The 72,089-nt window shown below is 35.4% G+C and overlaps 1 protein-coding gene across 3 annotated transcripts; it reads right to left on the reverse strand.

Annotated features, from left to right (window-relative positions):
• Positions 1-5,762: 5,762 nt before the first annotated feature.
• On the reverse strand, positions 5,763-55,418 carry LOC149577941 (putative pentatricopeptide repeat-containing protein At5g52630). Of its 3 annotated transcripts, XR_016364070.1 has the most exons (4): positions 54,473-55,323; positions 52,966-54,200; positions 6,861-7,061; positions 5,873-6,698 (listed from the first exon to the last, which is right to left on the reverse strand). XR_016364070.1 is itself a non-coding variant. In XM_089826718.1 (3 exons), the coding sequence occupies exons 1-2, from the start codon at positions 55,179-55,181 to the stop codon at positions 53,002-53,004; spliced, it is 1,908 nt and encodes a 635-aa protein (XP_089682844.1). In that variant the 5' UTR covers positions 55,182-55,418; the 3' UTR covers positions 5,763-6,698; positions 52,966-53,001. The 3 variants fall into 3 exon arrangements, 2 of the variants coding, with proteins under 2 accessions (XP_089682844.1, XP_089682838.1); XM_089826718.1 differs by lacking the exon at positions 6,861-7,061 and having other exon boundaries at positions 5,763-6,698; positions 54,473-55,418; XM_089826712.1 differs by having other exon boundaries at positions 5,763-7,061; positions 54,473-55,409.
• Positions 55,419-72,089: the final 16,671 nt, after the last annotated feature.

Consider the following 72,089-nt stretch of genomic DNA (forward strand, 5'->3'; position numbering starts at 1 on the left):
GTTGAAGTAGAGGAATTTGTGAATTTCATGAAGACTCTACATAAGGAAGTGAAGAACAATGTGGAGACTAGTAATCAAGAGTATAAATAGAGGGTAAATAAAAAAAGTAGACATAAATCTTTTGAGGTTGGTGATGAGGTTATGGTTCACTCAAAGAAAAAAAAACTTCTTGTTGGTACCTATAGTAAGTTGAAAATGAAGATGTTTGGTCCTTGTAAGATTTTGAGAAAGTTTGATAGTGGAAATGTTTTTGAAGTTGAACTACTAGAAGGTATGGATATTTCACCAATATTCACTATTGCAAACATCTTTCAGTATTTTGAATCAGATGAGGAATTAAAAGATAACCTAGATTATCCCAGGAGAAAGACAGAGAACATTGAAAAGGTTTTGGATAGCAGAGTAAGTAAGAGCACTAGGGGAAAAGACTACATGTAGTACCTTGTTCAATGGAAACATAAACTAGTTGAAGACTATTCATGGATAACACAAGTTGAGTTGGGTCTTAATGAGTCAAGTCAGAGCATCAAGATCTCTTGATGTGGACATCAATTCTTTACTTACCCTAGATGTCAAATGTAAGAGCACCTTAGGTCAATGAGCAATCTTGCATCAACTAGAAATATTGCTTGTTTTATGTACCAATTTTTTGTTCAAGAAGTAGTTGTTGTTGTTCCTGGTTTCAAGTTTTGTGCAGTTGGAATCTTATTTTGGACCCATTGGTGATCCTTACCCTAAGTGCACAAAATCCAATGTTCATTATGTTGGAAGTTATGTGCCTCTTTCTCCACTTGTTTTTTATTGTGTGTTTCATGTAGCGCATTGTGAAAATTCTTTCAGTGTTGTTTCCTATGATGACATGGTGTCTTGCGCAATTAAGGGACATCACTTGGATCACGTGTGGACCTATCCCTAAGAGCACACATTCTATTTTGATCATTTGATAGTTATTTTGTTTTCTCCTCCAAGGTAAGACCTATTTGTAATTAAATGCCTAATAGGCTGACTTGTGGTCTTGCTAGTTATATAAGAACTTGGATTATCTTTAGAGAGACATCATCATAATCATCACCATTAGAAAGGTAAGTAGGAGAATAGTAGAGAGTAGATGGAAGATGAAGAAGGTGATCTTTTAGCTCTGTGATTGTAAATCTCTATTGTACTGGCCACAATCTGAAAGGCCTCACAGTTGCACATGTTGGATGTTGATAGTGCATTTTATCATGTGAATTGTCTAATCAATCGGTAAATCTCTTAGTTCTTGCTGGTAAATGTCTTTGCTTCTATGTATACTCTTGGCAACATGTTAGGAGACTAGACTTGGCTCATTTCCCCTTCCATCCTTGCATCATAGTTTCATGCATTTTAGTTTGCATATTTGACTATTTTTCAAGGGATTGTCAAAGGACTGAAAATGCATTGATTGTAGAGGAGTTTTAAATTTGTGTTTCTTATATAGCCTAGATTTGTTGATTTTCCACTCGATTTGAATTAGCAAGGATTTTGGAATTTTTGTTCAAGATCAAAGATATCTTCTGTTAACTTTTTTAATTCTTAAAAGAGGTATAGTTTTCTCGATCAAAGACATTTTTCTTAATGATTTTTATTCTCAAAAGAGGTATATTTCATTTGTTCTTCATTTTTTAAGATTATTGTGTTTAGTTTTTCTTCCTCTCTACTCAAAAACATATAAGGTTTTATGTGCAAATTTTGTTTTGTTTTCTACATATGCTTATTTCTTTATTTTTACAAATCATTTCCAAATTTGTGGAAGTTTATTGTTTGGCATTAATGTTAGAAACAATACAAGATCTTCCCAAAATGATGCAAGTTTTTCCCAAAAAGCAAGAGCTTCAATTACATGCTCTTTCCTACATGCAATTACATGCTCTTTCCCACATGCAATTGGATTATTTATCTTTAAAATTGTGAGTACATTGTGCCAAGAGAAAGTTAAGTTCTTCCCCTACTTGCAGACGGACTTAAAAAACCCAATTCAAGTGTTTTCCAAGCATAAAAAAGATTCAATCCTACTTGTAATTGGACTTTAAACATCCTAATGTAAGCAAAATACCTTGCCAAATGCACTTGTAATCTGACTTCAAAAACTCGACTACAAGTGAAAAAATACCTCCATTGTATATATATGCATTTGCATATAAAGGCTTCCTATTTTAACACCCAACTACCTATGCTTTATATGTTTGCAATGCCCACCAGAAAACCTGAAATTCCTCATTGGTCTTATTTTTGCTCAAGTATATGAAGCAAGAACAACCACATGATGGAGTCTTCAAAGAGGTGAAAAAGTGTTAACATGATTAGGAGCATAGAAGACTGGTCCCAAGCATGTGGTAGAAAACTAATAAGATAGATCGAGAACATTTTTTAGTCACTAGTGAGAAGGAAAATAAGTGATTGGTTAAACCACCAAATGCAAAGGTTGAAATGTTATTTTCTGCAAATGTTCCCACCCATGCATAGTTTGAAGGTTTTCGACGTCTAACAGTCTAGTGATAGAAAGACCTCTTTGATAGAGGATGATATAATAGGAGTTGCCTTGTCAGACAGTTAGCTCATTTTCAACATGCATTTAATAATTTTGTTAGGCCATTGCATGTAATCAAATTGCAGGTCAAGTATATTAGGACTTGTTTTGTAATAAGTCAAAGTTAGTTGGGGAATAGATCAAAATTTGTTAACTTTCTCCCATCTTTTTCTTTTAGCTCTTCGCTAATAAATAAATAAGAGGCTTCATTGTAAATTTTCAACTTTTGTTTATGGAAGTAAACTGTGCAGAAATTGCTTGTGAATTGAAAACGGTATTTCACTACACAAAATTTTCAAGTGAACAATTAAGAGCAAGTTTTCCCAAACTTTGTGATGTGAGGCATGAGAGTAATTTGTGTATCCTTATGTAGCATTAGTTATTCAATCTTTGACACACCAAGTGGTTTTCTTTCATAATATTTGAGTGTTTAATTTGAGTTTTTGCAGACCTTATGCTACAAAGAAACAAGTTGATATAGTTGATAGTGACTTTAACTACTTAAGGCTGAAAGACTTCATGCTTCAATTTTGTGCACATTCATAGAGTTTAGTGAATATTTGGTAAGAGACTTTGTACGTTACCATTTATTCAAATTGTTGAAATACCATTTGGGAATTGTTAAAGACTTTGAATTTCTACAACTCTTCCACCCAAATAAAAGTAGATGGGTGTCTTTTGTGTTGTTCTTATGTCAACTTACAAGTCATTGATTTTATTGTATCAATGGGTACTATTTTAAAAAGTTTTAATGTTATTTGGAAGTTGTTTGTACAATCATTCCTTAAAAAAGAGGAATAGATTAAGCGAACCAACCTATTTTATAATTTCCAGAGTCCTTGGTCACCTTACAGTAAGAAGGGGTCTCTCCTATTGTTGAAATGAGAAAGTAATCTCACTTGACATTCCCTAAAGTTATAGCTTCGTATGTTGTGGTCCTAATGACTTATAAAACTTTTAGTCAACACTCTCAACCCTACTCTCATTTACTTCATGCATATATCACAAAACCCCCCAAAAAAAATTAATTTCATTGCTATATCATCTAAAAGGAATCATCTTGAGAAAGAGTACATAAGCCCCATCATGTTACTAGCATATCACATCAACCATTGAGCTTATCTACAATCAAGAACTAACGTAAAAGAAAATTGGAGTCTTGTATAATCTTTCATAATCTTAGCAAACACATGATTTTGCTCAAAAGAGAATTAGTTAGTTTTATATTTTATTATGTTATTGGTATCGTAACAAAACACATGTCAACAAGGCCCTAGATGGATTGTCCATGTTGCCTACAACTAGGGGCAAGAGGGCCAAAATTCTGGTGTTGGGATTAGTGTGGGATGCCTATGAACAAACCTGTTGTATTGCTTCTCTGATGTGTTGAAATGATGCCATAGATTGTATATGAATATCATGTGTTATTGGCTAAGACTAATAATAGATGTATGCATGCACGCGCACATTTCTTATGTTATGATAATCACAATATTCAAATCTAGGATCGCCATTGAAGATATATTTTACTTGATAAGATGTAACCCTAATCCTAATTTGTTGCCGTTCTGATTTCTAGGGCAAATTTGAGGACAAACTAGGAAGGGAGCATCTCAGAAAACATAAAATACATAAATAATAAATGTTCCCAAAGTGAATGTTGTTGATAATCCTCATTCTGTATTGTTGTTGATAATCCTCGTTCTGTATTGTTGTTGATAATCCTCATTCTGTATACAGCTTTAGCTACTGTAACTGCACTACACAATGCCCCAGCCATAAGAATTAAGAGACTGAGATAATGAGATTTGGTATATTTGTCTGAAATAGGAAAAGTTTCAAGGGGGGTGCGTTAAAGGGAACTCCTTGTTAAGTAGAAACCCCATTCCCCATTGGTGATGTTTTTATAAATGTAAACTGTGGACGAATAATGCAAGCACAACTTAACATTTCAACTGTAAATTAACTAATGGGATTGATTTCCTTGAAGTCTTGAATGAATATATAATCCAGAGCACCAGCCTTTGATAGAGATATTTCCTCATGAAAAGCAATTTGCGAAAGAATTGATTGAAATTCACTAACAATGATTTTGGATAGAATCTTGTAAACAGTTACATAATGTCATTGTCAGATGGCTTCCACTTTATTTAACCCTTTACTCCACAAAACAAGCCACCATGTAACTCTCACAAAACTAAAGACGCTGTTAGAGAGCACAGCTTCATTCGGCAACAGACGTGACCAAAAGGAGAATTTTCCTAGCTAAGCTTGAGGTTACCGAAATGTCAATTTTGAGAACTACAGAACTTCTAAAAATTTATTATTAGTTAAGAGATGAATTTTATGTTTCGTAAGGATGCAAATAATATAAATTAAGTGAATCGAGAGTGAGGATTTGAAAGGAGTGGCATTCCTTGAAGAAAAGAAATTCACATCCACAACTAAATGCAGGCGAAATTCTTTGGACAAAAACATCTGGCCATTATAATTCAAAATAATTGTTCATTTGTCCACAAAATACCATGCAGGTCTAGGTTCCATCCCAAAGGGAAAAGCGGAAAGAAAGTGTTCGGGTATAAAAAGCCCAAAGGTTAGATGACTCTTCATTTCCTCTAGTCTCTTCATATTCGAAGAGCTTTCTATAAATGACTTGTGCAAACTATGTAATGTGTATCGGATATTTCAATAATACATCAATTAAGTGTTCGGGTATAAAAAGCCCAAAGGTTAGATGACGGTTCATTTCCTCTAGTCTCTTCATATTCGAAGAGCTTTCTATAAATGACTTGTGCAGACTATGTAATGTGTATCGGATATTTCAATAATACATCGATTCAGTGTTCGGGTATAAAAGGCCCAAAGGTTAGATGACGGTTCATTTCCTCTAGTCTCTTCATATTCGAAGAGCTTTCTATAAATGACTTGTGCAGACTATGTAATGTGTATCGTATATTTCAATAATACATTGATTCCCTGCTTGACTGTGGACATGAGCAAGTTTGCCCAACCACGATAAATACTTGTGTTCTTGTATTTCTTCTTCTTCGTTTATGTTTTATTCTATTTCTTTGATCTCATTTTGTATTTACAGAATGTACAGAACACCCAAAAGTTGCTGGAAAATGCACAAAGATTTGTTTTGGAATAGTAGTTCAGATTCTGAGAATATATTTATGGTCATTAAGCAATGTTGTTCCTGGGAAACAAGAGAAGCAGATAAAGAGTGAGTGATTACATTACCAGAAAAAATTCATCGTCTCTTAATGTTAGAATTCTCAAGAAAAATATATATAACTACAAAGTTATCCATACTTCGCTATCTGAGAAAGTTGACCATAATAAGTGGCTCTGAATTGTTTCAAAGTAGAATATCTCTCAAAGAAATTGTCTTCTTAAACAAAAAATCTGAGAATGGTACAATTATCTTGTCACAGTTGGGGAATCGATAAAGTCAGCCTTCCAAAAGCAATCAGGCGGTGCAGAGCATTTTCTCCATGAAATAACCTTCTAGGCTCTCTCCTTCAAGAACCTGAGTAAAGTTTTGCATGAACTCTCTTGTTGAGAAAAACTGTTTTGAGCTGATAATCTTCTCATAACTCACATTGAACCTAACATATTGTGGATGCACCAAAAACGCATACTAACATCAAGCTCATTGTTCATGCACTCATGTTAGTTGACTGAGGTCATGCTTTTGCCACATTGGCATCATCGTTAATTTTCTCAAAAGAGAAAGTCCAGTGTACTGGCCATTCTTTCTACATAGAAGTAAAAATCTTCCCTTCCAATATGCCAGCACTAGCACATGCAGCCAACTAAACAATCTTGCAAGGATTCCAGGATCCTGCATAAAAAAGGCAGTCTCTTTTGGTTGGTACACTTTCCTCTCTTCATGCTACTCTAGCATTCCCAAAGAAGCGTATCCTACCATTTATAGCTAAGTAGAGAGAACCTGAAGTGCGCCAGGGCCCAGGCAAGGCCACGGAACTCACATCTACTATGAGTTATCATTTCAGGATTGATCTCATATGCAGAACAGAGGATTGAGGAATCTTCCTTAGAAGATGGACTCGATTATGCTGAAGCTTCTTAACAAGAGTGATCTGAAGCATGCATGACAAGAAGCTGCTATGGCTTGAAAGGATATCTGTAAATTGTTCATCAAGTCAGTCAGTAATTCATATTTAATAATCAATAAATAAAACAACTTTACTAGTAAAGCTAACAAATTTATAACTGGTGGGTCTGTAATCTAAGAAAATGACCATTCCATGTAAAGAAGATAATAGAAATTTCTAAGTGAAAGTACTGCAAAAATTATTAATCGATTTCTGCTGATAGTAGCTTCTCTTCCAGTATTACAAATGATAGACTAGAAAGAACAAAACTCGACTTCCGTTATCTACAGATTGAGCTCAACACTGAAAGCACAATACTCGGAAACTCCTTTAAGGGTATAAATCAAATGGTATGGAAGATATCTCAGTTCTGGCATCACAAAGTCTCACACCTGATACATACAAAACATACCATATTCAGAGGAAATTTTAAGCTCGAACAACTAAATCAGATTATTCAGATTATCAGGCTTGTTAACAACTTCAAAAAATTGAAAGGTTCAAAGGTCTTAACTGGTATGTGCAAAAATAAAGCAATGTTATGTGATTGACATATTTTATTAACAGAATAATAGCAACAAACAGCTATACCTTACACACTCTACTTCTTGTTCCCAACCAGATCCACTTGACCCTCAACAACAGACCCCAACCATTACAAAATGAAATTGCATAACCCAACAAAATTTAAATCTACTATTGCATATACTAGAACACGACAACACTTATGATTTGTTTCATGCAACTCCTTCCAGAATCAAAAATGGAGATTGCCAAAATCTTTATCTCCCCAGAAGCATTTTCGACAGAGAGATGCGCCTTGTTCATTTTACTGGATTTTCCTGTATGAACCACATTCTATAATTTCTTTCTTAAATTGACTGCCGTTTTTTCCCAGGCAAAACTAAACCAGTTAAACACCAAAATGCACATACCAAGTTCTGTCCACGCCCTGTCTTTCATGGGATGGGGAAAATGCTATGTCACCTGATGATTATGCATTATTCCATCAAATGAAACCAAGAACGGAAAATGTGATGAGCAGATCCCTAGCCTGAAGTTAAAAACTTCAGTGTGCCATGATTTGACAAGACTCACAGGGGCTCAGATCCAAATTCGAATTGGGTTCAGCAAGTCTGCAGCCTTGACTCACAGACTTGGCAAGTCTGACAGCTGAGGCTTGCAAGTCTCGACTGTAAGACTTGGTTCTGTCCGAAAACTAAAAAAACCAACTTGAAATTATCAAAACAAAGTTAAATCATTGAAAAGAAAAACATATTCAATATAGTTATTTTAATAAATTAATTGCCAAGTTTTGGCTGAGTTTCACCAAGTCTAGAGTCTGAATCTGAGATTGCAAGGTTTCACCAAACTCTCATACTGTGATCTGAATAATTACCTAGGTTGTATGAACAATATTTCTCTTGAAACCATAGTCAACAATATTTCTCTTGAAACCATAGTCACACCACCCTGGGGGATGGGAAGATGGGAGGACAAGTTTCCAGGAGGGGGGCACAAAGGGGCCTCAATTTGGGGGGGGGTGGTTTGTATATACTATATACTATACATCTGGTACTTAAAAATGCTAGTAGTGAAAATATGTAGAACAATACAAGACATAAAGATGTAAAATACTAATTTACTAAAATTTAAATACTTGAGTCTTGAACATTGCATTGAGCATTGAACATGAACATGGAACACTGAGCATTGAACATGAAAGTGGAACATTCAACAATAAATATTAAAATTTTAGTTTTTTTAATGAGAGAATGAAAGAGTTCTAACTTCTATTGATATCTATGACTCGTACCTTTCTTATAAATTTTTAATACAAAAGTATGAGTATCTCATCATAGAGATGATTACACTGATAAACATGATATGATATTCAATAGGCCCAATAGAATATTAAAACATGTTTAATTTTTTTAACAAACTTTGTTTTTGTTTTGGTTGGATAGGGCACACCCAGCCGTCCCCTGGAAGGGTCAAGGGACTTGTTCCCGTCCCCCCATCCCCGGCGAGACAACAGCCTGATGGTGGCGCCGCTGGGGATGTGGGAACACCATCCCCTATTCCAGGTGTGTCCCCGTCTCGGGTGCACTGGGGAAAAATGGAGAGGACACGCCCCCATGTTACTATGCTTGAAACACAATATTTTCTCAAAATAAGTATTTTCATCTAAATAAGGATTCTTAATCTCTTTTCTCATCTTTCTAATCTAGTATAATAGAAATCTTTTCCAAAATAGCTTTTTCCTATCCTTAACTTTGTTACAACTGTTCTATCATTCACCCCTAATTTGAGAACATAGACAAAATTTAACATACTAGTATGAAGGATTTTGGGATATTTTTGACAAACCAGTGCTGCAAGTAGTCAGGGACTCTGCTTAGTCAAGCACAACAATCATACTTCCCTTGGAGATTTCAGCCTTGGCAACCATACCTTCCTATTTTAATTTAATTTAAGGTTTGAAACTACGTAAGGGAAGGCACAAAATTTATGTTTAGCTTCTTTTCAAAACTCTAGAGAATTTCCTTTGCTGTTCAACTTCTGTTTTTCAGAAATTTCAGAAATTCCGTTTTTGTCTTCAGATATAAAGCAAGTTTTAATGATGATTAATGTCAAGCTTCAAATTTCAGTTAGGAATATAACAGATCTATCCGCATAAATTTTAGTTTATAAGTGAAGTTCGGGCATTTTCATAATGTCATTTTCCTCGATTGCCTCAGAATCTGCTCTAAATTCACAAAATCCAAATGAAACGCGGAACACAATATAGCTAGACACATAACCCTAACCTAGGAATAAGATGAGATAAGCCTCTCTTGGAACCTGCAACCAAATTAGATAATAGGGTTAAGAAAGAAACACTTATAGCACGTAATTCTGACAAGCTCAATTACTAATGAGGGTTGAGAGAGGAAAGACATGATAAGGTGCCCAAACTATCCATGGCCGTAGGTCCACAAGCAGAAACTCTGTTCCCCTTGGTCTCATCTAGTTGTAACCATGCTCATGAGTTGGTATACTTAGCAGAGCCTCCACATTGTTCCCCTCTATTACACTATCCTTTTCTCCTCTTACGATTGAGAAGTCCTTTCTACTTCAATAAATAACCATATAGGCTCGCAGGGAAGATTGCAAAAGGGTGTCATTAACTCAACCCTAGGCCAAAGAGCAGAATCTGTCCCCCTTGGCCTCATGGAGTCCTTAACCGATCTCATGAGGTGGTGTAACTTTTAAGGCCACACCGTTTCCCTCTCCTTGCCCTTACTTTCCTAATCCTTCAATAATATGGTTGATTATTGTAGGTGTATGATATTGCCAAAAAATATACATTTATATTGCAGATCTCATATATATATATGTGTGTGTGTGTGTGTGTGTGTGTGTGTGTGTGTGTGTGTGTGTGTGTGTGCGTGTGTGTGTGTGTGTGTGTGTGTGGGTGTGGGTGTGGGTGTGGGAGATTTTGCAATACATATTGATATTTACATCTAAACAAGTATGCACAATTATTCCTTCATGCCACAGTGTCTGAAGGTATTACGACAACCCAATCTTCTGTACGTACGACAACCCAATATTCTGTATGCAATATTGCTGTTCAATGATGATATCTGCTGCTAATATTATATACTTCTGCTGCCTCCACTATATAATAAGTCTTCTGTTTCTTGTGTTCTGTTCTCTTGGGTGATGTCCTCCTACATTATGGCCCTTCCCCTCATATATCTTATTTCTCTCTTGGAAGAGTGACATCCCTTCACAGACATAACCCTTGTAAATTAATTATTTCTTTCTTAACTACACCTCTTCAATTTTGCTAAATTAATGCTTTCTTAATCAACACTTAATTAGTCAATCTTCTGATTAGTTGCTGTTTTCTTGATTGCTGTTTATGTCTCTTGATTGCTGCCTTCTCAAGCATCGTTTTATTCACTGCTCTTCTCTAGTTTTCCCATTTCTGATCAGTGCATGACACATATAATCACTGCTTAGTTGATTTCTTCAGTAATTTGTTACTTCTGCATCTCTGCATGTTGCCGATTTATTGCTTTGATATAGCAATTTATGGATCAGCTCGTTTTAGGCAATTGTGCCATCATATGGATGAGACAAATTTCTGATATTTATGTGCTGGGGATATTGTTAAATATTAACATTGATAATTATACTGGTCTGAGAAAGTGCAGACCGCACCTTTATCTTCCCCTATTAGATCATAGATGGCATATATATACATCAGTTTTGACTCTAGAATGGGTGGCGATCTTTGGGCAGAGATTACATTGTACACTAATCATAACTAATAGTTAGTTAACTTTGTGTTTCTTCCTTCTAGGCACCGATTTTCTGGAGAGGTGTATAAACCGACCTAGGTAGGGTCATGCCCTTTGGTCTTGATATATAGGGTAGGAATTATTGCAGTTTGAGGACACACAATAATTACAAGTCTGCTCCCTCAAGCAATAATACCAGTTCATATTTATTGCAAAGATATATAACATTCAGATTAGTATTAAAGTTGACAACTCCTCCATACTTCAGATTATTAAAAGTTCATTTTCAGCAACCAAGGACAGAATTCAAGTCTAATTTAAAAGGTACCGAATTTGCAGAAACTTTCTAATTTAAGGTTGAGGTGTTCTGAGTATTTTTGCTCCTTCACAAGTAGTGTCTTCCAAGGGTAGACCCTTCCATTTGACTAGGTACTACTCAATGGTTTTGATCCTTAATCTCTTTTCTCTCACATTAAGAATAATATCCGGCTCTAAACTTAACTTGAACTCACCATCTAATGGTGGCAACTCTAGACATGAGGTGACGTGCTGCCCTAAGACTATCTTGAGGCAAGAACCATTGAATAAATTGTGAATTTCGCTATTTGGGGGTAGCTCCAATCTGTAGTCAACTTCTCCTACCCTCCTCAAGATTTTGTATGGTCCAGAGAATCTAGGCTTAAGTTTCTCAGCCCAGTTACCTTTATGAATGATTGTTTATACAGTTGCAGCCTTAGAGAGACGAAATCCCTGACCTCGAATGTATCTTCCCTTCTTTTCCTATCCACGTACACTTTCTACCAATTTTGTGCTTGGTGTAAGTTATCTATGAGTGAATTAATGATTTCCATATTTTGCTGTATGAAGTATTTAGCTCACAGCACACAACTTTCTCAATGGATCAAGTCTCCAAAGCGTGTGACCTTGTACCCATACAATGCTTGAAAGAGACTCGTCCTACAGATATAGTGAGTGGTATTGTACCACTATTTTCCAAGTGCAGCCATTTGATCCAACCATTTTGCTTCCCGGTGACATATTCCCTCAAACATCCTTCTAGCATTTTTTGACAGTCTCAATTTGGCCATCTATTTGAGGGTGATAGGAGTCATTAGGTGTGGGCTTTGTCCCTATCAATCTGAACAGTTCTTGCCAAAATAGGCTAAGGAAGAAGTTATCTATATTGCTCACAGTGTCCCGATGTAAACTGTGAAGTTTGAAGATTTCTTTGAAGAAAACATTGGCCACTTGAGAAGCTCAAAGATCCATTCATATAGCCACAAAGTGGGCATATGTGGTAAATCAGCCGGCCACCACACAAATGCAATCTTTGCCTTGTAACTTCGGTAACCTTAGTTTAAAGTCAATAGATATGTTTTCCCACTTTTGGTTGGGTATGGGTGGGGGCTATAATGGCTATTTATATTCCTCCTTGTTCCTTTGACATGCCATGCACTCCATAGTGTGCTTGAGTGCATCTCATTTTAGGCCCTTCCATGAAATCTTTTCCCTCATTTGTTTATAAGTCTTGAAGTATCCTTAGTGTCCATTTAGACGGTTGTCATGAGAGATTCTCTTTCTTCATCTACAATCTTGGGGTGATGTATACCTTAGTAAAGAATGAGGTCATCCACAACTTGGTACATATCATCCTATGTCTTCACTTCTATGAAGTTTTTTGCAAACGCGTCCTTAGCATATTCTATTAGTAAAAATGTCTTCCATTCTACGGATGTTGCTATCATGTAGTCTATGTAAGGTCTTCGTGATAGGGTGTTTGCTAAAACATTGTTCTTCTCCTTCATGTATTCAATGTCAAAGTCGTATGCTTGTAGTTTGTTTGCCCATTTTTATTGTTTGTCATTAAAGTCCTTTAGATTTGGGAAGAATCTCAAACTACTATGGTCAATCACAAATTTTCCACATATTAGGTATTGTCTAAACTTTGCTAGGGCATGCGTGATTGCTAACATTTCTTTATCATAGACAAAGTATCTTTTCTCAATGAGTTTTCTTCTTTCATAGGGTATTGGATGCTTGTTTTGTATCAACATTGCCCCGGTGCTCTCTCCTAGGGCATAACAATTAAGTTCAAATGATGAGAAAAAGTCTAGTATTACCAAAATAGACAAGAACTCATTAAATGTTAGTCCTAAAGGATCAGATTACCAGGAGGGGTGGTCAATCAGTAATCTACCAATTATACAACTTTTCAACCTTAAAACCCTTATCACAAGATTAACTTAATAGCGGCAAACGAAAACTTCAAACACATAACCACATCCAGAAAATAGACAAAGATTTGGTATCGTGGAAACCCAATCTAGGTGAAAACCATAATGGGGAATAGTACCCACAAAGTGTGGAATCTTCTGAAGCATGCCCTAAGAGAAGCTACCCTATTAGGAGTTTGCAAAGGCACTGTTAGATGTCACCCGGATAAGGCCTTGTTAGAGCTTTACCTTGTTAAGAGTAGCCTTGTTAAAGGACTTAAAACACTAATTAAAGTGTCACCTTGTTAAAGGATTTACAATACATATGACCTATTAGGATCCACCCGGTTAAGGGATTTTACTACTACAACTGTTAGGGAACAACAAAAAGAATGATTTGTATGGTAAGACTATGTCTGTTTGATTAAATCCAATGAAGCTCAAACACTCTTCACAACATACTCAACTCTACCCTTCCTTGATCACAACTTGCACTCTTCAACCACACTTGTCCAACCAAGATCAACAACAGAATTTGTTCAGCTTCAATCAGTATATATTTGGATTTTCAAGTCCACCGCCTTAATCAAGCCCTAAATTTGAAATAGATGTGAATTTTAAATATCTCATTCAGATCCAACATGCCAAAAGACAAAATTCAAAATACAAACACATTTCCAAGACTGTGCCAACCAATACACTGATTTATATAGAATTATAATTCAAGAGGTCAAACACATTTTGACTAGATACACACTTCCTCTAGAATCTTCTCCATGCACTATCATCAAACGATGTGATATCGGATCATCACCTCCAATCATGAAGACATGTCACCAGATCGTGACTGACTCAACTGAACTCATTGCAACCTCACCACTAATCATTGATCTGCAATTTATTAACTGTCACTCAAGAACACAAACACTCTATCATTGCTCACCAATCACCTACCATTCATACCGGTCAAACTGATGAATTGCGGTTGCAACTATATCATCTGAATAGTGTTGATTACTATCTCCTGTGATCACTTCACTTAAACTCATTGTAGATTTGACAAATCAAACAAATCACCTATCGCTTGTCACTAACTATTCTAGCAGTTGCACTATCAACATTCATATGACTCACTTTTTCAAAGAGTAACTTTAACAATAGCGGTCATACCATGGACCTTCAGAGACATTGCCAATTCTCTCATATGGATTGCCACCACTTAAACTCAATGCAACACCTTGTTCATCATGTTTATGCTTGGCAACTTACAAGGAACACCAAGTCAATAATTGACATCAATGACAACACAATAATTGATGATCATGCAATTAAATTTGTATCATGACAACACTAAACATCACCTGTCATCACAACATTAGTTATGCTAACAATCTCCCCCTATGGCATTGATGGCAACACTCTCTACACTCTTTTCCTTTATGCCAAGTGGTACTTTGTGTACAAATCCTTCTCATCATCAATCAGCACTAGGAACCACAAAATGTTTCCACTCATGTCTTCCACCACTTCTGCAATTACCCCCCCTTCGACAACAATGCCAAAGGCTCCAAACATACCTAATATCTGCTCTATTGAACCTGACTAACAAGAACATATTACTACACCTACCCCTAAGGAGTAGCCCCATAACATCAATTCAAACACAAAGATACTTCAATGAATACATTTGAATTGATGCAACTGCATTTTCTAATTTAATTCAAGTAGGGGAATGACCCCTACTCTTAGATACTCAAATGTATCCTTGAGGAATGGCTCTGTGAATATATTTGTTGCTTGTTCCTTGCCATATACTCTAACCTCACTTCCTTTTCTTGAACTTGCTCTCAAAGAAAATGACATTTGATGGCTATATGCTTGGTCTTAGAGTGCATCACTGGGTTCTTTGAAATGTTAATGGCACTTGTATCATCACAATAGATAACCACCGGTTCAATTACCTTTCCTGAATTCCTTCCAAAATGTAATGTCCCCTCTTGAGGCAATAAAGTATTCTAGGCAATTATCTCCACCTCACTTTCTATGATGCCAATCAAATGTAATAAAAGCAATTATTAGAAGTTGATTTCTCGATATTATAGAATATAATGTCGGGCATTATCTGGTGCATGAGTATTACATGCTTATGAATAGGTTGATAAGAATGTGAAGTTATATTAGTTATAGTTGACAATATTATGTAAAAATTATATTTCTTTGAACTATGGCTATAAATATATGTTTTAGATAAAAATGTTTCCAGGAAGGGCTGAGACTATTAATATAACAAGTTGTGTATGTAACTTGGATAGTATTGTTTAGAAACAATATCTACTATTTTAAATGTTTGCTCTCGACAGTGAACATTGCATCAAACTTATATTCCTTTGCCTATGTTACACATAGGCGTCTCTTATTTGCACTATACACAAGTACTAATAACGTCAATGGTTATTTACTCGGTCAGAGGAAAGCCTGATATAGGTATATATGAAAGCTGGAAAAAGTCCCCTCATCTGAATCTTGAATTGAATGTTGAAACCTTAGTCTCTAATGGATCTATAACTATCTTTATGTGCCACTCCAATCGATAGTCTTCTGTTATTTCATGTGATGACTGTGGCTTCTTCTTGCACGTGCCTATGTATTTGCAAAGGCTCTTGCTATAAGTTTTTCTTTGATTAAAGTATTGACGAGTGTCTCCTCACTCAAATTTGTATGTTCCTATTTTACGAACGTTTGAATACTGCATATGATGGCTTGAACCTAATATCACAAGTGTTACTACGTCAAGGATTTTTCCGCTATGATGTTTGTCTTGGTGTGATGTGGAACTGGATTGTCCGTCGTCTGTTGGAGTTCTTACAGTCTTGGTTGAATGAGTGCAATGTGCCAACATTATGTGTTTCTTCCAATCTACAACTGTCTTATTCAATGCCTTCTATTGATAAGTCTTCATCCCTATTTTTCCTTTGATATCTTTCTCTCAATTCTGTCTAATATGAATATATATCTTTTTTTCTATATCCCCTTGTCCTCCATCGTCCTTCAATCAATATATACCATGGAGGGATAAGTCGTGTCTGTTGGTTGCAACATTTCATTAACCATTTTCTTATATTAATATAAACTTATATATTTATTATTATCAATTAGGATATTATTAAGGTATAGATCATAACTATATATATATATACATATATAGAAAAGAGATTCTAGATCTTCTACATGATATATATTATATAATATTTTTTTAATCAATGCCGATAGGCATTCTACAATGGCAGAATGGGTGGAGTGGATGTTGTGAGCGTTTTAATGTTAACTTTTATTCTTCTAGATTAAATTTGACAACCATGTACATGTCAAAAGTTTAAATCTTATTATAAATAGAATATACTTTTAAAAATAATTTAATAAATACCACATAAAATACTTGTTCAAATTATAATTTTTGGAGACATAAATCATCCATTTTTTAAGAAATTAAAATAAAAAGCTTAAGTTAGTAAAAATCTAAATAAATAGAGATAAAGGAAATATAAATAATTTTAGATGTAGTAAATTAAATTATAATTATTTTGTAGTGGATATCTATCGGCATTTCTTTAGATAGATTTATTTAAGATATCTATACTAGTAATTATAGTCAGAATTATATCAAACTCTTATTATTACTATGTCAAACTCTTCTTATTTCTAAACTAGTCTATGACAAGAGATTCCATGTCACTTAATATATATTATAGTTAATCATTTATATCTATTTAACGTTATTACGATATTGTAATTTCATTATTCTTATTTTATCATAATGTAATAATTATAATAAAATATTATTATTTTTTTGTTATTTATGGTGATACAAAATTCATCTATATTGTATAATCAATACAGTCAATTATATTATATTATATTCACACTATGACTATATCAATTATATAGTATTATATTGTATTAACTGATCTCTTAAAATATTTAATAATGATTTTTGCTATAATATTTATTTATTTATTATTTTATTTTAATAGTATTTATTAAATTCAACTTAAATAGGGGATGTCAGAGTCCGCCCTTCCCCAAATTGCTTGTCCTCAAGCAATTCAATATTCTCTTCTTAAAATTTGATTAATAGTCCTGCACAACAATTCCAGTAAGAAATTAGAACTATAATATGTTTACAAAAATAAGTTTATTAAAACTAAGGATCATAATGTTTAAATACTAAAAAAAAATTCAAAATATGTAACTTATCTTGATGTAACATAGTATTTGCTTATGGCTATGCATTTCCTTTGCCCATGATGAGTCTTGATGAGAATTCTTATAATCCCTAGGGACTTTATCTCTTCCCAGATCTTATTAGTACTCTTTTAGTGTGCATTTGTAATCCTTAAGGGAGAATTTTTCCCGCCCTTAGGCCTCTATGGATATCCCTTTAGGATTATCCCTCTTTTTTAAAATCCTTAGGAGAGACTTTATCTCATCCTAAGGCCTCTATGGATATCCCTTTAGGATTATCCATCTCTGTAATTCTCAAAAGAGACTTTATCTCTTCCTAGGCCTCTATGAGTATCCCTTTAGGATGTACTCATCTCTAGAATCCTTCGGAGAGACTTTATCTCGTCCTAGGTCATTAGGTATATATATATCCCTCTCTATTTAATCCATAGGAGAGACTTTATCTCATCCTAAGGCCTCTAGAAGTGCATGATCTTTCTATAGTTTCATTCAAGGAGTTTGAAGAAATTTTGAGTATAAATACAATTGAATTTGTATTTATTACAAATTCTCATAACCAATTACTTGTTTTTACTCGTCAATCTAAAAGAGATAGGTACGAATACTAACTAAAAGTGAATAATTTCTTATCCCATTTTATTTTCCCTTCTTCTCTAATATTGATTCCTAATTCAAATTTATACATCAAATGGAATTTCTTCAAAATACCATCACTTCTCTCCTTCATTTTGTGCTTCGACACTATTCAGATCTCCTGGATCATGTCTTGCTTTCTTATGCGACTCTTCTATTTTTCTCTCAGATATTGCTTCTATTATATGAATGTGATTCCTTTTGCTACACTTGTGTGACTTGATGCCCATGGTTCTCTACACCTAAAGCATAAGCCTTTCTTCATTACGTCCTCATTTTACTTGAGAGCATCCTTTTCTTGGCATTGATGCCCAACACTCCACTGTCCTTTTGCAAAAATAGCATTCTTTTTCTTTATGATCTTTTCTCGAGTCATCATTTCCATGTTTTGTCTTTGCTGAAAAATTATTAGATCTTTCCTTTGAAGGATTTGATTCTACCATTTTTGCTTTTCTAATGGCTTTTTCCAAGTTTTGTAGTTCATGCAATTTAACAAAGTGCTTGGTGGAGTCTTTTAATCCTTCTATAAATATATGAGTGAGTCTCTTTTGGGAAAGGTTTGGAACCATAACTAATAACTCTTGAAATTTGCGAGCATACTCTTCCATCGTTCCAATTGTCTAAGTTGAGTTAGTTCTTGAAAATACCATTCGATGTCCTTATCATCAAATTAGTTCATGAGCTTTTGGGAGAATTCTTCATAAGATTTTACATCTTTATGTCCCAATGAGATACGCCCATGGGTCTACTAATAATGTGCTGCTCCCTCTAGATGTACTATAGCAAATTGCAAGGCATCTTCTTCCGTCATGGGATTTAGAATAAAAAAATGTGTTCAACTTTTCTAACCATTGGCGCACTGTAATCTTTCTGAACCATCAAAATGTGGAAGCTTTATTTTGTTTATTTTATGTTTAAGTTCTTCATTTACAATCCTTCTAGACGTCACCATTCGTTTATCATTACAAAATTCTCTAAAAGATACCAATTCTCTAATGTTAGATTCTAGAGCTATGTATGCCCCGTCAATCCTAGTAATTGATCGTTCTATTCCATCTTCTTCTCTTGGTAGCTCTGCTCTGCGTAAGAATGATGGTTGTGGTATTCCGGTTGCAAAAAACACGTTATTATTTTCTAAGTGAGTGGTACTAGTCTCTCTTGCCTAGTTGGGTTGACCTCTCAAATTGTTGATAGAATTTCCCATATCTTGCAATGCTTGGAGAAGTGCTTGATTTGATTTTTCCATTTGATTCAATATAGTTTGGTTGGTTCGATTGGTTCGCTCCATACAGGATCTCACCTCATTTGCTAGGTCGTTCATTGTAGTTTTATTTGTCCTCCTCTCGTAAGTTTCCATAAACCTTCACTCATAGGATGGCAAAATTATGCTCTGATACCACTGTAATGTCCCCTCTTGACGCAGTAAAGTATTCTAGGCAGTTATCTCCACTTCACTTTCTATGATGCCAATCAATTGTAATAAAAGCAATTATTAGAAGTTAATTTCTCGATATTACAGAATATGATGTTGGGCATTCTCTAGTGTATGAGTATTACATGCTTATTGTAATAACCCTCAACAAGTGATAGCTTAATTAAACATCAATTTTCCTTCACAAGATCAATGGTTTGACATTTCGTCAAACACTTTGCATGAAATCTCTATCTCGCTGTCTTTTATCTTTAGATTACTTCCGCTTGCTTGTAATAGTTCAAATTTAGTTTAGACACATGCAAATGGTTATTAGATATCCAAACAAAGAAGTTGAAGTACAAATGCAAACTTTTTTGACCGTTCATATACATACATATGAATTCAGCCTCTAAAATGTGCATCTACAGCCAATAGACATTTATACAAACACTTGGCATGCAATCTAATGATTCAAACACATAACTACAACTCCCATGAAATTTGCAATTAAATGAAGAACCTGTAGGTGACCGATGTAGATATCAAATTGTAGCAAATTTGTATGAGGAACAACGTACAACAGTATGCTCCCTCCAACTTAAGGCAGATCATAGTTAGCATGTAATAGATGTTGACCCAATCAAGAAAACATCAAACTCCAAAGGAAAATGCAAGTTTGCAACTTGTAATTTCTATCTCCAAACCCTTTCGAATTAGACCAACTCACTGAAAAATATCAGCTTCTCTAGCACAGTTAATACAATTGAAAAGACAAATCAAATTGTTATACTTCAGCAGCAATTTGCACTACGAATTTCAAACAATCTTCCACTATACTTCAACAGTTGACAACAAATCCTCATAACAGACCCTTATACTTCAGCAAGGGCACAAACTTCAGAACCTCAAAAAGCCACAAAGGCAACAAAAGCAAATAAATATTCAAGCATGTTTTTCCCGATGAAATTTCAGCTCATATCTATAACGTCTTTGTTGACAAAAGTTTCCAAAAGAACTCAACTTCTGAAATTGTGAAAGTTTCCCAAAAGAACTCAACTCTTAAAACTTTCCAACTTAACTCTTTTGGCAACATTTAATACTTGGCTTGGCCTAATATTATAAAATAAATGGCTCCTTCCAATGAGTACTCAAACCTCAAGTGATATTATAAAGTTAAATTATAACTTTATAATAAGTCATTTAATGGTTTAATAATAACGTGGCCACTAAAAATATTGTAACTCCCAAAATACTCATCATTTAAATATGTCGTCTGAATAGGAGTCACGCCTATTAATTCTCCATGTGACCAAATGCACTTTCCAAAAATAGAAAGGGCCCATCTCAATCAACACCCAACTTACCACAAATAGTAAGTACACAAAACTAAGCCCAAATGAAGTCCGATCTGAGCCAAACGAAGACCAACTTGTAACTTATTGAATTGTGGAGAAGATAAGACCCTTCCAAGCTGAGCCACTACCTCAGAAGACCCTCTATCCACAATAATTAGCCTATGAGGATCACAATAATAGGCTTATCTCTCAAGCTCTGATACTGGCAAAAATGGGGAGATTCCACTTATGAATTGGTGATAAGAATGTGAAGTTGTATTAGTTATAGTTGACAATATTATGTAAAATTATATTTCTTTGAACTATGGCTGTAAATATATGTTTTAGATAAAAATATTTCCAACAAGGGCTGAGACAATTAATATAACAAGTTGTGTATGTAACTTGGATAGTATTGTTTAGAAACAATATATACTATTTTAAATGTTTGCCCTCAAGAGTGAACGTTGTATCTAACTTATATTCCTTTGTCTATGTTACACATAGACGTCTCTTATTTGCACTATACACAGGTATTGATAATGTCAATGGTTATTTGCTCAGGTCAGAGGGAAGTCTGATATAGGTATATATGAAAGCTGGAAAAAGTCCCCTTATCTAGATCCTGAATTGAATGTTGAAACCTTAGTCTCTAATGGATCTATAAGTATCTTTCTATGCCACTCCAAACGATCATCTTCTATTATTTCACATGATGACTATGGCTTCTCCTTGATCGTGCCTGTGTTTCTGCAAAGGCTCCGGCTATGAGTTTTTCTTTGATTAAAGTATTGATGAATGTCTCCTCATTCGAATTTGTATGTTCCTGTTATACAAATGTTTGAATACTGCATATGATGGCTTGAACCTGATATCACGAGTGTTACCACGTCAAGGATGTTTCCACTATGATGTTTGTCTTGGTGTGATGTGGAACTGGACTATCCGTCATCTGTTGGAGTTCTTACAGTCTTGGTCAAATGAGTGCAACGTGCCAACATTATGCATTTCTTCCAATCTGCAAATGTCTTATTCAATGCCTTCTATTGATAAGTCTTCATCCCTATTTTTCCTTTAATATCTTTCTCGCAATTCTATCTACTATGAATATATATCTTTTTTTTATATCCCCTTGTCCTCCATCGTCCTGCAAACTATATATGCCACGGAGGGATAAGTCGTGTCTATTGGTTGCAACTTTTCATTAACCATTTTCTTATATTAATATAAACATATACTTTTATTATTATCAATTAGGATATTATTAAGGTATAGATCATAACTATATATATATAGAAAAGAGATTATAGATCTTCTATATGATATATATTATAAAATATTTTTATAATAATTATAGTCACAATTATATTAAACCCTTCTTATTACTCTATCAAACTACTCTTATTTCTAAACTAGTCTATGACAAGAGATTCCATGTCACTTAATATATATTATAGTTAATCATTTATATCTATTTAATGTTATTATGATATTGTAATTTCATTATTATTATTATTTTACCATAATGTAATAACTATGTAAAATTTCTTACCAGATTTTAATTTATTTGCAGACTAATGCAAAGTTGTGTTGCAAGTATGATCACTAATGCCAATGGATTGATTCGCTTCCAGAATCTGAAAAAGTTGGTGCAATAATAACACAGATAAAACAATATTATTGAACTCAGAATTTCCTCCAATCCTTTGAGGTGCTTGCATTAATAGATTTTGATGCCTTGTTTACTTCGAGCAAATTGGATATATATCAAGTGGAAGGGTGTGGGATGAATGGCCGTGTCTTCAAATGGAGACATGGACATTCATTCTCACACCCATTCGAAGGTAACTAATCCTCACGATTTGTTCCTGACTTAAACCAAAGTAATTAAGTGTATTACCAATCATTAAATCTGCGGCCCAATATAACGGATAGAGTGATCATGATCTAAATATCGAAGGAATCAAAAGTAGTTTCGATCATGCCTTAATGATCTCTAAAAATATATATGTCGTTGGTTCCAAATTGTGAATGAATACATATAGCACATACGTATGCATATATGTATAACAGTGTATGCATCATAGTATTGTACATATATACATACATATATGTTAATCACAATAATGTTAAACCGAAGCTACATGCATCAACAATCGCTCTTAGCTAGGGAAGACAAAGTGCATATATATAAGTTCTCCTTATTTGAAAAGAAATATCCTCAAGATATATTTAAGAAAATCAAGTCTCATGATTTTCTTTCCAATTATGGTGTGTACATAGGTATCAAGTCACATGATATTCACCATAAAGGATCATGGTCTATCCATAGATATTAAGTCACATAATATCCACCATGAGTTTGAACATATTGATCTTCAACAAATATAAGTCACATGATATCCATCAACATGCTCTTTTAACTATCATGATTTTTCCATGAATATCAAGTCACATGATATTCATCATGATAGTAATCTAATAATTATAAAGTCGTCACCTTATATTATTAGAATCAACATTTCATTATAAAAGATTATCACCTTTTATATAATGAACAAGGGTAGGCCCATGAGTCATAGAGTCACACATATGACAAAAGATTTTACACTTTTAACATCTTTATTAAAATAATACAAATTTACAAATTTAAGACTCAATCTCATAAACTTACATTTCAAACAAGCCAAGATTCTTTCTGAAATGATCAACCTTCATGTTAGGAAAAGCCTTGGGGAGAATGTCAATTGTTTGATCGTCTGTATTAATATATTCTAACTGAATAGCTCTTCTTTCCACCATGTCTCTTACGTAGTGGTAAGGAATTTCTATATGCTTGGATCTATCATGAAATACCGGATTCACAAATAACTTGATACAACTTTGGTTATCACAGTGAATAATGGTAGCTTTCATAGGCTCACCAAACAAGTTAGAAAGCAACTTGCAAAGCCACACTGCTTCTCTAGCTCCCGTTGCTGCTACAATATACTCTGCCTCAGTAGAACTCTAAGAAACTGAAGCTTGCTTTCTGTAGATCCAAGAAATCATTGCTAATCCTAAGCCAAAGCAACATCCTGATGTGCTTTTCTGGTCTTTTACACGTCTAGCCCAATCAAAATCAGTATATCTATGTAACTCGAAGCTGGTATTCTAATATTTAAGTTCATAAACAACAATACCTTGGAGATACCTTAATATATGCTTCAAAGCAACAAGATTAACCTCACGAAGTTCGCACATGAACTGACTTAATGGATTCACAACATAGCAAATATCAAGTCCAGTATTTACAAGATACATTAGGGACCCAATTATCTGTCTGTATAAAGTGGGATCAACTAGTCTAGATTTATTACTTGCTTCCTTTAGCTTGTGTTAGTTGGTTTCCATAGGTGTAGACATAGGTCGACAGTCCCACATTCCAAAAATTTTCAAAATATCAATAGTATACTTCTTTTGATGTAGAAAGATATTCCCAAACTTTTGACGTACTTCCAAACCAAGAAAGTGATGAAGAATTCCTAAGTTCATTTCGAATTCAAAAGCCAAATCTTTCTTACACTGATTAATGAGATGGTCTTCCCCTGTAATCAGAAGGTCATGAACATAAAGAATTAGAATTAGCATATCACCTTTAGTTACCTTAAAGTAGAGATTTGGATCAGCCACATTCTTGGTGAATCCAAGACTTGAAAGGTATTTGTCAATTCTTTCATACCAAGCTCAAAGAGTCTGCTTGAGTCCATATAGGCCCCTCTTCAATTTACATACATAGCAAGCAGCTTCATGAGTCACAAATCCTTCAGGTTGTTCTAAGTATACTTCTTCCTCAATTTTTCCATTAAGAAAGGCAGTTTTTACATCCATTTGATGGATTTTCCAACCTTTGACTACTGCAATGGCTATTACAACTCTAACTGAGGTATACCTGGCAGCTCGTGCAAAAGTTTCTTCAAAGTCGATTCCTTCCTTTAGAGAAAACCCTCTAGCCACAAAATGAGCTTTATGTTTTTCAATGCTACCATTTGCAGCATACTTAACTTTGAAGAGCCATTTTGAAGACACAATAGATTGTCCCTTAGTTCTAGGAAATATATCCCAAACATCATCTTTTAGTCTCGACTGATACTCTTTCACCATTGCACCTTTCCAAGCTTAATGTTTAAGTGCTTTTGAAGTACTTGAAGGTTCAGGGTTTGGACTCTCACACATGAAAGCATTGTATGGTAATTTTCTAGGTCTCTTGCTTTTTCTGAAAGTCCCTAAAGGTATTGCAAATCCATCTCCTTCCTGTGTAATTTCCCTTGCCCAAAGTGGCCTTTTAAAATGATCAAGACTCTCTTCTTGAGTCTTAGGAAGGATCTTAGTTTCATTTGAAGTCTTTTCAAGGTGCTCCCTCTGAATCTAAGAAGCAAGAGCCTCTTCTTGGGATACATCAATTGTATCTAGTTCATCAGAAGTTTTGGCTCTTCTAAAGGCAATGTCTTCTTCAAAAATAGCATCTTTGATAGTTCTATTTGTTTCTGTCCTGGTATGTAAACTCTTTTCCACTAAAACCAATAAGAATTCATTTTCTTCCAAAAGGTTCTAACTTTGTCCTTTTCTCCTTAGGTACATGAACATACACAGGACACCCATATATTCTTAAGTGATTGATGTCAGGTTTCTTTCCTAAAAATGCTTCTTCAAGGGTCTTATTGTCCAAATATGAGTGAGGACATCTATTCTGAATATAGATTGTTGTATTAGATGCTTCAACCCAGAATGACATACTCAAGTTTTGATGAAAAATCATAGCCCTAGCAGCTTCTACAATAGTTTTGTTTTTCCTTTCAGCAACTCTATTTTGTTGAGGATTGTAGGGGACTATGAACTCCCTCTTAATCCTAGCAAGTTTACAAAGCTTTTTAAATATTTCAGAAGTGTACTCTTTCCCATTATCTGTCCTCAGAACTTTAATTTTCTTTCTTGAGGAGTTTTCAGTGATTGTTTTGATTTCTTTAAATTTAGAAAGAATCTCTTCAAATTCTTTGCACTTAAGGAAGTATATCCATGTCTCCCTTGAGAAGTCATCAACAAATATCACATAGTACAAGAACCCTCCTATAAATGGTAAAGACATGGGTCCACATAGATCAGAGTGCACTAGTTCCAACACATCTTTAGTTTTGCTCAAACTATGAGGGAATGACCTTTTAGTATTTTTCTCTAAGGCACAACCTTTGCAAGATTCATTGTGAATATGGCTTAATTTGGGCATTCTGATTACTAACTTCGCCATGGATGTTAGGGCACAAAAGTTGATATGACCTAATCTTCTATGTCATATTTTATTTGAATCTAAAGTCTCATGCACAAGTGCAAAGTTCGTTTATAATAGTCCCTGTCGTACTCCTATTCTTACAGCCTTCTTTAAGGTTGAATTCTTAAGCCAAGCTAGTACCTTGCCTTCCATGAATGCAATTCTATAACCATCATCTTCAAGTGCAGATATTGATATTAAATTCCTTTTAATACCTCGTCCATACAGAACTCCAAAAAGCTGAATAGAATTTCCAAATTTCAATTTGATGGTGCAGGTCCCAATTCCTTTTACGGAATGTGCAAAATCATCACCAATTGTAACTTCTCCATCTGTTTCTATTTGCATGCTTTCTAGGTTATCCTAATATCCAGTGATGTGTCTTGAAGATCCACTGTCAACTATCCAAGTGTTAGTTTTGGTTGAGATTTGACTGGACAAGCTGAACAGAAGGCATATTTCTCAAATTCATGTCCTTCATTTGATTTCTCAGATTTGGCAAATGACACTTTAAGCTTTAGATCGACTGGAACAATTTATCGCATAATGTCCATCTAGATCACATCTAAAACATTGAATTTTAGACAAGTCTTTCTTCTGTTTAGACCGTCCTTTTCCATGAAAGTTTATTTTCCTTTTGTTGTTCTTCTTTCCCTTCTTATGAGAGTTTGTGCTAAGAACTTGAACGTCTTCATCTAAAGTTTTTTTTTTCCCCTTAATTATTAACTTGATTCTTCTTGATGACAATCAGATCTTAGTCGATCAAGTTTTGGGATTTTAGATCTAGCACTTATGCCCTGAACAAAAGATTCCCGAGAATTTGGAAGTCCTCCTAATGCTATTAGGGATAATTCTTGGTTGTCAATCTCATAACTGACTACAGATAATTGATCTCTCAAATCTGTGATTCTCATGAAGAAGGCATTTGTAGTTTCTCCTTTATTCATGTTGATATTATTCATTTGTCTTTTAAGAGCAAGTTTTCTAACAGTTATTTATTATGAATGCATTTTCAAGAACTCGAAACATGCGATATGTTGTTGCATGTTTTGCCACAATAGACACAATGTGATCTCTAACACCATCCACGATTATCTTCATGGCTTTCTCATTATTCTTGATCCATAATGTTTTCTCTGGATCATCTTTAGGTTCTTCTTATCTTCTCTTACAAAAGATTCCAATTTGTTTACTTTTAATAACATCATTATATGAAGTTTCCAAGACTCGAAGTTATCAACACTTTTGCAAGGTGGTGTTCGAATCTCAATGTGTTTGTCATCTTGAAGAGAAAAGATAGACTGCAATTTAATGTGAAATCTGATCTCTCAAACTTAATGAGATCTCTCTTTAACAAGGCTCTGATACCATGTAAAGTTTCTTACTAGAATTTAATTTATTTGCAGCTGATGCACAGCTGTGTTGCAAGTATGATCACTAATGCCAATGGATTGATCTGCTTCCAGAATCTGCAGAAATTAGTGCAGTAATAACAAAGATAAAACAATATTATTGAACTCAGAATTTCCTCCAATCCTTTGCAGTAATAACAAAGATAAAACAATATTATTGAACTCAAAATTTCCTCCGATCCTTTGAAGTGCTTGCATTAATAGATTTCGATGCCTTGTTTACTTCAGGCAGATTGGGTATATATCAAATGGACGGGGTGTAGGGATGAATGCTCATGTTTCCGAATGGAGACATGGACATTCATTCTCACACCCATTCGGAGGTAACTAATCCTCACGATTTGTTACTGACTTAAACCAAAGTAATCAAGTGTATTACCAATCATTAAATTTGCGGCCTAATATAAAGGATAGATCGATCATGATCTAAATATCAAAGGAATCAAAAGTAGTTTCGATCATACCTTAATAATCTCTAAAGATATATGTCATCAATTTCAAACTATGAATGAATACATACAACACATACGTATGCATATATGTATAACAGTGTGTGCATCATACTATTGTGTGTGTGTGTATATATATATATGTTAATCACAATAATGTCAGACCAAAGCTACATGCATTAACAAATTATAATAATATATTATTATTTTTTTGTTATTTATGGCAATACAAAATTCATCTATATTGTATAATGGATACAGTCAATTATATTATATTATATTCACATTATGACTATATCAATTATATAGTATTATATTGTATTAATTTGATCTCTTGAAATATATTTAATAATGAATTGTGTCATAATATTTATTTATTTATTATTTTAATTTAATAGTATTTATTAAATTCAACTTTAAAATGGGGGATATCACACAAAATCTGTTTGATTGAGACTATTTGTGTACAATTAATGGCAGCAGCAACTTACTCATCTTTAGTTGTAGATTGAGATACACAATTATGCTTTTTACTTGTCCAGGATACAAACCTATCACTGAGAAAGAATGCACCACCACTTGTGCTCTTCTGATCATCAACATTACCTTCCCAATCAACATTAGTAAACATATTCAAAGTGAAATCACCTTTATGTCTATACCAAAGGCCATAATCTTCAGTTCCCTTGAGATATCTGAAGATTCCCTTTACTGCAACCAAATGAGATTCTCTAGGATTAGAAGAGAATCTAGTGACTAATCCAACTACCTATGTTATATCCAGTTTGTTGTGTACCACATATTGTAGCTTACTAATCATGAACCTGTATAGTGTCTCATGAACCACTTTGGAATGATCATCCTTATATTTGAAGACACCCTTTACTGCAACCAAGTGAGGTTCTTCAAGATTAGACATGAGAATCTAGTAACTAATCCAATTGCCTATGTTATATCCGGTTTGTTGTGTACCACATATTGTAGCCCATCGATCATAGACCTGTAAAGTGTCTCATGCACCACTTTAGAATGATCATCCTTTGATTGTTTTCTCTAAAATGCTTAGTCTAGCTTATGTAGATACCATCTTTAAGTTGGGATGCCTGTAATCCAATGAACTTGATCTCTCCATCCATGGACATCTCAAACTCTTTTTTCATCTTTTCTACAAATGCATTGCTCAACTCATCATCTTAAATAGTTTTGCAATCAATATCATATCATCTTTCTTAGTCTTCAAATACACATTGCTATTGTCACTTATTGTAACATACCATTTTTACTAAGCTGGAAATAAGGACACATTCTAGGGTTTATAACTGAATATCATAACAGAATGACATGAAGCTGTTGAGAAACAATACATCATAACTATATTTCAAATTCAAACAACCAATCGAACCATCACATATGAAAGACAACTAAACTAACTCTCTTAACTGATTTCAATGATTTCAATTTAAAAGATACAAATCATTTCAACCACATTTACAACTATACATTTCAAGTAATATAAAGGTACGTGCAAGTAAAGATTTAGGATACATATTGAGCTAACTGAATTAACTAATGGTGTGTTGTACGAGCCACAACATCTAGCAAAGACGAGACACAGACATTGGCTTAACCTCCCAACCATGGACCTTAACATATCCCCACACAATCTCTTATGAGAAAGGCCCTCCTTACCCCGAGATAGACCGGGGCACCATAGTCCAACCATCCTAAGCATACCAGTGTTAAAGAGTGTCGGCTAAGCAACAAACAAGGTTGAGGGATACCTCCATCAACCTTTCCTTTGTCAACTAGCACTCTCAACCTCAAGTGATCATTTATGGCAAATGTGCCTCTATACTACCTTAGCCGAGGATTTAGGTGGGTATTAGACAACCCGATCACCACCACTCAACTTGACAACCGATTACATCTTGGACAAACATGAGCTGACTTGAACTTATAGAATTCTTCTTTATGAATTGATCAAATATTTTAAAACAGCTATAGCTATCCTAACAAAATATTTTAAAACAGCTATAGCTATCCTAACACAAAAAGCGACATGGTAAGCTATGTCATAAGTATACCCCATACATAATAAAAAATCATATTTCATCTCCCATGCAATGGGCCTACTAAGAGAGGATTAGACAGAGAAAGCAACGGCAACGAAAATTAAACTGACGTTTTGACTAGATATAAAAATAAATAAATTCCTATTCCGTATACCATATTTTAAAATTATCCCGCCCATTATATTTTAAAATCCTGCCTCGCATATTTTAAAATAATCCCGCCCTACGGCTGTTAAAATCTAGTTTTGACAAATAGCAGTTTGAAATCAAATGTCTAATGCATGTATTGCAAGTTCTGAAATACTGGTCAAAATTAAGGCAACAATGTGCATGTCCGCATTTTTGCAATATCAGTTCTTTGCCTGATAAGTCTTGGTAATTAAATTTATTTCACGTTTGTTTTATATATTTCAATTTTACAATCTGAGATCCCTGGACACAGAATAAGTAGGAGGTGGGTTCAACAGCATGGCTAGCACAGTGATATGCAACGATATTTGAGTTGGTAGTTACATGCATTTCATGGAATAGTGATATGCACACATTTTTCTTTATATCATTGTACATATTACTTATCTAATAAAATAGTTTCTTCGATTTATTAAAAAAGTGAAAAGAAGCTTCTTAATAAATTTTAAGCATATTGAAACCTCACAACATTTCATAGTAGGTTTTATAGCTGAGATGCAAACTACTATATGTATATCGTAAGGATCATCCGATGAGGGTTGTAGTGCTTCGAGACGAGCATTATTTTATTTCTATGTGGAGATTTCATGTTTTGCATTATACATTTCAAATTTTGTCTTTATAATTATGGGTATCTTAACACTATTTCTGAGTCTGCTGGACAAAAGTTGCCCATTTCTATAGAACGAGTAAAAGTCTTTTTTTTCAACACATAGAGAGGTGGAGGATGAAATCTTCATTGCCCAAATGAAAGAATAGAAGAACAAGCGAGATGTCTTTTTTTTTTTGTGCCTACGAAGGTGGAGGAGGAAATCTTCATTGCCCAAATGAAAGAATAGAAGATTTAATCTAATGAACTAGTCAAAGAAGATGATAAAGATGATGATAAGAAGGAAGATTTTTAAGGAAGGCAATGTGTCGTGAAAACCTGAAGTGAAGTGGGCGTGAGAAAAAGAGGTATAAAGCTATGTTAAAGCTGGATGAAGTTTTTCCCTAGTGTCACAAGGGTTACCATGATGATATGCTTCCTTTGACAAAATTACCGTGACACTATGTAAGAAATGATACACAAGTAAAAATTTCTTTTTGTGATGATTTCTTTTTATTTTTCAACTATTCAATCCATGTTTTTTTCGTTTTTGTGAGTTGAAGAAATTTATTCTTAACAATATTCAAATATGTTATGTTTGAAAATGATTTTGCAGCTATCAGATAATTTTATTTTTATTTTTATGTTCTTGCTTACTTGAAAGTACTAAAATTTATAAAACTACTTTGGGAAAGTTTGAATTTTTTTTTTTTTTTGAAATTGAAATAATGCACACAATAAAAATATTACAAATGAGAGATTTTCAATTAACTATTACAAATCCTATTCATATAATGAAGACAAAGAATGAATATGAATGTACCAATTTTCTTCCATACTAAGCATCTCATCTTGTATTATACCCTTCCAATATTTAACTTAATTTTCATTTAACATGTTTAAGTCATTAAAAAAAATCTATTAAAAGTTTCTTTCTATAAATTGTATTTTTAAAATTAGAATAATGTTTTTAATTAGAGAAAATATGCAATGTAAAGTATTATATTTAAAATCTAATTCTAAATATTAATTTATTTTCTTTTATTTCTAAAAATGTATTTATTTTTGAAATTTTGCATTTGTAACAATTTTAGTTTTAGAAATATATATACTATATAAGTAATCATATTTAAAATGACTTGATCAATACTTTTTTTAAAGATCTACGTGTTTTATAATAATTTCCAAGATGAATTTTTTAGAAAAAACTGAATTTACAATAGTAAATTTTGATAGGTATAAATATTTAAGAGTTGTATAAACTTTTTACCATAAGATTTATATTTTATATCAAATAGTGAAATTTAAATAGTTTTTAACAAAACATAAATTTAGATTTAAAAACACAATATTGTCAAAACATTTATAGATTTAATTTGTTGGTAGTTGAAAATAATGTGGATAATTGGTCAAGCTGAATGACCTTAAATAAAATTACCAAAAAATAATTCTAAATGAATAATAATAAATTTGGACATGAATAATAATAATATTTTTTTAATAAATACTTACTAAAAATTATCATTTAATTATAGCTATTAATTTTTTTAGTTACTTATATCATACTCAATATTCTACAAATATTTATATTTTAATAAATTTGGAAATCATCATTTTCTAAACTTGTAATAGATACGATTTAGAGAAAAATCAGTATCTTTTGAAAAGAAGCTTTCCGAAATAACGAAATTCTCTATTCTTGAAAGGCAAGAAAGGAAGACTTCCAAAATAGCGAAATTCACTATATTGGAAAGGGCATGAAAGTGCCTCTCCAAAACAACAAAAATGGTTAACACGAAAGTAAACCACGGAAAAAACATGTGTTAACCCGTAGCTCAGTCAATGAATAAAATCAGCCAACTTGGCAACAGAGGAAACCAAGTTCACTCGGTTAAAGAACAAACTGAACCAAAATTGAGTCACTCAGATGAAGAGTAAACCAAGTTAACTCAGTCAATAAAGAAGCTGAGCACATTTCCCAATGCACGATGGAAGAGGCAACATTGGTTTCATGATTTCGCAGGTCACCAAAAATAACCCTTGCGAAAAGGAAAAAATGGGGATAATGTGCAAATTTCCCTGCCACCACGTGGCACAAGCCCATTTGTCATAACTCGATGTCGCTATTTCACAAAGGCAAGAAAGGAAGCCTTCTCGAATAGCAAATTTCTCTATTTTGGAAAGGGCATGACAATCACTTTCCAAAATAGCAAAAACGGTTAACATGAAATGTTAACCCCTATCAAAGCACGTGTTAACCCACCTATGACTCCTACACCTAGTTGATGTTTAATCTCTCTATTTTCTTGTTCACCACCACGTGATGATCTGTCAAGACTCTATTGCTTAGAGGAAGTTACACAATCAACAAAAGAAATTGTAAGATGGGATAACATGCAATGTTAACCCTGCCACACGCAAGAGCCTAACTAGTTTTTCCATTTCACTAGGAGCAAAAATGGGGTAACACGAAATGTTTGCCCAACACTATGTGGCACGAACCTATTGGTTGTTACATCTCCCAATGTATGGTGGAAGACGCAACATCGATTTCGTGATTTCAGGGGTCACCAAAAATGACCCTTGCGAAATGGCCAAAGTGGAGATAACACACAAATTTAGCCACCACCACGTGGCACAAGCCCATTTTTCATAACTCAGTGTCGCTATTTTGGAAAGGCAAGAGAGGAAGCCTTCCGAAATAGCAAATTTCACTATTTCGAAAAGGGCATGACAATCACTTTCCGAAATAGCAAAAACGGTTAACGCGAAATGTTAACCCCTGCCAAAGCACGTGCTAACCCACTTATGATTCCTACACCTAGTTGATGTTTAATCTCTCTATCTTCTTGTTCACCACCACATGATGATCTATCAAGACTCTATTACTTAGAGGTAGTTAGACAATCAACAAAAGAAATTGTGAGAGGGGGTAACATGCAATGTTAACCCTACCACATGCAAGAGCTTAACTAGTTTTGCCATTTTGCTAGGAGCAAAAATGGGATACCACGAAATGTTTGCCCAATGCCACATGGCACAAACCTATTGGTTGGTACATCTCCCAATGCATGGTGGAAGAGGCAGCATCGATTTCATGGTTTCGCAGAAGAAGGGAATGAAGATTTCCGAAATAGCGAATTTCATTATTTCGGAAAGGCGAGAAGATAAGCCTTTTGAAATATAGAAATTCGCAATTTTAGGAAGAGCATGAAAGTGCCTCTCTGAAACAGCAAAAATAGTTAACATAAAAGTTAACCCCAAAAACAAACGTGTGTTAACCCACAACTCGGTTAAAGAAGAAAATGAGTCAACTAAGCAACAGAGGAAACCAAGTTCACTCGGTTAAAGAACAAACCAAGCCAAAACTAAGTCACTTGGGCGAAGAGTAAATCGAGCTAACTCGATCAATGAAGAACCCAAGCCAACTTGGTAAGAGAAGGGATTGGATAAAATGAAATGTTAGCCGCCAACTTTAGCGTATTAACCGAAAACAAAGAATCCATCTCACTGAAGATCTCTATGATCAGCTATCAATGATGGACTAAATGGGGGGCAAAAATGGCCAACATTCTTGGCGACTCAATGAGATGCTTTCCTACTAAGCATAGATCAGTGACCATAAGCAATCCATTGGGCGTGGAGTCACCAGGAAGAAATGATGTGTTACCCCACCTGCAACTTCACAAAATTCTACAGCTAGCAAAAAACAAAACTCTGGGGAGCTTTGGAAAGCTCTGCACAACTCCAAAAAAGGGAGCAAATGTGCATGTGCACTTCTTGGAAAGCTAGAAAGACCTACTCTAATATGTACAAGTATTTACAATGCAAAAAATCAAACAACGCCACTAACTGGCTCGTTGAAGTAGCTGCCCCTCCTCACAAGCCGATTTCTCCTTCCCTGCATGTGGGTAGCCAAAAACATCAACAAGCATAACAAACATGTTGCTGCATGGAGTTCCTTCCCACTACTGAAAACAAAGAAGCTTTCTAGCATTGGATATGGATTGAAACCAATACGAACTCAAACTTTTATTGTTTAATAACAAAGAAACCAATAGGAACTCATCATGAGAGATATAGACAAATAGGAAAACATAAATAAGTAGACATAGACATATATAAATAGAAAGAGGGCGATAAAAAGGGAGATGCAACAAATATGAAGAACAAGAGAGGGAGAAAAAGATATATGGGAAGGGAAAGGGATAGAAGTATAGATATGAGTAAAAGAGTTAAGGAGATGTGGATATGGATAGATAGAAGTGGTTCGGTGGTCTTGTAACCACCTCCAAGAAAGGTACCTCGATTATCCTCAATACTCAATAAGAAGAATTTTATTTTAATAGTGCCAAGAGATGATTCTAATTGGGTATGGAATGGATTCCCTCGACTATCCTCTCCTACCCTCTCTCACATTCCCTCCCTCTTGCACATCCCCACTCTCTTCCTATATGAGTGGACTTATTATATACATTTCAATGATGTCCATTATCAATATAAATAAGGGAGAGTAGTAGGCAAGGAATAACATACCCATCTTTCCTCATGTTTCTCATGAGCCACCTCCATGGGATATATTTGATCATAGATTAGAGATTGTCAACTTTAAGGAAGTTGTAAAAATGTGAGTACAAAGAGAGAGAGAGAGAGACCCTCAACCTTGTGTACTTGAACTTGCACCATCAACCATAATCCTAAATCATATGTAGAATGGAAGAGGGAGAGATATATAGGTGATGAGAGAGTAGAGGAGGAGAGGGGTAGGTTGAGGAAGAGGTAATTTTAGATGAAGAGATCTAACTAGATGAGGGGTTGATAGAGAGACAAGAAGCCTATAAGGTGATAGAGCCATAGGATAGGTAGATAAGGAGAAAGAAGGTGATGTATATGAGTAAGATAATAAAGGAGAAGTGGATATTGATAGATAGAAGACAAGAGTGAAACAAGGGAAAGAGGTGGGGAAGAAGGAGAGAATGAAAAACGAGAGAGGGAGAGTTATTTGAGGAAGAGATATCACAACATTCATCTTCAAGTAAAAGAGCTATGCATACCTCAACATGATTTCATTATGAATATGAAGGTTGGTATAGAATTAAATCTTGTATCCCCCCTACATATATCTCACCACTCTCTCTCCCTATCTAGGTCTCTCATGTTTGTCTCCCTATCAAACTTTTCTTGTTTAATAACAAAGAAACCAATAGGAACTCATCGTGAGAAATAGGTGACACAAAAAGCAATGTTCATTATAGAAGATCAAAATCTAGGATTGCATCATTGTTTAAACATGGATTATTTGTATGTAAGATATTAATGTTACCTTTATAATTTCCATATTATTCACCATGTTGTGATGTCAAAATACCAATTATATCTAGAAAGAAAGAAATACAATGAGTGCTACAAATAGAGATGAATCTCTTATGATAAGGGAAGAAGTAGATTGAGACTATTATCTCCATTTCCAACATTTTTCATCATTTCATTTATTAAATCTAAAGACCTCCTTAGAGAGCAAGCAAGTGATACCTCCTTTGAACCTATGCAAAGCTTTCATGATAAAACTATCTATGATGAAGACATGGATGCACGCTATTCACTTGAGAAGCAACAAAATGATTCTATTCATACTTTTGAGAGGAATATTACTCCCTTGGAAGATTCTTATGATGTTGTCTTACCAATGCTCCTTGCTAATGAGCTCATCACATTGCCTAAATCTAGCTCATATGGAAACCCATTCTTGGATATATATATATTGTGCATTATACTCAGTTGCCCTCAAGTGAGGGAGTTGGTGTAATTAAATATTAACTAATTATCATTTAATTAGTATTAATTAGGATAATTAATTGCATAGTAGTTCAAATATGATACACATAGGAGTTTGTACCTATATTAAGTACATGGTGTAGGAGAGTTCAATTTTATGTGGGGATAGTTGTTATCATTCAAGATATAGAGTTCTCCCTCTCCCCCAAATCTCTCCCATTACCCTTCTAGACACTCTCTTTTTCATCCTAGCTCCCTATGACCCCTTGTAACCCATTTGAAAGCATAATGTATGTCTTAAGGTGTCCAAAGGCCCCTTAACACATATATAATCATTTGAATGGGTTAAAAAATGACCCTCTAAATCACAATGCAAGTTCATTTGCTCTCTATTTTGCTCTCTCATACTTGCTAGTTTGAAGTAAAGTGCTTGGATTCGAAGGAGATCGGTTGTGGAGCTTCAAATACCTTGCAAGAAGTGCTTAAGGTATGCATTTCAACCATATTCTTGAGTTCTTTCATAGATTATTGATTTATTTTTAGTTTTCCAAATTTTCAAGTTTTTGTGCAAGTGTGAAGCATGGTTTTCTTTCACTTTATTTTTCTAGATTGCAAGAATAGAACAATGAGTAGTCAAGGCTCAGTGGGTGGGGGTGGGGCTGCATCACCAAGCTTCAAAATTGATAAGGGGTCTCCTTTATGGAGACACACAACAAGAGTTGCACAATGTCCTGGGGCTGGGGCATACATATGGAAATGCAATTTTTGCAACATACAACATAGAAGCTCCTATTCCTGAGTGAAACTACATTTTTTGGGCCCTGTGGGTGAAGGAATTCACATGTGTCAAGGTAGTCATAAGAAGGGATTACCAGCTGCACAAATAGCAGCGTTAGCAAAAGAGCAAGAGGATGTTGATAGAGCAGTTGCAAAAGCAAAACATGGTGCTTCAAAAAAAACAAATATACCAACACCATCATCCAATCAAACAAACACAAGAACACATCCTTTTTTGCCTATGCCAACTACAAATGATGAAGCTGAAGACCCATCTCCACTCACCCGCAAGAGAGGCCCACTAGATAGGGCATTCCAAATTGAAAAGAGAGACATTGCTGATCACAAAGTTGGACGTTGTTTAATTGCAAATGGTGTTTTATTTAATTTTGCTAGATCACCTTATTTTAGGGAGATGGTGGAAGCAATAAATGATGCACCCCATGGTTACAAACCGCCTGATTATGAGAAGTTGCGCACTACCATATTACATGATGAGAGGAAAAATGTAGAGGCTCAACTTCAACCAATAAGAGATTTTTGGGTTCAATCGGGTGTGTCTATTGTTTCGGATGGGTGGAAAGATTGTAGAAACCGTCCATTGATCAATGTTATTGCTATATGCCCTAAGGGGGCAATGTTCTTGAAGGCAGTTGATTGTGAAGGTCAAGTGAAAGATACAAACTTTATTTCACGAATTCTCATTGACGCCATAGAGTCAGTGGGTCCTGATAATGTTGTCCAAGTGGTCACGGGCAATGCAAAAGTTTGCAAGGCTGCAAGGATAATTGTAGAGTCTAGATATGATCACATCTTTTGGACACCATGCACCGTCCACTCTCTCAACTTAGTGATGAAAGCAATTGGCACCGAAATAGATTGGGTGAAAAGGATATATGAGGAAGCTGAAGAGATTCAAATGTTTGTGACAAATCACCACATGTCACAAGCAATTTTTATGAGTTTCTCGGACTTGGAGTTATTGAAGGTAAATTTTTATATTTAATAATAAATATATAATTGAATATTATTGAATTCCACAATTATTAATTTTTGTTGTTGTTTACATTAAGATGTTTTAATTTTTAAATGTTTTACTAACTTGAGTTTAACATGCTCTTAGGTTGCTGAAACCCGCTTTGCCTCTCATACAATCGTCTTGAGACGACTTGTGAAGGTAAAAGAAGCATTGAAGCATATGGTCATTAGCCCCCAATGGGGCGTTTGGAAGAAGTCCAATACAGCAAGGGCTTTAAATATGAGAAGAATGATACTAGATGAGGATTGGTGGGGTCTTGTGAGTTATGTGTTGGAAATCACCGATCCAAAAATGGCAATGCTTCGCTTCGCAGATAGTGATGAGCCATGCCTTGGGGATATTTATGATCCCATGGATAGTATGCTGGAAAAAATTAAAATGGTAAGTTTTACGCTCTTTTACAACAATTTTTTATTTGAGAGGTATCTAGATTCTAAAGTTTAAATTGACATATTCACTAATTATAATTATTATTCATATTTCATATCTTAAGTCATACAGAGGAGGTAGAATGATCCTGAAGACACCCTTTACAAGAAGGTGGAAAAAATTGTTCATCATCGATGGAACAAGATGACTACACCTTTGCACCTCCTTGCATATGCTCTATCCCCGAGGTACTATAGTTCTTATCAAATGTTTGTGTTTATTTTATCCAATGTTTGTGCTATTGATATTTGATAGTGTTCAATTGTCTTTTGTTATCCCCAGGTACCATAGTGCAGATGTACTTCGCCTTCTAGGTAGAGTGCCACCATTTAGAGATGCAGAGGTTGCAGATGGGTATAAGAGGGCACTAGCTAAGATATTCCAAGATCCATAGATTGGGGCAATTGTGAGGAGTGAATTTGCTGCTTTCAACTCAGGTGAGGATTTCCACCCTATTGCCATAGCAGACCAAAGCAAGATGGGTGCCATCAAATGGTGGTACCTTCATGGGCAAGCCTTCACGTACCTCCAACCTCTTGCCATAAAGGTCCTATCCCAAGTAAGTTTGTAAAATTAAGCTTAAGGTTAACATTCTCAATTCCTTGAATTTATTATTTAATTTATTTATCTTGATTGTTGTATTGATAATTTTTAATTTCTCTTTAGGTTGCCAGCTCTTCTGCAGCTGAGCGGAATTGGAGTACTTACTCCTTTATCCACTCAGTCAAACACAACCGTTTGGCTCCAAATAAATCAGAAGACCTTGTGTTCATTCACAACAATTTGCGCTTGTTGTCACGGAAGGATCCTAAGTACAAGAAGGGGCCCGAAAAGCTTTGGGATATAGCACCCGAGACTCCTGATTTAGATATGACCATCTGAGATCTTGCTAGATCCACTTTGATTGATGCGGATGATGAGGAGGAGGATTATGAGTTAACAATCCCCTCTACTACTAGTGGTTTGGGTTCCTCTACTGATACAGATGCAGCACTTGCAACTCACCAGTACCCCTCTGATGCGGATTTTCTTGAAAATCCATTTGATGATTAAATAAAAACTTTAGTGTTGACTCTTGACTCATGTTATAAACTTTAAGTTTAATGATCTATATTTTGAATGTTACAAACTTTCACTTTCAGTAATTCAATGTGAATGTGTTGATTTTCTTTATAATCGTGAAAATAGATTAATTATCAATGTCATTGATCAAGTATACTAGATTCATAGATGCATACTAGAATCATAGATTCATACTATGAAATGATTTAGTTTTAGAATTATGTATATTTCTCTTATTTTTTAGTATATACATATATATATATATATATATGCACGAATCCTCCACGAATCATAATTGGGGAAAAAAAAAATTCCGAATCCACGGATCTGATTCACGTGCCCGAATCAGATTCATGTCACGAATCGACAACTAAGCTTATGACCCATTTTTATGTATTAGATCATATAATGTGTCTCTAAGTGATCTTAGGACCCCTTGGCACATATAAAATGATTGAATGGGTCAAAAGGGGTCGTAGTGGTTTCTTTAGCTTCTTTTTAACCCATTCGATCATATAATGTGTATCCTAAGGGATCTAAGGACCCCTTAGTGCACATAATACCATCAAAATGTTTAAAAGGGGTCATAGAGGGAGAGAGTAAGAGAAGGGGAGAACGGTAACGGGAGAGAGAGAGGGAGAGGGAGATATGTGGGGGAGAATGATAGAGGGGGGAAAGGTGGCAAATATAAAAATAGAAATATTTATTTAAAATTAAATTTGTGTAGAAACAATTCTCAATTCTAATATTTATTAAAAATACATTTTATTTTATTTTATTTTTAGATTTTATTAAAAAAATAAAGAGATAGAAAGGAGAATTGGGAAGAAGTGAGATAGTAGAAAATGAGGAGAGATAGAGATAAGAAGGGTGTGTGTGTGTGTGTGTGTGTGTGTGTGTGTGTGTGTGTGTGAGAGTGAGAGAGAGAGAGAGATAGAGAGGACACCTTATGTAATTGACATAATATTGAGGCTGACCTTATGCATGATCAAGGATAATGAATTTTAAATAAATTTGAAAGTATGTGCAGTGAAAAGTGTAAGTATGGATTAAAGAGAAGATGTATAACAATGTCCAAGTATAATGTATATGATTAAGTGAACAAGTATGAGTGGAATCTATTATTGAGCCAAATATTAGGTTTATAGAGAGATGTAAATCTCTCTCTCTCTCTCTCTCTCACCCACCTTTATTAGTTAAGAAAATTCACCCTAAGCCATTCAATACAAGAGAAAGAGGGGGTTACAAACATAACTCAAGTTAGATTAGAAAAAATCAAAAAGGATGAAGGGATAGCATATAAATAATTCTCAATGGTAACACAAAGCCATCAAGCCTTTATATTTGAAAGCCATAAGATAATTATTTCCTTTATTATGAAAATTGACTTCAAAACTTATGTTACTAAACCTTAAAACTTTTATATTGTAATATCGAAGTACTACTAAACCTTAAAACTTTTATGTTGTAATATTATAGTACTAAGATCCTTGTTGGTTGGCATCTAAAAGAGATCAAACCTATCTTGTTAACTAAAAAGAAACCAGTATGAATTCATCATGATAGATATGTGTCACAATAAGCAATATGCCCTATAAAAGATCAAAAACTATGGGTGTTCATGGTAATAGAGAGGATTAATAGATAGAGGAAGAGATATAGAGAACCAAGTATAAGGAAAGATATAGAGGAGAGGGTGACGAGGATATAAATAGATAAATAAATGGAAAGATAAAGAGAGAAGTTGAAGGGAGAGATGGGTAGAGGGATAGGTAAACATAAATAAGTAGAGATAGACATATACAAATAGAGAGAGGGATAGATAAAAAGGGAAGGAAAATAAATAAGATGGGGGTGGACAAAGGGAAACATAGCTCAATATATAGAAAAGGAGATGTGGAGGGAAAGAGGGTGATATAAAGAGATAGCTCAACTTCTAGAAAGCTAGCATCTTAACTACAGAGCTCCCGCTTTTCCTTATCACTCCCCTCTCTCTCCCTTAAACTCTAAACCCTACCTACTCTCAGAACCCTAAACTCTATATTCATAATCTCTAAACTATATACTTGTCCATAAGCCCTAAACTGTATGACCTCCTTTGACCAGCCACATGAGAGCATGTGTTCCTAGGAGTCCTAATCATTCATGAATCTTCTTCTCAAGATCTATCCTATTTCTTCATTAGTGGAGTGGTTCATCAAGGAATTAGATCTTCATCAACCATTCATGAGCATTCAAGTACTCAATTCTTCGATATTTCCAGAGTGTAATTATATCCATGGGTCTATGATTTCGCAATGGTAGATCTATTGCATTTGTGGATACATCCTATAGAAAGAGACCCTTTGAGTATACATGTAGATTAGATCATTTATTATATTAGATTAACCCTGGCCAAAATTTGAACCATAATAATAAACCCTAATCATAATCCCATCCCTAAACCTAATCTTAACCTTAGAATTCATCATCAATATAAATAAAGATACAACAAATAAGATATAGTGATACATCATGTTATACACAATAATACAACTTCCACTACACATGTTGCACAAATAACAATAATGAATCAAAAAGTTATGAATACAATACAAGTAAATATATATACATCTGCTAAAAGATGTCTCAAATTGATACATCATAGATGTCTCTCTCTATAAACCCTAAACCTTAATCCATAATGCTTAAAACCAAAACACTATAACTATAAACCCTAAACCCTATATATTTTACCCCTCTCACTCTTTCCCTCTCTTCCCTATATGCTTTCCACTCTGTCTCTTCCTCCACTCACTATCTCCCCATTTCCCTACTATTTTATTCTCTCTCTCCACCAATTGTAGGATCTTGTCACACTCACACACTCACACACACACACAAATGTATTTTGTAAAATTGTATATTTTGAAACACAGTGGTTGGTAAGATATACTACTTGCTTATCTGGTTTCACCTCATATTGAAGGTTGGATATCAAATCATTTTTCTTTAGGTAAGTATCCACACCTCAATGATATTTCACTATAAATATAAAGTACTAGGTTGAACTACACATTGTATTGTACAACCTATACAAAATTATATTATGGTTGATCAAATGTACTTTTTATTCTTATTTGATGTTATCTCAAATTAAAAATGGAAGAGGATCGACTATTGGGAGACATGTAACTCTGCCTTCTATAGGTGATATAGACAACTTATCATTGTCTCTTATTGCCTTTCCAATATGAGTAGATCCTTACAAAGATAGATATATTAGAAAGGAAAGGGACAAAGGTATATATAGAGAGAGAAAAATAGGATGATGTGTGTGTGTGTGAGAGAGAGAGAGAGAGAGCCTCGACCTTGTCTACCCTGAATCTTATGTAAAGAGAGAGATAGAGAGCTAGAGAGGTGATGATAGAGAAGAGAAGGGGAAATGGTAATATATAGAATGATAGAGATATAGACATATAAGGAGATATAGAGAGTGGGGCATCGAGATATGGACAAAGAAATGGTTGTGTGGTCTCAGAATCAACTCCAAAAAAGGTCCCATATATATCCTCACTACTAAAGAAGAAGACTAGATTGTTAAATGGTCCTAACAGATGGTTGTAGTTGGTCATGGATTGGAGATTTTCAACTTCAAGGAAGTTATGGATTAGATATATGAGAGTAGTCCCACCCCTTTAAAAAAGATAAGATTGTAAAGAGTGAGAAGGAGATAGGGAGATGAGGATTGGACGTACAGGGTGATAAAGGGATGGTTGAGATGGGAAAGAGGGAGAGAATGAGTGAGGTAAAAAGAATGACAGGGCAAGGGAGAAATGACTTATATTTTAGGGATTATGTTTATAGGGTTTAAGTTCTAACGAACTTTTCAAATTTCAAGTTTCTATACAAGGCAAGGTAACGTCAACTTCAACGTAGACCTTAAGTTGATCTAGACCCTAGAAGTTGACCTTGACCCAAGTCTTCTAGATTTTATAGGTTTGCAGTTGTTGGCTTCCAAGTTCCAAATCCTGCTTGGTTTCAGTTTTGACTTCAGTTTGACAATCCATTTACAGGTTTGTATCTCGGTGAGAATATTTTTCCCCTTTGTCATTTCATACATGTTTCTTTCATTAATCAGATTACACAAACTGTTTCATAACACTTTCTTTCATGTTGCATTATAATTCCTTCTCTTAGGGAAAGGAAGAACAAAACCCAAAGTATCCTTACATTTTGTAAGATCACGCATTTGTACTTCTCCTATATACCAATTGGGTTTTCCCTTGTGGAGGGATCCTAATATTCCTCCTCTATCCGTAGTGGGGTGTCTCCCATTTTAGCCCATTACACTAAGTAATTATGCTAAGTAGTTACAATATTGTGATATATAAAAGACTCTTACAGGGGTGGACTCTAGGGGATTTTCTAGAAAACAATTTGGAGAACTTCTATGTTCACATATTGAACAAAGTTGTTTATAAACATGTATATTTTCACAAAGATAATAAAGTAAGCATTTCAATCAAATATTTTGGATGTCCTATGTTATCGTTACTAAGTTTGAGTATGTCCAATTGGCATTCTTTCTGTCTTATTGTGCAAATCATAATTTATGCATTAAAACATTTATAGTATGTGCAATTTATCTAATGATTAACAAGCAAGCTTTGAAATCTTAGTTTGAATGTGTTGAAGTAGTCTATGTCTACATATGTTGAAATTCATCATCCTTAGTTCATTGTCATTGCATCTCTAGACATATTTGGCAATAAACCCATTTGTAATTGTTATCAATTGTGAAATTCTATTTAGTATTTGTATATCTTCCATTGGGGTTTATGTTATCTGTCTAATGGTTTCATGTTCTCTCCTTTATGTACTTCCAAGTAAAAGCACACAAAACCCTTGAAATCCCCGATCATATTAGGGAGTTGTCCCTCTCAACCGCAAATGAAGATCAATGTTCTAAAACAATCCTTCCAACTATTGTTGCAGCTGTCATTGCTCTTTGTGCATGTAAGGTCAGTTTTGGAGATCAATTCTCAATGACAAATCTATTTACCAACAAAGCACAAAGCATTTTAAAATGACCTAGCATGTTATTGGTTGCTTCTTGATGTCATTCACACTAAAGTGCCCCTAAACAAGTGGAGTAGACATCAGCAGTTGACTAACTTGATGCTACTAGCCAATCGTGTTCTATTGGGCAAACTTTAAGTGAAATCAATTGGTGAAAAGAAAAAACAACCTATCTAGAAGAAGAGAAAGCAGAGAGAGGATTTCAAGAATGGAGGCAAGTGCGAGGGAATCAAATAATTTTCTTTGATCTATACAAGCAAAGGACTCACTTGCAGAAAAAGGAATATTCTTAGAAGAATATGGAAGAGGTCACCCTTCTACATGATACAAAGTTGTTGATACCAGCTATTGTAGCATTGTTGGGAGTCTCATTACAAGTCATAGCCATATCACTAGTACTATCAATGACAATACCATGAGTGGCAGCCCCACCTCTACCAATGCAAGTCATAGTTTCACCACCATTTGTGGTACCAATAGTTCTACCACCACCACTTATTGCATCAACACCTTCGGTGAAAAGCAATACACTAGCTGAGGAAGCCGCTAAGATCGACAATTGGTTGGGCATATTGGGGGTACCAACGGTCCAATGGACAACCCTCCAAGTCAATTGCCAAGACTACTTACAAAAAGTGTTGGAAGATAGTAGACAGAGTCTGCTACAATAGTTGACACTTTGCAAAGCTCTCTAGAGCTGATATATCCACAATTCATCATGGAGCCAATGCCCCATGGAGTTCCACAAGCACAAAGGTTCCAAAGTTCCCAGCCACACCCAAAGCACAAGACTCATCATCCAGTGAGGCTGGGATAGAAGGGAAAGTTCTAGAGCTTGGACCTCCTTCCTCTGGCTGTACGGTCAATACAATTCTCCTCATGACTCCCCACGCCTTACGGACCACCTTTGTCCCTATGACCAAAATTTGTGTGCTCAAGACCGTACGGCCTTTTTCCCTTTGCATTCCTTCTTATTTCCTCATGCACCTCATACGGCTCTGTATTTGCTCTGTATTTGTATTTCCCCGACAACGGTGCCAAATGTTTACTGCATAGGGTAAGAAGTTCAACACATCTATACCACGACTCAATGCAGAACAGTACTTTATTCATGTATGCACTTGCTGATTACAATCCGATTACAATGACTACAATGATCAATGATGATTCTAAAGTCCATCTCGGACGTGTACATATACCTTTCCAAAGGGGTGACTAAAGCGTCACGCGCCCGTTCGGATACTACTCTACCCATCGGCTACATTATACATAATACCGACAACAATTTACAGCCTTTATTGATATGGCCAAAGGTCACAATCATTATTATCGATACTATCGTATTAATTATTTGTTTAGATATATTTATTTGATATATATTAGTGTTGAATTTGCTAACCTTAATATTTATACCATTATTTTTTTTGTCAATGATATATTACTATATTATTATACTATATTGTACTACATTTATATTCTATCATTATTCTATATGATTAACTTAATATTGAATTATTTTAATTTGAATTATTTTATAATTTTCTTATTATTATTTTGTTTATTTCTATTATTTATTATTAGATTTTATTTTAAGAATGTGAAGAATGTGAACATGATAGTCTGCCCTTCCTCAAATTGCTTGCCCTCAAACAATTTTGGTTCAATGGGGGAAAGTTTATATCGTGCAGCGCTGATATTATTCCAACTCTAGCAAATCAATTTCAACATAAGATTAAGATCATCATACATTTATAAATATTAAATTACAAGATGATAATACCCAATAGAAAATACTATGAATAATTCAAAAGGTAATACTTTTCTGGATGAATTGTAGTGCTTCCTCCTTCCTTGTCAAATATTGTCTCATTCCTTGGTGATTCTTGATCAATGCTTCTATTCCTTAGGGAGAGTTCGTAATCAAGTTCCAAGCTCTTTGGGGAGGACCTCTTCGGGTTCTAACTGCCATATCGCCATCCTAGAACAATATTCAAGCTTTTTACTATCTCATTACAATTATCTGCTCCTAAGGCCTTAAGAATGTCCAAAATTTGGCATATCCATTCTTTCTAGAGGTTACACTTATCTCTCCTCGACCTTCAACAATATAATCTCTTCTTGTAGTGGGGTGCCCTAGTTGTTCTCCCATAATCACAATATAGTAGGGCAACCTAATAGCAGTTCTTCCTTGACTACTACTATAACAGGGTGCCCTTAATGGTTCTCCTTCAACTACTTTTGCAATAGGGCGCCCTTAACAGTTCTCCCTCATTTACAACATAGTAGGATGTCGTTACTGTGATTCTCCCTTAATTGTTGCTATAATGGGGTGCCCTCATGATTCTCCCTTAGTCGCAACCTAGGTCTCTTCTGCAATAGGGTGCCCTAGCGGTTCTCCCTTAATCATAGACCAATAGGGTGCCCATGTAGTAGTTCTCCCTTAATCATAGACCAATAGGGTGCCCTTGTAGTAGTTCTCCCTAACATGCTATTGCAATAGGGTGCCCTTACAATTCTCCCTTAAATGTTGCCTTGGGAAGTGTAATGTCCCCATTAGTTACCAGCATCAAAATTTTAGGGATTAGCCTAATATTGGATCCTCGTAGGCTAATGAGGATGGTTAGAGGGTCTTCTGAGGATTGATTCATCTCCAACATTCAACGACTTATAGATTTGACCTTCATTCGATGTCATTTGGACTCCATTTGCCATACTTACTATGTATAGTAAGTCAAAGGTAATAGAGATGGACCCTTTCTATCTTTAGAAAGTGTATTTGGTCACATGGGGAATTATGAGGAGAGATTCCTATTTCAGACGGCACGGCAATCAAACAAGTATTTCAAGAAATAGTAAAGTTCAAATGACTTAAGTGATTTATTTAAATATTGTAATGTTATAAAGTTACTTAAGTGACTCAAAGATGAAATAGTCTTTTATCCCACATTGCTAAGTTGTTCGAGCCTCTCCTCATTTCAAAGTTATAAGGGAAAGCATTTGCATTGAGATTGTTACCACGAATATTTGTTATTATTCAAATCCTAATCGGTTACTTGAATGTGACTAGATATTTCCTAAGGACGAAACCCCTTAAAGAAAATAGTGAGACTAGACACAAAACCTAGTACTCACATTTTACTTCATATTGTAGAACTCCTCAGTATAATCTTTAAAAAACATATCCTTCTGTTTCAAATTCTGCAACCTCTTAAACAATTCAAGTCCATAATCAACAGGAATGAACTTAGTCTTCAACTTAGTCACCATCAATCTCCACCTAGTGATCATTTCACCTTCCTCTTCTCTATCCCTTCGCAATTCTTTCCACCATAAAGCAACATGTCCCTTCAACTTAGTCTATGTCAACTTCACTTTGAGCAGATCTCAAATATCCTCTAACTCAAAGTAGTATTTCATCTCACCAATCCAATCAATCAGGTCTTCAGGATTCAAAGTACTTGAGAAATTAGAAACACCCATCTTATGCTTCAGCTTCAACCAAGTGTCAAATCTATTTGGCCGACCAACCCTGTCTTCCATAGATCTCTCGACTCAATTGTTTCTATCTTCACCACTCAATCCAACACCCTCAAAGTCTTCAGTGACTTCCTCATAACCATCTTCAATACCCACATTCCTAGGTACACCAACTATAGCCCTCATAATCTCATTCTTCATCAACTCCATCTCAAATCTGGAATCTATTTTGACCTTCTCTGAGATCCTTGGTTCCACAGCATCACGGAGATCTTCAATTGCCCTAAGGTCCAATCTTCTCAGAGGCATCTTTCGAGATCTTCGCAACCCAAAGCAACGAATCACCACCCAAATCAAATCTTCACGCAACCGAGATCCTGGTGCAAACTGCCTCACATTTGACGATTTGTCTACACACTCAAGAAAACTAGGCTCTAATACCACCTAACACAGTGCAAGGAAGGAGAATCTCTAAAGGAGATGTCTTAGCCCCTAGCAAATAACCACATAGCGGAATATAAACAATAGCACAGAGATTTGGATCCATAATAACACCAATTCTCATAATAGAATCATAAGATTTACATCCAACATGCTTGACTGTAAGGCCTTCCAGGTTACAACCAAATACATAAACAATTACAATAGCAATTTTGCAAGATCTCGCATGATTCAAACCCTAGCTAGCCTAGACCCACAATCTGGTAGAAAACTCCAAGAAGAATCTAAACTTGTGCTCGCAAGCCACCAAGCAACCTCCTTGTTTCCCAAACCACAGCTACTAGCTTTGCTAAAACTTCGCTCCTCTCAACTACTCCATGCTGAACTCAATTATGATTCAAGACTCCAAAAGACCTTTTGCTTATACCCAACTAAGCCACAAGTTAGTGTAATGCCCCCATTTTTGGCAAGTCTGTGCAATTGATGGAAATAGCTCATCATAGAGACCCTTGTGAGTTAACAGGGTGGTTTGGGGGTCCCAGTTGTGGACTTACTATATTTAGTAAGTCTATTTTTGGCAGTGCACTGGGTGGCTTTGGCAGTTGGTCGTCACCAACAATGAAGAAGGTTAATAATTGCTTGAGCTCTTATTTATTCATTAATTATTAAGTTGCATTATTATAATAATATTTATGTTATTACCGATCAAAAATAATCATTTTTATGTTATTATAATAATGGCATTAAGAGATATTTCTAAAAAGTGTGTTGGAAAGTTTCTAGTGTTGAGTTCTTTTGAGTTCTTTTGGGAAACTTCCACAATTTATGAAGTGGAGTTTTTTAAGAAACTTTGGCCAACAAAGGTTTATAAATAGGAGCTCATTTCATTGGAGAAAGCACGCTTGGATTGTTGCCTTTGTGGCTTTTTCTAAGGTTCTGAATTTCGATGCCTTTGCTGAAGTATAAGGGTCTGAATTTTGAGTTGTTCCATTAGATCTACAGCTGAAATATTGTAGATTCAAATCTGAGATTTTCTTCTAAGTTGAAAATTATGTTAAGGTATATAATTTGCATTTCTCCGTACTGTAAATTTTGTGTCTATGGAGAAGTGGCAATTGGTTTGAACATCCGGAATTGGTGAAAGCAATTAATTGTGATCATTTTGCAAATTCTGAAAACTATTCTGGGAGGTACAATTTTCTGCAGTTGATGTTCAATGGCTTCTTGGTAATTTGTGTGGGGGTCTGAGGAGAGAATTCAGTGTTGAAGAGGTTGGATGTCAAATTTTCCAGCTCTTGCGATTTTAATTGGGAGTCCAAACCAAATTGCCAAAGTCTGGTGATTCAAATAGGACCAGCGGCTGATTATTGAGGACCACATTTCATTTAGGATGGGTTTACCATATGATATCAGGGGCCTGAGTGAGGAAATTCTATATTTAAGTCTGCATTTGAGGCATCCACAACCCACTATAACAGCTGCTTTTGGACTGGGAGCTAGCCATCACTTCATTCTGGGTCTGCGATTTCACCCAAGGCTCACAATTTGATCCCACATCTGCAATTTCCCTTACATGTTGGGATACATCCATGATTGACAGACATATTTAAGATAGGTGGTGATTACATGTTGGCTGGGAGGCAATCTTGATTTGGAAAAGATTATGATTTATCTCAAGCTTGCAACTTCTAGCCTGGAGTCTGTGTTTACATCTTGGCTATACCAGAGGCACCCAAAATTACAATCAGGTTCCTACATTGTCGGAAATTTGATTTAGATTGTGTAATCAATGCCATCTCTGTTATTTTCCTTTAGCAAATAAATTTTGGAAATCCTGAGAGTTGCATTATTTTGCAAAAGTTATCACTACTAAATTTATGAAAATTCAATCTATGGGTTTAAGATGCAAAGCAATAAATTCAATAGAGATTGCTTGCCAAGTGTTTAACAAAATGTCAAACCTAGTTTAGTACTGAATTGAGGCTATAACTGACAGAGGTTATTACAGTCAGCCTAGCAAGTTACAAATTAAATAAACCCTTGCATTAAATACATATCTAAGCCACAAGTCGACCTACAACAGATATTAAATACCAAATGGCTTAGAAGGCTTACAACACCCATTAAATACACATAGGACAAATAAACAAGACCCAAATAGGTCCACACAAACTCCCACGATGGCTCCATGTCGCGATCACACTCCTCACACATTAAATGCACCAAGTCGATTTATCGAATCTGCAAATACTCCGTCCCACAAGCCACACTACCAAGCATCAACAAAAACCACAAGCATCAGTGAGCTCCCAACACTGAGCTCCCACAAGCATTGTCGAGTTCCACAAGCATTGCCGAGTAACATAGGTGCCGAACAGTCAACACATGACAAGCAATGCAGTGAGTGCCGAGCTCCTCAGCCGACACTACACTCAGTAAAGACCGAGCATCAACCCCTTCTACGACCAAGCTCTCCAACTCCAAGGTCAAAGCACACCACCATGCAAGATTGCCAACTATCCTAGGATGCTCCTGCATCAATAACTATGAATCACTCTCAAAATCATGCAGCACCCTGACCACACCAATATGAAAAACATAATATCAAAGATAAAACCCGATAGTAGAAGAGAAACGATGCTTCAAGGCTGAATGGTCACTCTTCCATATCAAGTGACAATAGTTACCATACAAATGGCAAAGATGATACATGAACCGTCATCTTCATCAAGAGAAACGACAAAGAGAACATTAAGGCAGATAACATCAGAAAGCAAACCACCAGCCCAAGTGGATACATACTGTGAAATGAATTGGAGATGCACAAAGACACAAACTGGAACCATTAAGCTGCCATGCCAGATAAAAATAACAATGCTATGTCATCATTAATGTTCAATGGAAGAGAGAAGCAAATATAATAGAAGGAAAAAATTATCTCCTGCACAAACCATATGAGACGGCATGAGGAGAACAGAACAAGTGAGACAAAAACATGAACAAATGATTCCGTCTGAAGGAGAAATGCAGAGCCACGATCTCAAGGTACAGAAAACAAAACTTCTGAGAACTAGGCTGCAAACGATAATAGGAAGGTCTGGAATGCAGCTACATACTTTAAAAGTAAGAACTAATTCTGTTTTCAATACTCTAAATCTTATCCTTTTGATGGATCTATGTATCTGCCAATGGGGAGGGAACAGAGTGTAAGATGACAATCTCCAAAGCTCAAACATAGAAGTATGACAAAACAAGATAGAAACATTGATGCAAAAAAGATATTGAGCTTGTTCCAGAAACACTCTAGCAAAGAAAAGCAATATTTTAATGACATAAGGACAAAGATAGAAACTTCAAATCACAATTACTGGAGAGCCCATCAGTTTTTAGGAATGGCAGACTGCAACTTGAAAGCTAGATCAGGAAATATGGAAGCAACTCAAATTGAGTTTAGCAATATTACTTCCCCATCAGTTTTTAGGAATGGCAGACTGCAACTCGAAAGCTAGATCAGGAAATATGGAAGCAACTCAAATTGAGTTCAGCAATATTACTTCCTACATTGTATGGAATTTTGCCCAGGGTTACAATGACATATAAAAGAAATATAAATTGAATGTAATCAAAATTGCCTTTTAGCTTAAGAAAGTCAACTCTAGCTTGCCTTTTGACATCCTAATTCTCACTGTAGATTATGATTTATTATTATTCTTTGAGCCACGGTATTGAAGTAACAAGATCATTTTTATGGGCAACATAGAAGAAATACATGTTAGCTGCATGGCCATGACCTACCAGTTTGTGGCATTCAAGCACTTGACTTAAATAAGGATCACAGCTATAGAAGATAGCAAATACCTCTAGCAGACTTGCAAAAGAGATCATGAGGCATAGACATGCTGAAACATTAGAGCTTTGTCATTTAATACCAATATACCCTTGATGAACATACTATCAATGTACATGTCCTACTAGAAACTTTATTCTACACAATAATTTACAACCAAATCTTTGATAATTTTTTCATTATGGTATATCCACCAAGAATCAAAAAATTGAGATTTTTGTGAACCAAAAAAATGTGTACACACCTGTCACTTTAAGATCGCAGAAGTTTGATTTTCATTTCACCAATAATCTCTACAGGAGCACACTCCATCCTTGAAATGATGAAAACGATGTGTATCCCTTACTATAATTTCTCTTTTAACAAGCCTAGAGATGAACTTGATTGCATTGTGGCAGTCACCACATACACGAAGATTCTTCATAATTCTTATCGTTGTATCTATTGGTGTGTTCAGAAGCCCAAATGCAAGTGCTATCTTCTCACTGTGAAAACCAAGGAGGAGCTCTTTCTGCTCATGTTCCACATCATGAAGCACAAACCTTGTGTCAGGCACGTATCCTGCTGCTTCCATCTGATTATTTATTGTCTTCAACATTGCATAGATTTCCTCTATTTGAGGGTGTCTGTCATCATCCGCAACAAAAGTATGCACTTTGCTTTTCAATTCGATCCAGCTTAGTCCTGCCTCTTTTTTCAGTCCATGGGCTCTCATCATTTTCCTCACTTTTGCAACATCATCCCACCTTCCAGCTGCTGCATAAATATTCGACAGCAGCACACGAGCTCCAGAATTGTACGGATCCATTTCAGATAATTTTTCTGCAGCTAACTGACCTAACTCCATATTGCCATGCATTCTGCAAGCACCCAGCAAGGCACCCCACACAGATGCAATGGGCTCCATTGGCATTTGTTTGATGAACTCGTCTGCCTTCTGCAACTGCCCAGAGCGACCAAGAAGATCAACTATGCAAGAATAATGCTCCGGCCTTGGTGAAATGCAATAGTCTCGAGTCATAGAATCAAAGTAACGTTGACCTTCATCCACTAGGCCTGCATGGCTACAAACAGAAAGAACACAAAGAAATGTGATATCATTGGGAATCATGCCGGAAATCTCTATCTGCGAGAAGAGCTCAAGAGCCTCCTCCGTCTTCCCATGTTGCCCGCATGCTATAATCATTGCATTCCATGCTGCCAGATTTCGTTGAGGCATTCTGTCGAACATTTGGCGTGCATCATCAATACACCCACACTTCGCATACATCCCAACAAGAGAACTACCAACAAAGGTGTACACATCAAAACCAGACTTTACACCTAGACAGTGTATCTGCCTACCATAATCAAGAGCCGTGACATTTGCACAAACTGAATAAACAGTCGAAAAAGTATAATCGTTGGGTTTCACTCCATCAACTAGTGCTCGCCGAAAAAGTTTTAAAGCCTCCTCATTCTTTCCATTTAAAGCACAGCCTGCAATTGCGTAAAATTATAAGCAAGCACGTTATTTTTTACAATGAAATTTTAAGTTAGCTTGCAATTTTTTTAATGGATAATAATCCCAAAAATTTTAGAATAGAAATGCATACATCCAGAAAATAAATTACAAAATTACTAGAAATTTCAAGTAAGAAACCACTCTAAGGTCATGTCTTCATCTTAAAATAGGGTATGGTTTAACAGCAAATCTAGCTAAAATAGTCAATTGTAATTTGTAAAAAGTAGGGTACTATAATTTCACCTACCTGTGATCATCCCACTCCATGAAACAACATTTCGTTCAGGCATTTCATCAAACACTTTTATTGCATCCTCGACAATCTGACACTTAGCATACATATCAACAAGCGCACTGCCTGTAAAGATATCCAAATAAAACCCGGTCTTCATTATACAAGAATGAATCTGCATCCCCTCTTGAAATGCTCCAATTGCAGCGCACGCCTTCAGAACGCTAGGGAAAGTATAATTGTTCAATTTCATTGCTGATCGCTGCATGCGCGCGAAAAGCTTTAATGCTTCCTCCTCGGGCCCATTCTGAGCATACCCAGTAACCATGGTAGTCCATGCGATTGACAGGCGAGGGAACATTTGGTCAAACAGTTTACGTGCGTCCTCAATGATTCTGCATTTGCAATACATATTTAGTAGATTGTTTGATACGAAGCGAAAACGTATAAACCCTGAAACAATGGTGTGTGCGTGTAACTGTTTTCCTTCTGCAATGGCTCTTGAATTCACACACCATTGAAGTAGATAGCGATAAGAATTGTAGTTAACTTCAATGCATTTGGGTACGCAGATTTGTTTACTGGCTTCTGTTTTTTCCATGATTTCATCTTCATCTTCCAAAGTTGGGTTTCCTCCAAGGAATTCTTCTGAAAAGCTGGCAACTGCAGAAGTACTGAAACCAATGGCTCTGAGTTTGATTCGGCATCGGACTGTTCCGAGCATTCAACCTGGAAGATAATGTCCTTTTAACTCCCTTTATTTCAGAACGATTAGAAAGATTGTGAAAACACCAATGACGATTGCATGGGCTTTTGTGAAATTTACTTGTCTTGTAACATTTAGCTTGATCATGCTCTGCGAGATGGAAATTCCCAGTTCAGTATGGCGCGTTTCTCGAAATAAGGCTTCGAAACAAGGTTTAATTTTACAAATATTTGGCCTTTGTGGCTTATTAGTTTCGGCTATTTAGGCCGATACTTAATGTTTTTGTATATATTTTTATTACCATAGGCCGAAGAGGTGTCGAAAGTGAACTAGGAAAATAGTTACTCTACTTTTTAACATAGGTTTATGTAGTGTATATGGTCAATTGATAATCTATTGAACAAATGTTGTTTATGCAAAAACAAGTGTGAACGAAAAAGTGATAGCCTCACATCATTTACATGGATCTAAATATATTAAAAAAAATAGAATTGATCTAAATATAATTTTAAAAATTAGAATTAAGAAGAAAATCATGTTCCATTATCAATAAGTTCATGTTATATTTGTGATAAGTTTTGAGTGGGATGTGCGTACGAGTGAGAGAGAGGGTTGAGGAGATAGAAATAAAGGATAGAATTAGAGAGGAAGATATAGATGTAGATGGAGATGACAATTTAGAGATAGGAATAGGAAGAAGGGTAGATATACTTGACAAAGATATAGGGGATGAAGAGAAAGGGAGAGAGGGATAGAAGGAGAGATGATAAGGGAGAGGGAGGGAGTTATTTTAAAAAGGGAATTTCGAACCTTCCCATGTATTGAATATGATTTTTTGCTTTGTCTTACGGAGTTATGGATTGAGAATATTGTATATTATTTGATGCTATAATGCTTTAGTTGTTATGGTGGAAATGTTTTGGCTCCAATTTTATTGAAGGTTTGGAAATGGACTACTCTCACTTGCATTATTACACCTTGTATACATAGGTATTCGTATTTAGTAATTAGATGAATATATACTACATTAATTTTTATTGAGACAAAAGTAAGTTAAAAAAAACATTTTATTTTTTTGTCTATTTTAAGGTGAAAAAATTGAACTTTGATTATTGTACATAGTTTTACTCAAGTACCTATGTTGGAAAATATTACAATTTGTAGGAAGATATTATTACAAAAGAGGAAATCAATTAGTATTTTTTGTATAATCATAATTGTGTTCTGTTATTAAAAAAAAAATTATAGAATTGGAATCCATTGTTAATTTAAACTTTTGTATTGACGCATTTAAAATATAATAATATATTTCAATCAGTTTTGTGACTTTTCATTTTTCAAGTATCTTTGTTTGAAAATATTATAAAATTGGTGGGAATTTCTATTGAGGTTGGTTCTGCAACCTAAGGCTCATTGATCGAGGAGGCCCTTCTAGAGGTGGAAGGACCCCTCACATTTATTCTTGACAGCCATCCAAGTTGTAGCATCAATTTATGGGCTCAAAAGCCATCAAAATATATGGAACAAAAAAGGAAGAAATGGTGGAGGCTAACCCTAATCAAGGACTGCAAGGCAACCTGGTGAAAATCAAATCCTTCAAAGATGTTGTGCAGAAAAAAGTTGCAATCCTTGATGGAGCAGACTTCTACCAGCAACCAGCAAGGGATTCCATTTGTCCAAACTCGAAAGAAAATTGAGGTAAGATTTCTGATGCCACGTCCTTTATTATCAAATCTAATATTTCCATGCAACTTGCCATTAATTCAAAGAAGGATAGACTTAGAGATGCAGCAATATTTTTAGGTGCACAAGATATTAACAATCTCCCAACTAGAAAATGTATGAATGACTGGACTCAAATTTTCTAGGTCAAGAAATTTGGATTCCAATTATCATATTTTCGGCTTATTCTTAGTTTTCTTTTGCAATTTGAAACATCAAAAAGATGTGGTAGATAGGCAATACTAGTAAATAAGGCATAGTATTTTTAGGGCAATTTCTTGGTCACCTGATGTTGTACTCGATGAAATTATGGCCCTTCCATGCCTTAGATGGATTAAAGTGGGGAATAGCCCACCCTTCTTGTGCAAGTTTTTTGCCACAAGCTTTAACCCCAATTGGCAATGTTATAACAATTGATAAAACTAATGCCATTTTGCCACATATTGATGTGTGCATCCTTATAGCTATTAATCCTAGTGTAGATATTCTAAGGATGTTAACCTTTGACATTGACAATCAATTATTTTCATGTCCTTTTACTTTTCTTGGCGGGTTTAACATGTTCTTCTTGTGTAAGAAAGAGGGTCATAAAAGGAGAGATTGCCCTCTTTTTAAACCTAATACTAAGTCAGGGCAGCCTAAGAAGAATGAGGTAGGTGCCCAATTGGTGCCTCAGAAAAATGTCTCCCTTTCCTCTAATGAGCAAATTCAAAAAGAGTTGGATGATTTACATGCAAAATTTGTACATAATAAAGAGAGTAGTTTTGTAGTAGACCCTCGAACCCCAATTATTCTACGACTTCCAAATATAAGCCCTGTTGACTTTGGCTTCCAAAAGCCCCAACCCAAGCCTAAATACAGAACTGCCAATGCACATCAATTAGCCCCTCAAAAAATTAGGAGTCTCTCTTTCGCTAGGTCTAGACCCAAGTCTATCATCTGCAGTAGCATCAAATCAAATAAAAACTCAGCATGCTCCTTCGAGAGGAGTGACAATAGGAGAGATGGTGTGGTAACATCAATGGATGTTCCCCAAGATGCTAGGAACATGAGTGCCTTAGGCAACTAGGGGATTCCTGAGAGTTGTGGAAATAGTCTAGAACTCAAAGACAACTATGGAGGACTTGATAAACTCTCTAACTTTAAAGTTATTGTTATCCCTACTAAACCTTCAATTCTAGCACTAGAGGAGCAGCCATCAGTGGATTGTAATATTTGTTGGTCTCAGATTGGTTTTGACAATTGAGTGTCAACACACATAACCAATTTCTAAGATGATGTTGAGTATAATACAAATGCCAAGCTATAGTATGTGCCAAGTCAGAAATTCAACAGGTGTTGAGTGAACTTCAGGTGTCAAGTAAGATTCAAGTGCCGAGTGATAAGTGATGCCAAGCCATTATAGGTGCCAAGAAATGTATAGATGTCGAGCAAGACAGAGTTACTATATGAGCTAAGCGAGACAAAATTCCTATATGTGTCGAGCATTAGCGATCAGTAAGCGTCGAGTAACATAGGATCAGTATACGAGTTTGTACCTACACAAACTCATCTGTAAATCATTTTTGAGTCGACACAAGATGAATCTCGAAGGATCTTAAAGATAAGATTGAATCTTTTGCATTGCCTATGTAATCAGCATGCAGTCAATAAGAAAAATGGAGAAAGCATGCAACCAATAGGAAAAGTATAAAGATTTGAGCAGGAAAAGAAGGATGAATATTGATTGTAGATTCATACCTAACCCTAAGTCTTTGAAGCCTTAAAAGGAGGACGATACCCCATAATTTGTGCAAGTGTAAGAGAAGTATATGGAATGCATGAGTGAGAGTTATATGGGAGAATGCTAGCGAAGTTTAGAGGGGTGTAAAGACTTAGAGAGGGAAGAGAAGCATTGTAGAATCCAGTTGGTTAGAATAGAACATCAACACTTTGAGCAGAGACATATCAAATCAGGAAGGATTAGATCAAATTAAGCAAAACAAGGATCTGGAATCAGCGATTAAAGATTGTAAGTCATCAAGTCGTCAACCTCTAATACTTTCTAGCCATTGTATTAGGAATAAAAATCCTATGATGATAGGTTGGCTTAACAGCCATGTTGTAAGCCTTTCAGCAAGGTGCTAAATCCTCTAACAGGGTAACATTCCAAGTGAGTGTTTGTAAATCCTTTGACCAAGTCACTTTTAACAGGGTGTAAAGCCTTTAACAGGGCATGTCTTTCATAGGGCAAACCATTGGAAGTGGTCAAACTTTGTAACCTTAAACAGTTGCATATTGTTGCAGTGATAATTTGTGGGTGTCATGCCCACCCCAATTTTACCTTCTCGTTTTGGAGGGTTTTTGGGTGACCAAAATCTTGTGTTATCTATTTTCATGCATGTCTTTATTTAGTTACTTCTAATTCACAACCCCCCCCCCCCCTCTCCCACCTCAGAAGTAAATCTTCCCATTTGTAAATTCCAACAATTGGTATCAGAGCCAAGTTCTCACAAGGAGGAGCCTTACAGCTTGGAGAAAAGATCTAGAAATGGAAGTCTACAAACTTGGGACTTAGCTCATAGAAAACCAAGTGATTGATATACAACTCGCTCTATATACTTTGGAAGAAGCAAGAGAAGAACTAAGAAAATCCTTAAAGAGAAGAAGAGAGATTGCCATAGCTGAGAATGATACACAATACAAGGAGATTGACACCTCAAAAGTGTTTGCAAATAGAGATTCGAAAGAATTTGATGTAGCAATAGCGGATCTGATGGAGAAGAATAGAGCCCAAGTAGAAGAGATTAGAACTCTCAAGATTGAACAAGAATCTCAAGCCATGATGCTTTCTGAAGTAACTGAACAGAAGAAAAGAGCCATTGAAGATAAGGTTATGATAGAAGATGACAAGAGAAACCTTGCCAACAAACTAGAAGAAAAGTCAATTGAGCTTGCAAGAATTTCCAACATGCAGCTAGACACCCTAAGTTAGATGATGAATGCACATCATGAATTGAATGTCAAGGACATTGAAATCTCCACACTGAAGATGCAAAGTGAACAACTACAGAATGACCTAAAAAGAGAGAGGGAAATTGTAGGGAAAATTATTGGAAAAAAAAAATCTGGAGGAGAGAGAAAGTGACGAAAATTAGAGGAAATAAATAAATAAAAGGAAAAAGGAGAAAAGAAAGGAAAAGGGGATTTCTATTTTCAAGGTGCATAGGTGGCATAATAGAAAAAATAAAAAATAAATGGTTGTCATTCCATTTTATCGAGGTGTGTGGGTGGAATTCTAGAAAGTTATGAATATTGTAGAAAGTTATGAATATTGTAGAAGGTTATGGAAGTTGTAGAAGGTTGTGGAGGAATTCTAGAAGGTTGTGGATAAGTCATGCATTGGGTGGTAAGTGCCTATTTAAGCAAAGCATATGAGCATTTCTAATCAAGCTCGAGAAGAAGGTGAAAGCTCGAGAAGAAGAAGCTTGAGAAGTGGAAGCTTGAGAAGTGGAAGCTCGAGGAGTAGAAGCTCGAGGAATAGAAGCTTGAGAAGTGGAAGCTTGAGAAGTGGAAGCTCGAGAAGGAGAAGCTCAAGAAGTAGAAGCTTGGAAAGGTGAAAGCTTTGGAAGGAAAGCTTGGAAAGGTGAAAGTTGTGGAAGGTGAAGCTTGGAAAGCTTGGAAGGCTTCAAGGTGTGAAAGAGAAAGAGGAAGTGAAGAGTGAGTTTTCCTGAGTCTGTGGACAAAGCGCCGAATGTGAGGCAGTTTACAACAGGATTGTGATGGAATTGTGAGTGTGTAGAGAGAGGGCCGAATGTGAGGCAGTTTACACTTGGATCTTGGATAAAGTTGGAGAAGAGCTAGTGACTGCGATTTAGAAACAAGGAGGTTGCTTGGTGGCTTGCGAGAACAAGTTGAGATCTCGGAGGTTTCTACTAGAGTGTGGATCTGGACTAGCTTGGGTTTGGATTGGATCTTGAGAGATCTTAGAGAAATGTTATTGTAATTGCTACTGGATTTTCAAATATAATGAAATTGCTTGGGAAGTATTTTTTTCATCTCTTTGTCTCCTTATTATGGCATTTTTGGTTATGAGTTGGTAGGGTGGTGTGGCCCTTCATCAAGTGGTATCAGAGCGTACCTTCATTACCATCAAGTACTTTGAACAACTACTGAAATCACCAAGAGCCAACAATGATACTTCAGGACTAGGATATACCAGTACTAAAAAAAGAGAGTCATCCAAGACTGCAAAAGAAAGAAGTGACAAAGGTAAGAACACTAAACCTACTTGTCATTTTTGTGGTAGAAAGGGTCATACCTCTAATGTGTGCAAGAACAAGAATGCCCATTAGCATGACAAACCTAAAAACATGGGTCACTGTCACAAGTGCAACAAGCAAGGACATCAAGCACATGACTGCAGAACTAGGACTATCAAAACACCAAGATTTGAAGGTCACTGCTACAATTGCAAGAAGTATGGACATAGAGCTTTTGAGTGCAAATCAAAGCCTATGTGGACACCTAATCAACCTGCAAGGGGGAATAATCATGGACATCACTATAATTGGGACTATAACACTAGGTATAGTTATCGCTACTATCAGGAATATGGACACATCCCTAAAAATTGCATAAGAACACATTTCAATGGAAACTACGTCAAATGGTTGAGCCAAACCACATGTTTTATTTGTTTGAAGACTAGTCATATCAGCAAAAATTGCCCAACAAAGTCAAAGGCACCTAATTCAGAGTTCAACAAAGGAAAAGGAAAGGTAGATGTTGAACACATCAAAGGAGAAATGAATAAGACATGGAAGAAGAAAGATGGAAGCAACACATCCAATGAAGGGATCGCTTCACCTAAAAAGGTCAAGTGGTCACACTTCATCCAACTAAGCAAAAGAAGGTATGTGGGACTGATATACAAAGCTTTATCATACATCAGTTCCAAGACAAGCTAACACTAAAAAGAATAGATCTGCATGAATAGAGATGCAAAGTTAAAATTTCAAGATTCAATAAGTGTTGCCGAGTTACCCTCAAATGTCGAGTAAAATTTCAATACATTATGAGTTAATTGCTAGAGTTAGTAGAAGTCAAATGATTAGTTGTAGCCAAGTTGGTAGTGGAAGCCGAGCAAAGGGAAATTTTAGTTGAAGATGAGTAGGGGAAACTCTAGTGTATGACAAGTGTTTGAAAGACAATGGAAGCCAAGTACTGTAGAAATGCTTAAGAAGCCGAGTGGATAGTTGTAAACGTACTAAGCATTAAATGTTGCAAAATAAGGGTTTATGATCACATTTTGAACCATTTTTCTTCTTCGCGAATAAAGAGAAAAGATGAAGAAGAGTGTAGAATGATTTCCAAGAAGCGAATCTAGCATTTGAGTAGATTTCTATGTAGATTCAGCATGGTCTCATCAATCTCAAGGTATTTATACTAATTTTGAGCTACATAGTTTCAAATTTCTGCTTAGATAGTACAAATGACCTCCAATTCCAAGAAACCTTAGGAGAAAGAGTTGTATGAGGTTTAACTTGTGTCAAATGAAGTTAAACAACTAGATTTTTGGCCTATCCCTAAAGTTGCATACAAAAATGACCCAATTAGAGCCCTATCTGATATTCCTCCTAAGGTAGTTATGGTCTACGATGTTAGGAGATGTTATAATTGTAAGATTGGTGCTATTGGAGATATGGAGATGAGAGAAGCATATGAGAGATTGTGTGAAAATAGAGTTTTGAAAGAAGAATATCAAATCATTGAAAGGAAGGGTTTGACTTGTGCCCTAGAATTCCCCATTGTCTTCAAAATTGAATGGATCAGAATAGTGTTAAGTAGGATTCATGATGGAAGTTTGTGGTTAGAAGATGGCCCAATAAAGATATCAAAGAGGATTGTTCACAAAGCAATAGGGTATCCAACCCTAGATTGGCCTAAGACCCTCAGAAGTGACTCTAAGGAAGCTATTGAGAATAACATAGGAGCCAATTGGAATAAGAGAGGAATGACTATAGATACCATTCAAGATCCTCTTGTTGACTTTGATGTTCAGTGTCATTTCTCACAAGTTATATCAATCTGGCAAACTCAACAGTGTTCCATGCATTACAGTAGATGTTGGGTATAAATTAGTTAAGAATAATCATACTTATGATCTTGCAGAATTGCAATTGCAACAAATTAATGAAAACCTAGGAGCTATAAGGAGAACCAAGGGAGCACAATGCAAACTTGGTGCAATTTTAATTTGTATATTTTTTTATATATAGAATGAATTTCCATCCTTTGGAAAAGTTAGTTGGAAAACCAATAGGTCCATTGTAGCTCAAGTAAATGAATACATTGAACAAATGGAAGCTAATTTTGAAACACTTATGACAAGTTATTTTGAAGATTTCAAGAGATTTATGAAACAAAGATTGAGAATACATGTTTCATTTGTAGAGAAACATGTAAATGATGTATGTTTTCTTGTAGATATTGATTATACCTATATTCAAGCAGCCATACCAAGGGTTAGATGGCTTAGACCTCTTGGTTATGAAATCAACATTAATGAGCCGTCTGCAGCAATTACAACATTGTTAGCAGAAGAAGTGGATAAGAGTGCACCACATTTTGGGACTTGTGATGTGGTAAGATCAAAAGTTGATATGGAGTTGAAAACTACCTCCACATTAAAGAAAAAGGATAAATTGGTGAAAAAGCTAAAGGCCAAGTTTGGAGAAGGGACTACAGAGGAAGAAGAAGATGAAGTAGATGATGTTGAAGATGAACAAAGGAAAGAGCCATTAGCACTGACCCAAGGCATGGGTGAGGATGTAGAGGAAGAAGAAGGTGCCAAGTAGGAAGCACCTAAAGCTGAACCCAAGAAGAGAAAGGCACAAAAATAGCCTGCAACATAGCCAAAAGGCAAAAAGAAAGCAGCCAAGCCTAGCCTAGCAAAGCCTACCACAAGGGTAGACATAAGGGCAATAAAAAAAGTAGCAAAGGAATAGGAGAAGTAGAAAGCTACACAATAAGGAGGGCCAGCAGAAAAGAAGAGAAGAAAATATGTGGCACCCCTAGAGTTAGATGAGGAGAGGACAGAATCTGACAATGAACAATTCAGAGTGGTAAGTCACACCACCAAATTTGATCTTGAAAATGTTTGTGATAACATTAGAGATAATGCAAATTTAATTGGATTAAAGACCATTGATTTTAATAAGCTGATAAGAGAGGAGCATAACATAGTGGAAGAATCTATCTACACTATGATGGCCAAGTTCAAGACTACTCCACTTGAACTTGATAATTCTATGCCTAAGGAGCTAAGTTCAATTGTTAAAAATAAATGGCATTATTGCTTAAATATGGAGAAAGAAATAAGAGAGTCAACATTGGCTCCTATGATGCCTAGCCTTACAAAAGGTCAAATAAGCAAGGCTAGAAAGAAACATGGGAGCAAATTTGCACCCAAATATAGAGCCTTCAACATTCTACAAAATAAGATTGAAGATGTTGTAAAGAAGTCCACAAAAATGTGGAAATTTATTTATGGTCTCCAAATAGTCAAGGAAGGACAAGAAGATCCCTTTGAGGGAAGAAATGATGGTGAAGAAGAGGAGGAAAATGAAAAGGAAGAAGAAGGAGAGAAAGAAAAAGAAGAGGTAACAGTGGAGGAAACACAAAAAGGTGACATGACAATAGCTGAGGAGCAGCAACAAGAATAGAGTGTCCAAGACATGCAATTGCCACAACCTAGTCCTCCACATGTAGCACCTACATCTACAAAAACTATAGTTGTGAAGGATGTTCCTGGCCCCTTAGGTAAGAACATCAATCCATTGATTGTAAAGGATCTTAGAAAAATCCTTCACCAAACAACTTTGCAATCATAGTTCTGTACAAATCCATTTTTGGTGAGTGTAGAAGAGTTACAGAAGGCAGTAGATGAAATAACCAAGGAGAAGGTGAATACAAAAGAACCACCTTCACAATCTCCTACAGCTACAAGTGATCAACCACAAGAGTAACAAGCACAAGATGCATCTACTAAGGTTGACACTACAGTCATAGTAACTGTTGAGAAGCAAACAAAGGATAAAATAGGATAGAAAGATACCACTAATCCTACAACACAAAGCAAAGGTGCACCTCCTTTGATCACCATAATTGATCAAGGTAGAACAGAAGAAGATAAGGAAGAGGAGAAGACCCCTAAAGAGAGAGAACAATAGGCAATACAAACTCTAGGCAATTTTCCTACTACAAGGACTCCTACTAAGAAGTCGAGCACTGATGTAGTACCACTACAAATTTTAGCACCAAGCTCGAGCTCTACTAAGGTAGCAAGGGTACTTCACTATGGAGACCCTGCACTTGATGAAGAGATAGTCATACCAAGTTATGACTACAAAACAATGAATATAGCATAGATAAATGAAGTGCAAGAGGCACTAGAGAAGAAGAAGAAGTAGGAGATACTCAAAAATGAGTATAGGCAGAGGCAAGCATTAATAGAAATCAAAGATATCTTTCTTGATGCTTTTAGTGTGCTAGTACCTGATGAAACAAAGCCCATTATGGAGCAACTATCCAATATAGTGGCCCAGATACAAAATGAAGACCTTGATACCAATGTCAAATTATTAGAATGGTCTGAGAAGAAATTTCAAATGAAGGTTAACGAGAAAATATTTGGTGAGATAGCACTATCATAGGTGGAACTGGCTAGGAAAGTTGAGAAGGTGAAAACAGTACTTGAGAACATATTCTCATTGTACTCCAAGTTGTGTGATTCTTCATATTTCACACAAGAGACTAGCCAGAGAATATTGAGCTTGGAGAGGAACCTTAAGGTATCAAGCACATAGCTACCCAAGGATCCAGCTCAAAGTGAGAAGCATTTTGCTACAATGCTTCACACCCAGAAGGAGTTAGCTGTATTAACAACATAAGAGGCTAACATCAAGGCCAAGTTAATATAGATCCAGTCTGCAATCACCCCACATATGGAAGTATTGCATAAAGAGATGGCATATGCAGAGAATGTTTTGAAGAAAGATCCAAATCTTTCTACATTAGAAGGCCTAGTACACCTTGCAGCAGAGATAGCCATCCAGCTCAAAGCACTGGAAATTGCCTTAGACAATTGGGATGCTTTTTTGAAGATTATAATGGAGGTAAATAAAACTTTTTTGGCTAAATATTCAATTCATTCTTAGGACCCTTTGACATAAGTTTCAAAAAGGGGGAGATAATATATTATGTAGATAAAGGGGGATATATAATAAAGATAGGAGATAATAAGAATGGATGTGTAAATAAGAATGAGGGAGATATAATAATTTGGGGGAGATAACAAATATGGCCCAAAGGAGAAAGAATACCCAAAGGGGGAGATATTCAAATTTTGAGTTTTGAGGAAAAATAAGGAGATAAAGCCAAAAGAATACAAAAACTGTAAGAAGGTGTGTGAAAGGGGGAGTAGATATAGAGCAGACATAGAACAGAAATAGAGCTGACATAGAGCAGACAGAAATAGAGGCAAAGGAATGACAAGGTAGATAATGGAAACAACATGAGACAAATTCATAATAAGAAATTTTGAATACATAAATGGCACATCAGCTCAGGGGGAGTTCTAAGTTTTTGAGGTATATGGTTTTCTACAAAATTTTGAACAAGTTTTGAAGTTTTGTACATATGTTGAACAAGATAAACATTATACTCATAGAGATCAAATTTATAATGCTTAGTTAAGTGTTTTTGCCACTCATGTCAAAGGGGGAGATTGTTGGTCTCAGATTGGTTTTGACAATTAAGTGTCAACACACTTAACCAATTTCTAAGATGATGCTAAGTATAATATAGTTGTCGAGCTATAGTATGTGCCGAGTCAAAAATTTGACAGGTGTCGAGTGAACTTCAGGTGTCAAGCAAGATTCAAGTGTCGAGTGATAAGTGATGCCGAGCCACTACAGGTGCTGAGCAAAGTATAGATGCCAAGTGAGACGTAGTTACTATAGGAGTCGAGCAAGACAAAATTCCTATATGTGTTGAGCATCAGCAATCAGTAAGTTCTGAGTAACACAGGATCAACATATGAGTTTGTACCTACACAAACTCAGATGTAAACCATTTTTTAGCCTACTCAAGATGAATCTTGAAGGATCTTAAAGATAAGATCAATTTTTTTGCATTCCCTATGTAATCAACATGTAGCCAACAAGAAAAATGGAGAAAGCATGCAACCAATAGGAAAAGTGTAAATATTTGAGCGAGAAAAGAAGGACGAATATTGATCATAGATTCATACCTAACCCTAAGTCTTTGAAGCCTTTAAAAGCAGGATGACACCTCGTAATTCGTGCGAGTGTAAGAGAAGTATATGGAATGCATGAGTGGGAGTTATATGGGAGAATGCTAGTGAAGTTCAAAGGGGTGTAAAGACTTAGAGAGGGAAGAGCAACATTTAGAATCTAGTTGGTTATAATAGAACATCAAAACTTCGAGCAAAGATATATCAGATCAGGAAGGATCAGATTAGATTAAGCAGAACAAGGATCTGGAATCAACAATTAAAGATTGTAAGTCATTTGGTCATTAGACTCTAATACTTTCTAGCCATTGTATTAGGAATGAAAATCCTGTGATGATAGGTTGGTTTAACAACCATGTTGTAAGCCTTTCAACAAGATGCTAAATCCTCTAACAGGGTAACATTCCAAGTGAGTGTTTGTAAATCCTTTAACCAAGTCACTTTTAATAAGGTGTAAAGCCTTTAATAGGGTAGGCCTTTCATAGGGCAGACCATTGGAAGTGGTCAAACTTTGCAACCTTAAATACATATTGCTACAGTGATAATGTGTGGGTGTCATCCCCATCCTAGTTTTACCTTCTCATTTTGGAGGGTTTCTGGGTGACCAAAATCTTGTGTTATCTATTTTCATGCATGTCTTTATTTTTCTTGTTAAGTAGATGTGTTAGATGTATGTGAATGATCTCAGCTAAAAGTTCTTAAAGGTAAAGGTTAGTTACTTCTGATTCACCCCCCCCGCCCCCCAACTACCCCCCCAAAAGTAAATCTTCCCATTTGTAAATTCCAACAATATTTCCCCTAATGTTCCCTCTCCTTCTAGTGTTGAAGATATTATCAATCCATTTGCTAATGGCAACAAAGAGGAAGGAATGCTCATTGATGATTGTCCCATTAATGATGGTGAGCCTTTTGAATTTAAAGCACAAAAAAAGAAGAGAGTGTCTCTTTGAAAGGTGATGAGAACCAAGAGGAAGGAGATTGCCTAGAAAAGTCTTCTAGAAAGAGAGGAAGATTTAGGGGTTCCACTAATATTTCTAAGAAGAACAAGAAATAGAAAACACATCTTCATAGTTATTTTAAAGGCTTCAAGGCCCCAGAGGAGTCCTTTTTGAATGTTAGTGCTTAATGGAACTCCAAATTACCTCTTGGAATGTTAGGGGTCTTGAATCCGCTGATAGGAAATATGTAATTAAAAAATTCTTAAAAGCCAATAGAGGAATAGACATCCTGTTATTGCAAGAGGTAAAGGCCATTGGGTTTGGACTGGATATAGCCCTTAAATACATCTAAAAAGATGCTTTGGCATTCTCCACCGTAACTCATCCAAAAGGAAAGGGAGGAGAATCCATTTTTATGGTCCCAACTGGAACAAGAATATTATATGGTGGGGAATGTTTCCTTGCAATAAAGTTGCCTAGAATAAATTTTGTCCTAAGGATAAGAAATTAGGGGTTTGTAATGTATATGCCCCAATAAGTATAAGGAAATGATTGATATTTGGAACTGGTTGAGTGATCTACCCAATATTCCTTAAATAATGGGAGGTGATTTTAACATGGTTATTATAGCATGTGATAAAGTAGGGGGAAACAATTTTGAATGGAAAGGAAATGAAGATTTTTCTTAGAACAGAATGGTCAACAAACTTAGAATATTTGATCCTCTTGAAGGAACTTAAAAGTGAACGCAAAGGTATTTGGTTCACATGGTCCAACTTCCAGAGTGGTGGGAAGAGAATTATTGTAGACTGGATAGATGTTATGTAAATAAGTATTTTTTTAGATTTGAGTTCGGCATACATGATGCACCTATTGTTGTTATTCTCTACTCTATGTCAAATCACCATCCATTTCTAGCCAAAGTTTCTGCTATATTCCTCCTCAATCCCAAGGGAAGGGGGTAGTTTATGTCTTAACATCTCTATTTTAGAGGATGAAAGCATGGGGCAAGCAATAAAGATCGTTAATTGGTTCAATGATAATTCATATTATAGAGGGAGTGCTATACAAGCATGGAATATTAAGAATAGATATTGGAAGTCTCTTTTCCCAACTGTAGGGAAAAAAAGAGAAATGAATGGGAGGAAAGAAGAACTTTATTTTTGAAACAAGTTATTGATGCTAGAGAAAGAGGATCAGAGACTCATAGGTAATGAGAGCCTTGTCATGGAAGTTTTATATACCAAAGATGCACTAAGGAAACTTCAACACCAAAAAATTTAAGGGGTTAGAACTAGAACCAAGCTTAATTGGGCCAGCATGGGTAATAGAGGGTCTAAGTACTTCTTTAACATGTTGAAGGAAAAGAAAGCTAGAGTTAGAGTGGACCAGATCTAGAACAACGTCAAAGATATATGTGACCAAGAAGGAATTCTCCAAGCCTTTGAAAACTATTATAGGGAATTATTTATGACATCTGAGGATAAGGGAGTGACTATGGGTATTGCCAAAGATAAAGTGGCTAATCATATCCCCAAGAAGCTTGAGTTAGAAGATATTGCAGAACTGGACAAATTGATCTCTGAGGTTGAAATCGAGAAAACCATGATCCAGAATATCAATAATGACCAGGCTCCTGGCCCATATGGGATCCCTATTGAATTTTGCAAACATAATATTGATTGGATTTGCAAGGAACTTCAGTTGGTCTATATTGAGGCATTTGTAAAAGGGTCACTTTGGGTTTTCCTCAGAGGGGGGGGGGGGAGGCTAACCACATTGTAAGATATCTAGGGATTCCCTTTTCAGTGGACTTTGTCAGATATGTGGAGGTGGGTGAAGAATAAGATTGACAAAAAAAATTAGTAAATAGAATGTTCAAGATACCTCTCTTTAGCAGGCAATTTGCAAATTTGTCAAAAAATCCTTTCCTCTTATACTATTTACCATACATCCACTTGGATGTTCAATCAAAGTCATATTAATTATGTTAGAAAACTTATCAAAAATTTTTTTGTGGTTAGATGACAAGGAGGGAAGGAAAGCCTATGTTTTGAAAATGGTAAAAGTGAACTATGAGCAAATTATGGGAGGGATTGGGCTTAAGGACCTTAGACTTCAAGGTGTTTCCCTAGCTATGAAATGGGTCACCAAAGCAATTGATGGTGATGAGCCTTGGAAGATCTTGATACATAATAACATTAGCAAGGGTCACCTTGCTAATTCCTCCTATTGGAAAAAATTATATGTTGGAGATCTTCTTTCAAGTGGATTCCCTGTGAAGGTGAAAGGTTGTGTTGTTTTTTGATCCATTTGGAAATGTTGGGAATCAGTGTGATCCTTTTTCAAAAAAAGTGATCCAATTTGCAATAACAATATTATCAATGTGGAATTTATATATAGGATGGAAACCCCTAGCATTGATATAAGGGTGCTCAACCAAAGGTTGGGATAGTAAAGATATCAGCTCCTTCAAAGATGTCTTGGTTAATGGCTCGCTTCATAGTTGGAAAGTCTAAGTTCTAAATTTAATCTACATGTTATTAAAAAAAATGGACATATGTTATGATAGAGAGAGCATGTAGGCACGTTCTTCCATCTTACCATGTTGCTATCGCAGGTAGTAGCCTCTTGGATCTTGCTTGGAAAGATACCACTTCTCTTATTAATACTAAGGCTAAGTTGATTTACCATTTTTTTACTTTTAGTTCTGCCATTTTTTATCACATGAATTCAATTTAGAAATTGTTTCTCATCTATAAAGAGTGGGAAAATATAATCTTGAATTGTGAAAAAGGCCTGATGAACCTAAAAATCTTTGTTTTCTATGGAGATTCCTCTTGCACAAGTTGTCCATTCTTAAGTGTGATACTGATTTTAAAATTTGCTCCTATTGCAGGAAACCTGAAACCATCTACTACATCTTTTTTTAATGTTTTTTTGCCAAGGAAGTATGGGCCATATTTGGAATTCTTCTTGATCAGTTTTTTAACATGAATGATATTATACTTGGGAGATTTGTGAGTGACAATAAATGTTGCAATCTCTTTTGGTCTGTTCTTTCTACTAAAATTTTATGGTTTATATGGAAAAAAAGAATGATAATATATTCTCTGGCATTATTAGAACACTTATTGAGTCCCTTAAGAGACTCATAATCTATGACATCTCTATGCATGTCACTATGATTATAAAGATTAAGGATGAGATATTCTAGGAGCTTGTTCAAAATGGATCAGCTACTATGCTTAAAAATGAGGTGGAATATGAGTATATGTCAAAGACTGATCAAGGAAATCCTTCCACATTCAAGAACATTCTGAGGGAAATAAATGTGATCCCTAAGAAGAAAGAGGATATGCTTGTGGTTAACCGTGTGGCCATTCTTCCATTAGCTCTAGTTACTATGTTATGCCCAAGCCCAATGGGTTGGATCACTATTGTTCCTAGGAGTTCAATGCTTGAATAAATGTAAATGCTCAAGTAGTCTACTTTTTTGTATACATTTTTTCCCCCTTCTGATGTACTCTTCTCGACGAGCTCATATTTGTTATGTAGTAGTTGATGCTACAGTCGTTCCATAGCAAACTGATATAACGGTTGTAGACATGTAATATTTTTGATCATCTATACTCAATATAAAAAAATATTATAAAATTTAGGAAGATATTATTACAAAATAAGAAAAAATATCAATAAACTTTTTTTGATAATTATAATTGTATTCTATTATAAAAATAATTGCTTCTAATAACATCATTAGAAGTATCAATTTATATAAGATGGAGCACTTCCCTCTTTTAACCTTTGCCATTTTGAATTTCTTAGCCCTTATCTGAGGTTAAAGAATCACTTTTTTAAAATTTGATAGGAGATTTTTTTCAAGATTTTAGTGTTGTATGCTTCATAGAGTTTCGACATCAAGTAATTGTAGGTTGCATGTAATAAACCTTGTGCCATTGCTTCACA

The sequence above is a fragment of the Cupressus sempervirens genome, chromosome 1, assembly GCF_028749045.1.
Source record: "Cupressus sempervirens isolate cs-2001-9-10 chromosome 1, ASM2874904v1, whole genome shotgun sequence".
In the NCBI taxonomy this organism is placed as follows: Eukaryota; Viridiplantae; Streptophyta; class Pinopsida; order Cupressales; family Cupressaceae; genus Cupressus; species Cupressus sempervirens.

Coding starts and splice junctions, on each gene's coding strand:
- LOC149577941 (XM_089826718.1), bottom strand. CDS start 55,181: ATGCTCGGAACAGTCCGATGCCGAATCAAACTCAGAGCCATTGGTTTC. Junction 54,201..54,472: donor ATGGAGTGGGATGATCACAG/GTAGGTGAAATT, acceptor ACGCAATTGCAG/GCTGTGCTTTAAATGGAAAG.